This window comes from Onychomys torridus, chromosome 16, assembly GCF_903995425.1.
Source record: "Onychomys torridus chromosome 16, mOncTor1.1, whole genome shotgun sequence".
NCBI classification, from domain to species: Eukaryota; Metazoa; Chordata; class Mammalia; order Rodentia; family Cricetidae; genus Onychomys; species Onychomys torridus.
In genome coordinates this window covers 36,398,281-36,470,369 of record NC_050458.1, presented here as the reverse complement: position 1 = coordinate 36,470,369, position 72,089 = coordinate 36,398,281, and positions in this window count along the sequence as shown.

The following is a 72,089-nucleotide window of genomic DNA, read 5'->3' as shown; positions in this document are numbered from 1 at the left end:
GATTCATGCCATTGTCTGTGCTGATCTTCAAAGGGATCACGTGTAAAGATGCTGCTCCTTCCTGACATGACAAATGCTCAACCATTAAAGGAGAGAAAACAGCCTCCCCTTTGCCCTGTGTCTTTGCTGCTACTGCTTCTAAAAGGAAATCAATTTGTGTGAACAAGGGGGGTGGAGACAAACATTTATTGAGCTCTTGCTGCATGCTAGACACTGCACTGTTTTATCTTTTTAATGTATTCATTTTCTCATTTAGGTCTTTCCACCATCCAATGAAACAACCATTACAGCACTGCAGAGAAATGAGCCAGAGCAATGTGAATTCCAAGGGCTTTAACTCAGGTCTGTCTGACACTCATTCCTGTGATCTTTCTTTTATACAGTGACAGAAAGCAACAGGCGAGGAATGTTGCCTGTGTTGTCTCGTTTATCACCGACAGGCACACATGCTCAACAGAACTAGCCTGTGCAAAGCCCATTTAAAACTTGTTTCAGCTATAGAGAAGCATAGTGGGTGCAGAAGAGGTCAATTCAGGAGAACAGATGAGGCAAGCATTGCCTGTGATATTTTAGAATGATAATTAATCACCCTTAATATCATGGCCATCTAAATATTACAGGCATTGGCTCTCCATCCTTATCTAATTCTGATTGCTTCTCATAAAGTGATTCAGTTTGAAAATGACCATTTTCTTAATGTAGTGGAAATACATTTTCAATTTTCTATGTACATCAAACGTATCCCCCAATGAATTTGAGGTTTAACTTAGTCAGAAAGTGGCTGAATGGGGTAACCAAGATGAGCAGGTCCCATAGAACAGCTCTTTCATCATCCCTTTACTCTTGCTTTAATTATTAGACTTACTCATGATTATTTCCACACATAAACACAAAAGTGAACACAGTGAAATTTGCTCTAGGTCTAAGAAAAATCAGGCAATGTATAAATGGACTGTGGCAGTGGCCTAGAAGCTCCTTCAATACTGAGAAACTTCCCTGAAGACAGGAAGAAAATGCTTAGAGTCACAAGGAATAACTCAGCTTCAGATTTTCTCAAGATGTATTTCACATCCTCAAAGTTATGACTGTGGAAACTTTACTTCTTTCTGCTCTCATTTCAAAGGATTCCCCTAAGAAGCTGCCTCAGATCTCTCCTATGGTAACACAAACTTATTCTTTTTTGGGGATCATAAGCATAGAATCTCTTACTTTGTTCATTTGCCTTGTGTTCTTTATGTACCAATACTATTAGTCAACATAATCTTTGGTCCTCCTACTACATTGCCTGGAGAATAAAATGCACCAGCTATTCAGTTGTGTTCCTTAGAGACCAGAATTGAACTGAATTGATTTATTTAGATGGCTGTCACTGTTTCTGGTTTTTAGTTTAGTTTTGTTTTGTTTTGTTTTAAGTCAGCCTATAGGTTTCTGTGTGTTCAGTCTTCCTAAAACTGAAATGAAAAGTCCATCAAGTCAAAATAACTAGGGACCACAATGATAAAACAGGTGCTGTCAAAATTCTCCATTCAATCTCTAGAGATTATATTTATATATATATATTTCAGAAATGGCATCTTGATATTGAATAAACATTTAGGGGGAATCATGCTTGGGAATGACTATTTCTACCTCATGGCATACCTGCAGTTTTTTGTTCAGGGGTGGGACCCTATGAGATTTTTCTTCTTCCATGCTATCATGTCTATTGATGGTGTCCATGCTCAGGTCTTGTTTTAGCAGCCATATTGTTTAGGTATCATGGGTGAAGATTCTCTTTCATTTCTTGGAGACACATTTTCACAGCAGCTCTCCTGGTCCTCTGGCTCTTACATCATCTTCTGCTATTTCCCCTGAGCCTTAGGTGCAGAAATTGTGTTCCTATAAAAACCTTAAAAGACTTTCAGAGACAAACAAATTTGAGTTAGATCTTTGACATGCTGTCTTATGGGCATGACATGCATGATGCACACGCTGCTCGGTTACCACCCCAAGACACATACAAGATCAGGACAATTGAGACCAGCCCCCAGCTTCCCTCCACCCCGACCGCCCAACTGGACCAGATGTAAGTGCCTGGGTTATGGTCAGAGAGGAAACTGCGCCTGGGTCCCACCGCTGGACACAGGCCACACCGGGAGGACCTGTCCAACTTGGCCCCAGTTTCCTGCCAAGTGGCGGGCCCTGTGGGAAGGCTCCCCTTTTCCAAGACTGCAGGCAGACACTGCAGCCTCCACACCCTGCCCCCACAACCATTTGCCCAAGACCTCAGCGACTTCCCGAGACTCACAGACCAGTCCCCAGCTTCCCTCCACCCTGGAACTCCCATCTGGACCAGAGGTGAGTGCCTGGGGTCATAGCCAGAGAGACAACTGCCCTTGGGTCCCACAACTGGACACAGGGCACTACAGGAGGACCTTACCAATTTGGCCCCTGTTTCCTGCCAAGTGGCAGGCCCTGTGGGAAGGCTCACCTTTTCCAAGACTGCAGGCAGACACTGCAGTCTCCACACCCTGCCACCACACCCATCTGCTGGAGACCTCAGCCACTTCCAGAGAATCAGAGACCAGCCCCAAGCTTCCATTCTGCCAAGGAACTCCCATCTGGACCAGAGACCAGAGCAACTCCCATCTGGACAAGAGGAGCTCACATCTGGACAAAATAAGGAGACATCAGGGACTTCCTGAGACTCAGAGTCCAGCCCACAAGCTCCTATCCAGCCAGCACTCTCATCTGGACCGTGCTCCCATCTGGCCCAGAGCTTCCATCTGGATCAGAGAGAGGCTCCCTAAATCTGTCAACTCTCTCTGTGGACCAAGGACATTGATAAGACCAAGAACAAACACAAGAGGAGATGGGCAGACATCAAGGCAGAAGTACATACAACAAATTAAAGAGCAATACAGCATCACCAGAACCTAGACCTTCTCCAACAGCTAGACCTGAACATCACGGAATGGAAGAAGAAGAAGAAAATAACCTTATAAGTAACATCATGAAGAGGCTAGAGCCTTATATAGAAGAAATCAAAAATAAAGTAGAGGAACAGACAAACAAAAAATGGGAAGAACGCTATAAAAAAAACTAGAGGAAAGGACAATTAAAGCAGAAGAAAACAATAAATCCTTGAATGAAAATCAAGAAAAAGCAAGAGAGACAATCCAAGACCTGAAGAGGGAAATAGAAAAAATGAAGAAAACACTAGCAGAAGGAATGTTGGAAATAGAAAATCTGAGTAAACAAACAGGAACTTCAAAGGCAAGTATAACCAACAGAATGCAAGAGATGGAAGAGAGGATCTCTGGTGTTGAAGATACGGTAGAAGAAATAGATTCATCAGTCAAAGAAAACACTAAAACCAACAAAATCATGACCCAAAATGTCCAAGAATTCTGGGACACCATGAAAAGGCCAAACCTACAAATAATAGGGATAGAGGAAGGAGAAGAATACCAACTCAAAGGCACAGAAAATATATTTAACAAGATCATAGAAGAAAACTTTCCCAACTTAAAGAAGAAAATGCCTATGAAGATACAAGAAGCCTATAGAACACAAAACAGACTAGACCCCCTCCCCCAAAAGTCCCCAAGCTACACAATAATTGAACAACTAAACTTACAGAATAAAGAAAGAATATTAAGGGCAGCAAAGGAAAAAGGCCACGTGACTTATAAAGGCAAACCCATCAGAATAACACCCAAATTCTCGATGCAGACTTTGAAAGCAAGAAGGGCCTGGACAGATACAATGCAGACACTAAGAGACCACGGATGCCAGCCTAGAGTAATATACCCAGGAAAACTTTCAATCATCATAGATGGAGTGAACAAGACCTTCCAAGAAAAAACCAGATTTAAACAATACTTATCCACAAACCCAGCCCTACAGAAAGCACTAGAAGGAAAATTCCAACCTAAGGAAGGCAGATACACCCAAGAAAGCACAGGCAATAGATAACACTACAGCAGTAAACCACAAAGAAGAGAAGTACACACACACTACCACCAAAAAATAAAAATAACAACAAGATCGAACAATCACTGGTCATTAATATTCCTTAATATCAATGGACCTAATTCACCTATAAAAAGACACAGATTAACAGAATGGATACGAAAACAGGACCCATCTTTCTACTGCATAGAAGAAACACACATCAAATTCAAAGACAGACACCTCCTAAGAATAAAAGGCTGGGAAAAGACTTTCCAATCAAATGGTCTTAGGAAGCAAGCTGGTGTAGCCATGCTTATATCAAGCCAAATAGACTTCAAACTAAAATCAATCAAAAGAGATGATGAAGTACATTACATACTCATCGCAGGAAAGATCCACCAAGATGAAGTTTCAATTCTGAACATTTATGCCTCAAACACAAGGGCACCCACATATGTAAAAGAAATGTTACTAAAGCTTAAATCACATATAAAACCCCCCACATTAATAGTGGGAGACTTCAACACCCCACTTTCACCTCTGGACAGATCAGCCAAATTGAAACTTAACAGAGACATAATGGACTTAACTGATGTTATGGCTCAAATGGCCTTGATTGATATCTACAGAACATTCCACCCAAACAAAAAAGAATATACCTTCTTCTCAGCACACCATGCAACCTTCTCTAAAATCTAACACATACTTGGCCACAAAGCAAATCTCAACAGACACCAAACAATTGGAATAACCTCCTGTGTTCTATCAGACCACCATGGTTTAAAGTTAGATTTCAACAACAGAAAAAACTACAGAAATCCTACAATCTCATGGAAACTGAATAATGCTCAACTGAATCACCAATGGGTTAAGGAAGAAATATAGAAAGAAATTAAAGACTTCCTAGAGATCAATGAAAATGAATACACCACATACCCAAACTTATGGGATACTATGAAAGCAGTGCTAAGAGGGAAATTCATAGCACTAAATGCCCACATAAAGAAGCTGGAGAAATCTCACACTAGTGACTTGACAGCACACCTGAAAGCCCTTGAACAGGAAGAAGCAAAGCCTCCCAGGAGGAACAGATGCCAGGAAATTATCAAATTGAGAGCTGAAATCAATAAAATAGAAATAAAGAGAACAAAACAAAGGATTAATGAAACAAAGAGTTGGTTCTTTGAGAAGATCAACAAGATAGACAAGCCCTTATCCAAACTAACCAAAAGACAGAGAGAGAGAGAATCCTAATTCACAAAATCAGAAATGAAAAGGGGGACATAACAACAGACAATGAGGAAATCCAGAGAATCATCAGGTGATACTTCAAAAACCTCTACTCCACACAACTGGAAAATCTAAAAGAAATGGATAATTTTCTGGATAGGTACCACATACCTAAGTTAAATCAAGACCAGATAAACCATTTAAATTGTCCAATAACATCTAAGGAAATAGAATCAGTCATTAAAAGTCTCCCAACCAAAAAAAGCCCTGGACCTGATGGTTTCACTGCAGAATTCTACCAGATCTTCAAAGAAGACTTAATACCAATACTCTTCAAATTGTTCCACACAATAGAAGCAGAAGGTATATTACCAAACTCCTTCTATGAGGCTAAAATTACCCTAATTCCTAAACCAAACAAAGATGCAACAAAGAAAGAGAACTACAGACCGATCTCCCTCATGAAAACTGATGCAAAAATACTCAATAAAATTCTGGCAAACAGACTCCAAGAACACATCAAAACAATTATCCACCATGATCAAGTAGGCTTCGTGACAGGGATGCAAGGGTGGTTCAACATACGAAAGTCTGTCAATGTAATACACCATATAAACAAACTCAAAGAAAAAAAAACAACATGATCATCTCACTAGATGCAGAAAAGGCATTTGACAAAATCCAACACCCCTTCATGATAAAGGTCTTGGAGCGATCAGGAATACAGGGAACATACCTAAACATAATAAAGGCAATCTACAGCAAGCCAACAGCCAACATCAAATTAAATGGAGAGAAACTCAAAGCAATACCACTAAAATCAGGAACAAGGCAAGGCTGTCCCCTCTCCCCCTACTTACTCAATATAGTACTTGAAGTTCTAGCCAGAGCTATAAGACAACATGAAGAGATTAAGGGGATACAAATTGGAAAGGAAGAAGTCAAGCTCTCCCTATTTGCAGATGACATGTTAGTATACATGAGTGACCCCCAAAAATCAACCAAGGAACTGATACAGCTAATAAAAACCTTCAGCAACATTGCAGGATACAATATCAACTCAAAAAAATCAGTAGCCCTTCTATATGCAGTAGACAAACAGGCTGAGAAGGAAATCAGAGATACATCACCCATTACAGTAGCCACAAATGATATAAAATACCTTGGGGTTACGCTAACTAAGCATGTGAAGGACCTCTATGACAAGAACTTTAAGTCCCTGAAAAAAGAAATTGAAGATGTCAGAAAATGGAAAGATCTCCCATGCTCATGGATAGGCAGGATTAACATAGTAAAAATGGCGATCTTACCAAAAGCAATCTACAGATTCAACACAATTCCCATCAAATTATCAACACAATTCTTCACAGATCTGGAAAGAAGAATACTCAACTTCAAATGGAAAAACAAAAAACCCAGGATAGCCAAAAGAATCCTATACAATAAAATAACCTCTGGAGGCATTACAATCCCTGACCTCAAGCTCTACTATAGAGCTACTGTAATAAAAACAGCTTGGTACTGCTATAAAAACTGATATGTGGACCAATGGAACTGAATTGAAGACCCTGACATTAGCCCGCACACCTACGAACATATAATTTTTGACAAAGAAGCCGAAAATGTACAATGGAAAAAAGAAAGCATCTTCAACAAATGGTGCTGGCATAACTGGATGTCAATGTGTAGAATGCTGCAAATAGATCCATATCTGTCACCGTGTACAAAACTTAAATGCAAGTGGATCAAAGACCTCAATATAAATCCAGCTCTCTGAACCTGATAGTAGAGAAAGTAGGTAGTACTCTTGAATGCTTTGGCCCTGGAGATCACTTTCTAAATATAACACCAATAGCACAGACACTGAGAGAAACAATCAATCAATGGGACCTGTTGAAACTGAGAAGCTTTTGTAGAGCAAAGGACATGGTCAACAAGACAAAGCGACAGCCTACAGAATGGGAAAAGGTCTTCACCAACCCCATATCTGACAGAGGGCTGATATCCAGAATATATAAAGAACTCAAGAAATTAGACTTCAAAATGCCCAACAGTCCAATTAAGAAATGGGCTATAGAACTAAACAGAGAATTCTCCACAGAGGAAGTTCAAATGGCTGAAAGACATTTAAGGAATTGCTCAACATCCCTAATTATCTGGGAAATGCAAATCAAAATGACTCTGAGATACCACCTTACACCTGTCAGAATGGCTAAGATCAAAAGCACAGAAGACAGCTTATGCTGGAGCAGATGTGGAGCAAGGGGAACTCTTCTCCACTGCTGGTGGGAATGTAAGCTTGTACAGCCACTTTGGAAATCAATATGGCACTTCCTTAGAAAATTGGGAATCCATTTCCCCCAAGACCCAGCTATAGCACTCTTGGGCATATACCCAAGGAATGCTCAATCATACCTCAAGGGCATTTGCTCAGCTATGTTCATATCAGCATTGTTTGTAATAGCCAGAACCTGGAAACAACCTAGATGCCCTTCAACTGAAGAATGGATAAAGAAAATATGGTACATATACACAATGGAGCACTACTCAGCAGAGAAAAACAATGACATCATGAGGTTTTCAGGCAAATGGATGGATCTAGGCAAAATCATCCTGAGTGAGGTAACCCAGACTCACGAAGACAAACATGGTATGTACTCACTCATGGGAGGATACTAGATGTAAAACAAAGATGACTAGACAATTACACAACTCCCAGGAGGCTACCTAGAAAACAGAACCTAGGAAAGACCCAAGGATCAAACAATGACAGAGAAATGGATGAGATCTACATGAACAACCTGGATGACAGTGGGAATAATTAAGGGGAAGGTTTGAGGGAAAGAAAGCTTAGGGGAGCAGGAGATCCCAGCTGGATCAAGAACAGAAAGGGAGAATGAGGAATAACAGTCCATGTTTAATGAAGGCCACATGAGAACAGGAATAGGCAGAGTGCTTGAGAGGTCCCCAGAAATCCACAATGATTTATCCTCTGTTGTCTGCTGGCAATGGCGAGAGAAAGCCTGATCTGACCTAGTCTGGTGATCAGATGGCCAAACACCCTACTAGTCATCTTGGAACTCTCATCCAATAACTGATGTAAGTGGGATGCAGAGATCCTCAGCCAAGCCCCAGATGGAGCTCCAGGTGTCCAACTGTCGAGAAAGAGGAGGGTCTGTAAGAGCGTGAATTGTTGAATCCAAGATTGCAAAAAGCACAGGGACAAATAGCCAATTGAATGGAAGCACATGAATTATGAACCAAAGGCTGTGGAGCCCTCAGCTGGATCAGGCCCTCTGGATAAGTGAGACAATTGAATAGCTTAATCTGTTTGGGAGGCATCCAGGGTGTGGGACCAGGACCTGTCCTTAGTGCATGAGCTGGCTGCTTGGAACCTTGGGCTTACACAGGGACACTTTGCTCAGTCTGGAAGGAGGTGACAGCACCTACCTGTACTGAATCCACCAGGTTTAAATGAATCCCTAGGGGTGCCTTGATCCTGGAGGACATGGGAATGGAGGGTTGGGGCTGGGGGTAAGGTGGGGGTGGGGTCGGGAGGGGGCATGGCTGATGTGTAAAATTAAAACACATAATAATAAAGAGAAAAAAATTAAAAAATAAAAAGATCAGGAGAATTAAATTTTCTTTATGAAATAGGGAGAAGCTCAAAAGTTGACAGCCCTAGTTGAGGAGTTCTTAGCACCTGATGGTTGCCAGTAGAGAGAGAATCAATTTTCTCTTTTGAAAGTAGTCACTAGAAGGTTGCTCATTCCCCAGCGAATGGCTCCATACTCAAAAAAAGGAAGCAATACTGATTGGATTAAGTGGGCCAAATTAATGGCTTTCCCCCCCCTTATGTTTAACGTGAGTTTGGGAACAGAATATGCTTGGGGGAATAGGGGAATTTGGAGGGAGGAAATCCAGGGTAGATATGACGAAGGTATTTTTTACAGAGGTACAGAATTTTCAAAATAAATATTCTTTTAAGCACCTTCCATCAAGTTCTTGTAATAAATATCTTATGCCAGTGTCAAGTGTACTATGCCTAACCTTAGTCCTCTCTACTCTCTGATGCATAGCCTGGTCGCCTTCATTTTCTGAGAAGTCTTTCCTGAGTCTCTATTATCAACTTGAAATATAATTGAAAAAAATGATTAAATAAAGTTTTATTCCTCATGCCTTGTGGTAAGTTTTTCTCTAACATGGTGTTCCCAGGCTCTAGGGCTTCAGAAAGAAGGTTTCCTACCTGCCTCTGGCAAACATCTAATAATAGTCCTTGACTTCAATTCTGGTCTTTATTTACTCTCAAAGTTCAGTCAAATTACCCTTCTCTAAGAATTCTGGTATTTCAGTATTTAGAGAAAGAGAGATATTTGGTGTCAAAAAGTTGTGGGTTAGCAGTAGCTCTAGCAGAGGCTGGAGAAGGCTTTTGAAGCTCTCATTTCTTTGTGGTCTTCTACCACAAGCATATACAAACATTGCCAGACCCTTGCAAATAATGGGCATGCAGAAAGTATGTGGTCTATGAATAGTTAGATGTTGCTTATGTTATAATGCTGCTTGGAATATTAAACAGATCCATTTATATAAAGCATCTGTCCTACAAGGAAGCACATAATATATGCAAAATAAATGGTTGTTATTAAGATTATTTTTACCTTCCCACCTGGAATATGTTCTACACTGTCTAAATGTCAGATCATTTTGTCTCCATTCTGTGTCATCACTGTCTATTTGGCATCCTTATCCCTCAGTGACTTAAGGCCATTAGAGGTCAAGTTTGTATCCTGAAGCATGTGGCTAAATTCCTGGCTGAAATTGTGGAGCCCAAGAATGTCTTAAGTAGAAATTAACTAAATATTAAATCTATCCTTGTTGATAGATAAGGGGATAATAGGAAGACATCACACACAGTGACTGAGGACATCCTCAGGGTATTGTGCAGGCCCAAGCACATCTCTGCAGTGTTACTTGTATGTATGTTTTCATGGCTGACCATGAGGCATTAGAAACCCAGTTGGTGACATGGAAGATATTTGGAATCAGATTGTCATTATGTAGACCTGTTAGATCATGCAGATCACTCGGTCAGATCCTAATGCTCTGAGCTTGATAAGTGGGACCAGTTCCTTTACTGATGTAGTGTTTCTGCATATGGAACTTGATTACTCAAGATTTAAGATTTCTAAAATGATTTAAATACTATATTATATTGTAGCTGGAAGTTTTCCAGTGTCCCTCCAGGTCCCGCAGCCTCTCAGACCCAAGTAAACACACAGAGGCTGATATCAATTATGACTTGCATGGCCATGGCTTATGACTCAATTTTCTTGCTTGCCAGTTAGCTCTTATAACTAAACTCAGCCCACTTCTGTTAATCTGTATGTCGCCACATTTCCTGTGGCTTTACCTATGTGCCATTACATGTTGATCCCTGGATGAAGTGATGACGTCTTTCCCATCTCTGCCTTTCTCTTCCTGTCTATCTGCTTGAATTTCTGCCTGTCTCTAAGCTGTCTTGCCATAGGCTAATTAAATTTTATTTATCAACCCATCAGAGCAACACATATTCACAGCATACAGAAAGATATCCCACAGCATTATACCACATTTGAAATTTAGAAAGCTAAAGAAATATAATTATGTGTACAAAATCCTTATCAGTGGTTGAGCCCTCGTACATTCTCATTTTTTTCTATCTCGGAGATTTATAAATAATCTCCAGTAGGTTTGATGACTCCGTGGAATATTTGATTATCACAACATTCTTTTAACGGCATAGAAAACTACAGGAAGCTTTCAGAAGTGGGCAAGATCTAGACTTATGGGTCCAGTGGTGAAACATACATGTCACTTTGGGTGGTTTGACACTGTGCAGGAACCATGATGTTGGAAAGAAACGCTAGCATGGGGGTCAAAAATTCATTCTAAATTGTCTTCACATTGTCCATCTGACAAACATCAGAGGATAGGTCCCAGATAGGTTTAACTGCAGAACAATGCTAATAACACTTGCTCAGGTTCTATTGTGATGAAGTGAAAATAAACTTGACAAAGTGATTTGTAAAGTGTAACTTACCCACCATGCATCTCTCCAAATAGTAGATTTGCTAATAGCTGAGAGGAAAAGCCCAACTTTTCGTTCTTTCTTTTGAACATTGTTTTGTCTATAATCCTTTTATGCATGTCTGAGATAGAAGAGGAAAACCAGTGAAGGCTAACCTGTACACTACAGAATGGTGAATTCAGAGCGGAGGGGCTTAGTTTTATTCAATTCCGTGTTTTTCAACACTGAGGTTGATACTAGAAACCAAACTCATTTTTCCAATAAATAAAAGAGTATGAGAAAGAAATCAAGAAATGAATAATTGAATTTCTTTAAATGCAAAAGAAAATAAGAGTAAAAGAGTGAATGTAAGAATGTAAAAAGGCCTGCTTCCCCTTTTCTCTCTCCTAAGAGAAATGCATGGATCCTAAACACTTGCAAATTGATGAACTTCCTTGGAATACAGAGCTCCAGATCATCCCAGCCAGTTGTCACATGTTCCCAGCTTCCCTGCAGGAGAACTCATTACTGTCTCTTACCATTCCCCAGGAAGTATCTATATCACATTATGGAAACCTTCCATATTCGTCCATTTATCGTTGCTCAAGCTCTTCTCTTGGCCAATCTCCCATACAGCTATTCTGAGCATACCTGCCAATAAGTATCTATGAATATAACTAACGATGAATGAGATAAAGAAATGACCATGCAAAGAAGCCAGTGACTAGAAAGAAGGTATCACACATATGAAGATTTAACATCAATATAATTTTCTTCTCCAGCTACAGCAAAGGACAGTCAAATGCCTTAGTAAAGGGAAAATCTCCCCCAAACTAAACAACAACATGAACCAGACAAGAAAACCAATATTCTGTAAGCTCTTATAGCTCCCCCATTCCTCCCCTTCCTTAGTTTCCCTTTTCTTCTCCGTCTATGTTTTCCTTACCATTCATTACATATGAGCAACTTTTGTTTAACCTGTGGCCACTGACAGCAGGAATCTTTAGCTGGTTCCCTTCTGTCTTCCCCCTGTATGGTCTTACTTGATATTATTCAGACCTGTCTCTGAGACCAGGCTATCACCTCTTCCATGCTCCATACATAGAGTTGTGGATGATGAATATTGGTAGAATCAAAAATCTAAGATCTGGATGCAAACAGAGAAGAAGAAGTCAGCAATGTTTCATTGACGGAGTACAATAAAATATAGAGAGTCTGAGAGTAAGATGGACAAAAGAAGCATGGCATAGTATTGCCTAAAGACATGGTTTCCAGTGAAAAGCATGCATCAAGAGATGACTCACAGTAGCAGGACTGATTACTACAGCATTTGTTTATCATGTACAAGACTTTAGGCTTTATCCCAGCACTGCATAAGTAAATAGGCAGAATAGATGGATAGATACATAGATAGATACATAGACAGATGGATAGATAGATAAATGAATAGGGAAAGTTAAGGAAGACGCTTCATTGTGTAAAGTCCACACCACACAAGCCTGCTGATATGAATTCAGATCCCCAGAAACCACACTGAAGCAGGATGCAGTAGTGTAGGGCTCTGTTATTAGAATGCCCTTTTTGGAAGATGAGGAGTAGTGACAGAAAAATCACTTGAAGCATATGGGTGTTTAACCTGACACATGCAGCAGTAAGAGACTTTGGTTCAAGGTGGAAGATGAAGATTGACACCCAAGTTTGTTCTCTGGCCTTCCCATGCACTCCATGGCGTATATGCTCCTGTACACATACACATGAACACATACATGGACATGATTTTTTAAAAAGTAAATAAATAAAAACAATAATGAAACTGGGCAGCAGTAGCTTACAACATTAATCCCAGCATTGAGGAGGCAGGTGGATCTCTGTGAGTTCAAGGCTAGCCTGGTCTACAGAGTGAGTTCCAGGATAGTCAGGGCTACACAGAGAAACCCTTTCTCGAAAACCAAACACAATAAAAACAATGAATAAATTAATAGGTAAATAAGTAAATAAATGACATAGTTGAATGAATCTTCCTGTGCAAGAAAAGTCCTTGAGTTGGGAACATAATTAATTAGTCAAGTCTACCTTACTATTCAGTACAATCATAAACAGATTCATATTTTAAAAGGCGTGTTGAAATAAATGTTCATTGTCCAACAATTTCAAAAACAGATACAGGAGGAAATAAGGCAGCAGCTTTCTCTTCATAGAGATGTCCTGAGGTGTTTTCATGAAACCTTCTTTGGAGAGCAGACGAGGATCCAGAGGCTTTTGTTGACCCAGCAGTATCCAGGGAGTCCAAGGTGAGCCCAAGACCATTGTTAGCAGTACTTTGTGTCAGCCCCTATGATATCCACCTGAGAAGCTCTCCTGGATCTGTTGTCCCTTCCCCTACCCCACCCCAGCACTACCATGCTGACTACATTTCTGGGGTTAATTTTGCCTTTTCACATATTCTGCATACTATCACTTTTCAGTGAGAATCTATTTATAGTGCCCATTACATTATTTATCAACTTCATTTTACGATTGACAACCTATTAGTAGCATTCATTATGCTAATTTGCAAAACATCTGCTATTGACCAAAATAAATAACTGAAACCCATCATTTGTATCTGTGGTTTTCATATTTCTGATGAACAGGTAGTAGCTGGCATAGTCTACCTTAACTAAATGATCATACACATGGGATCATACTATTGCTGCTGGGGCAGTCTAAAACAATTACAGGAGTCTCCACATCCCTTCTTGCTGGCTCCCTCTCCCTTCTCTTGACATAGGGAAGGGACTGTTTATGAACAGCTTTAACGATTTAGCTGATTGAGAGATATTCATAGGAGGTCGACAGTTTGAGGGTTTCTTTTTGTTTTGTTTTTGTTTTGTTTTGTTTTGTTTTGTTTTTTAAAGTCAGATGGTTTGGGAGTATGGGAATAACCACTCAGAACTTTATAAGTACAAGCTGAGCTTTCTTCTCTGGGACTCTGCTGTAAAACATACCAATACCTAACAGTTTCCTAGTTTTTATTATTTTACACAAAGTGTCCTCTCACATTCGCTACTTCTGTCTTCTTGATGAGTGCATTGTCCTCAACACTTGAGAAATGGGCAAAAGTCAGAGACACAGAATTCTTAAATAGTAAGGAAGACACATAGAAAAAGAGATGTTAAGGGTAGGATTTATAGTTAAAACATCCATACTGAGAAAGATGCTAACATGTTTCTTGGTCATGTTTGTTACTGTGATAAAATACCATGACAAGGCAACTTAAGGAGAAAGGTTTATTCTGGCTTATGATTCTACAGGCAATGAAATCTTTCTTAGCTTCAAAGACATGAAAGCAGGAACATGGGCTGGCCAATTACAATCCATCTATAGCTGGGAAGCAGAAAAGAATATGGGTTGGGCCTGTCTATAAACCTCCAAAGCCAACCCCTAGTGACATACTTCATTCAGAAATGTTCTACTATCTAAAAGTTGCATAACCTTCTAAAACAGTGCCAATATCCCCAGTGACATACTTCATTCAGAAAAGTTACACTATCTAAGGATGCCATAACCTTCCCAAACAGTGCCACCACCCCAGTGACATACTTTATTCAGAAAAGTTCCACTATCTAAAGATTTCACAGTGTCATCAGTTCAAACACACAAGCCTACCAGGACATTTCACTTTCAAAGAAAAACAAAACTGAACAATGACTAGAAAGTTAATGGTAGGATTGCTGCATCCTGAAGAAGGTGGCCATGGACCCACAGACTGACCAGGATGCCAAGAGGAAACAGGTTAGCAAAGTTCTGGACAGAGAAATGAGCATGCACGAATCTTCCATGTAAGTTTCTGTTCTCTGAAATATCGTGTCTAGTTGAGGAAGAATGCTGCAGTCAGAACTCCACCAGTTTCAAGCCTATAATTAAGGAGTTAACAATAGTTACTAGTATCATAGAGAAAGCAATTTCCTGAGAGATAGTAAGATCTCTGTGAGGAAATCTCAGAAAACCATCCTCCAGATCATGTCAAATAAAACTGAAATATGAGTCATCAGTCAGCTGATTTTCTTTTTTCTTCTTTTTTTTTATTTTACGTGCCAACCATAGTTCACTCTCCCGTCCCTTCTCCTGCTCCCCACCCACCACCCCTCCACCTATACCCACCCACTCCTCAGAGCGGGTAAGGCCTTTGTTGGGGAGTCAACAAAGTCTGACATCCCAAGTTGAGGCAGGACCAAGCCCAGCCACTCTACATCAAGACTGAGCAAGATATCCCACCATAGGGAATAGACTACAAAATGCTAGTTCATGCACCTGGAATAAGTCCTGGTCCCACTGCCTGGGGCTCCGCAAACAGATCAAGCCATTCAACTGCCACCCACATTCAGATTTTATTTTCTTTTTTGGTTATTTATTATATTTGTGTTTTAATTTTACACATCAGCCATGGGTTCCCTGTCCTCCCCTCTCCCGTTCCCACCCCTACCTTCCCCCAGCCCCTCCCCTCCATTCCCATGTCCTCCAGGGGAAAGACTCCCCTGGGGATTCATTTAAACCTGGTGGATTCAGTACAGGCAGGTCCAGTCCCCTCCTTCCAGGCTGAGCAAAGTGTCCCTGTGTAAGCCCAAGGTTCCAAACAGCCAGCTCACGCACTAAGGACAGGTCCCGGTCCCACAGTGTGGATGCCTCCCAAATAGTTCAAGCTATTCAATTGTCTCACTTATCCAGAGGGCCTGATCCAGCTGGGGGCTCCACAGCCTTTGGTTCATAATTCACGTGCTTCCATTCATTTGGCTATTTGTCCCTGTGCTTTTCCAATCTTGGTCTCAACAATTCACACTCTTAACAGTCCCTCCTCTTTCTCGACAATTGGACTCCTGGAGCTCCACCTGGGGCCTGTCTGAGGATCTCTGCATCCACTTCCATCAGTTATTGGATGATAGTTCCAGCATGACCTTTAGGGTTTTTGGCCATCTGATCACCAGACTAGGTCAGATCAGGTTTTCTCTCAACCATTGCCAGCAGTCTACACAGGATGTATCATTGTGGATTTCTGGGGACCTCTCCAGCACTTTGCCTATTCCTGTTCTCATGTGGTCATCATTTATCATGGTCTGTTATTCCTTGTTCTCCCTTTCTGTTCTTCATCCTGGGATCTCCTGCTCCCCTAAGCTTTCTTTCCCTCAAACCTTGCCCTTAATTACTCCCACTGTGTCCAGGTTGTTCATGTAGATCCCATCCATTTCTCTGTCATTGGGCGATCCCTGGAGTTATGTAGCAGTCTAGTCATCTTTGTTTTACATCTATTATCCTCCTATGAGTGAGTACATACCATGTTTGTCCTTCTGAGTCTGGGTTACCTCACTCAGGATGATTTTTTCTAGATCCATCCATTTGCCTGAAAACCTCATGATGTCATTGTTTTTCTCTGCTGAGTAGTACTCCATTGTGTATATGTACCATATTTTCTTTATCCATTCTTCAGTTGAAGGGCATCTAGGTTGTTTCCAGGTTCTGGCTATTACAAACAATGCTGATATGAACATAGCTGAGCAAATGCCCTTGTGGTATGATTGAGCATTCCTTGGGTATATGCCCAAGAGTGCTATAGCTGGGTCTTGGGGGAGATGGATTCCCAATTTTCTAAGGAAGTGCCATATTGATTTCCAAAGTGGCTGTACAAGCTTGCATTCCCACCAGCAGTGGAGGAGAGTTCCTCTTGCTCCACATCTGCTCCAGCATAAGCTGTCTTCTGTGCTTTTGATCTTAGCCATTCTGACAGGTGTAAGGTGGTATCTCAGAGTCATTTTGATTTGCATTTCCCGGATAATTAGGGATGTTGAGCAATTCCTTAAATGTCTTTCAGCCATTTGAACTTCTTCTGTGGAGAATTCTCTGTTTAGTTCTATAGCCCATTTCTTAATTGGACTGTTGGGCATTTTGAAGTCTAATTTCTTGAATTATTTATAAATTCTGGATATCAGCCCTCTGTCAGATGTGGGGTTGGTGAAGACCTTTTCCCATTCTGTAGGCTGTCGCTTTGTCTTGTTGACTGTGTCCTTTTCTCTACAAAAGTTTCTCAATTTCAACAGGTACCATTGATTGATTGTTTCTCTCAGTGTCTGTGCTACTGGTGTTATATTTAGAAAGTGATCTCTGGTGGCAATGCATTCAAGACTACTTTCTACTTTCTCTTCTATCAGGTTCAGAGTAACTGGATTTATGTTGAGGTCTTTGATCCACTTGGACTTAAGTTTTGTGCACAGTGACAGATATGGATCTATTTGCAGCCTTCTACATGTTGACATCCAGTTATGTCAACACCATTTGTTGAAGATGCTTTCTTTTTTTTTTCCCATTGTACAGTTTTGGAGAATTCTCAACAGAGGAAGCTCAGATGGCTGAAAGACATTTAAAATTTTCTATATCAATCAGTTAAGAAAAAATGCAAGAGACAGTTGACCATGAAACATAGTTGGTGCCACTGTGTTGTAGATGATGCTCCACACCATACCCTGTCTATACAACTCTCAGACAAAGTAAGTGTGGAAAGATGAAGTTGGTATGAGGGGAACCACATGAAATAGAAATGAAGAAAGGATATCAGTCAATAGCAATACATGTATCTTCTCCACAGCGAAATTCAAGGAAACAGACATTTGGTGGAACTCAGGGAATCCTGGGGAATAGGGAGAAAGAGGATTATAAGATTCAGAAGGGTCAAGGACATCATGAGAAAAACTACAGAATCAACTAACCTTGGCTCATAGGGGCTCACAGAGTCTGAACCAACAACTAGGGTGCAGGCACAGGACTGAAGTAGGCCTTCTGCATATAGGTTTCAGTTGGGTAGCTTGATCTTCTTGTGAGATCCCTAACAGTGGGAGCAGGGACTGTCTCTGACTCTTTTGCCAACTTTTGGGACTCTGTTCCTCATACTGGGTCACCATGCCCAACCTTAATACAAGGGGAGGTGCCTAGTCTTAGTGCAACTTGATATGCCAGGTTTGGCTGATATCCATGGGAGGCCTGCCCTTTTGTGAATGGAAATGGAGTAGATGAGGGGGCAAAGGGGTGGTAGGGGAGAGACTGGGAGAAGATAAGGAAGGAGAAATTAAATTGTGATCTGGGATGTAAAAAAAAAATAAAATAAAAGAATAATAATTATAATTATTATTATTTTTATAACCAGGTCTAAGTTTCTACTAGGATATCTAATTAAAGGGCATTAAAATTCTTAAAATGAGGTAAAAACAAGTATTAGTTTTTAAAAAATATATTAAACAAACACTAATATGCATATATTTAATATACAGCTATTGATAAATAAATTTGGAAGACACATGGTCACTCCACACAAGAAACAAAATAGCTTATTTTTAGTAGAAATCATGGAACTTGCAAATGAAACAGGTGGGTATACCCTGATAAGGACTGGAAAAGTCAGATGAAGTCTGTGAGTTACATATGGACAAGGAGGCCTGCCTAGCAGAAGTGTTTACAAACCTACAATGTCTTCAGAGGCCATCTCATGGGAAATGCCAGTTTTGAATAAATGTTGGTGAAATGTCTCTTGTTAAAGTATCTGTAGCCATCTAAACTGTTTGTTTGCTTAGATTACTGCATTTGACTACTTTCTCTTGATTTTAGAGAGTCCTGCAGGATCTTGTAGCTCAAGAAAACTTCTTTGAACCATGGAGTCAGTTGTATAAACAAAATAATGAAGATGGCTAGAAGTGAGAAGTGAGCTTGCTCATTGTATTGACGCCTCCCAACCCAGACAATCTGTGTCTCAAGGACACAGAACAGTATTGTGATAACAATCACCTCTGCTAACAATATCTGAACAATTGCTGTATGTCCCAACCTATCAACTAATTCTTAAGATGCATTATTTCATTAAGTTCAACCACATTCTTAGATGAGAGGCTTTGCCAAGAGTCAAGACGTGGTAACAAGAAAACAGAATCAGGCATGTGAATGTCAAGCTGCAGTAACTCAGGGCAGATCTCCACAAAATCCATCAGGCTGCAATCCCAGCATGGACAGGGGAGGTGCTATTAGTAATAGACGGCTGCTGGGTGAAGGACAGCCAGTTTTCTCCAGAATTGTGGTCTTTGTAAGACTACACATGGTCCAGTAGATGTCCCTGAATATGTAGGCAGCACCCACTGGACTCAGTGGGTATTTAAAAAAAATGTGAGAGCACATGAACCTGGAGAGAAAAAAATGGTAGGAAATGTAGAGGACAAGTAAGAGAGAGAGAATAGGGGTGAACTTGATCAAAACACATTTTATGCATGCATTAAATTCTCAATAAAAGATAAAGAAGCTGGAGAGGTGGCTCAGAGACTAAGGGCACTTTCTGTTCTTGTAGAAAACAGGGTTATTTTTGATTCTCAGCACACTCACAGCAGCCCACAATGTCCTGAACTCCAGTTCTGGGGGATCTGGCACCCTCTTTTGGTCTCATCAGGCACTGCAAGCAATGAATGATGCTTAAACATACAACCAAGCACTCATGTACAATAAAATAGAAACAATACTTCAAAATAAATCTTATAGAATAAAAGGAAAACAGGCTCAGGAAAGAGAAGCAACTTGCTAAGATCATAGGCTATGACTGGGTTATCGAAATGCATGTGGGATCAAGGACAAGGCCAGTACTTTCTCTCATCTAAGAGTCCACAAACTCCTATGTTTGTCACAGGCCCTGGACATGACAGAGGTGTGAGGAATCTCTGCTGTGACTTATGTCCTTCTTTGCAGTGGGGCCCCAATGAATACACAAAGCTTTCAGAAACTTGATTCTTCATTTATCAAGGACGGGGTGTTAAGTGGGAAGTGGAAGGGTTACCTCTAAAGGCCCAGCTTGTAACAGACTATATTAGCCCATGAGATGGCCCATCCCTGCCTCACATCCCTGGTCTTTTCCCTTGTGCGGTCTATGAAAATGCACTCAGCAAGCACCTCATTTAGAGACTGCCACCTCAAATCAGATATTAAGCTGCTTAGGTCGCCACCTGGGTGTCATAGAAATCACATTCCGTTCAATTAAGCTAAGTGGACTAGGAAGTAGAGTCACATGCTCTGCAATTTGCCTGATTTGGGGATGGGGGGGTGTCGGGAGGGTGGGAAGATAAGGGGAGAAGCATGCTCTGCATTCCAGCCCTCTGGCCCTGCAGTGTCACGTGACCAGAACACAAATAGGATGCTATTTTAGACAGGTGACATTTCTGGTTTCCTTCATGGCCTGAAGATTGCGGAGAAAGCAGCAATAGCTGAGGCCTCCTTGAAGCATCAGTCCTGATTATGAAGGTTGAAGAAGTGAGGAAAAGTGGGAGGCTGCCTGTGACGTGACAGGGGACTGCAGAGGATGGCTGTCGTGGTGAACACTCTATTAACCTTATAGATGGTCCATTTTAAATGTTTCATCTTTGTCTTGTTGATCTGTTTCAAACCCAGACTGAGTCTTTTCTTGGTGCCAATGGTGGAGGCAACATTCACAGATAGACCTGCTCTGATAGTCAGAATTTACCCCCAGACAGTCTTCATGTTTCTCCCTTTCCTGTTATAATAGGGTAGGCTGAATGAGAAATTGTATAACATTCATAAAATTACTTTGTAAGATGGAAAGAGCTACACATGCATGTGAACTACGTGGTTTTTTTTTATTTTTATTTTTATTTTAAGATAGCATATTGGTTTGCCACTGATGCCTTAACAAAATTTCACAGACTGAGAGGCTTTGAATAACACAAATGTATCACTTTGTTTTGGTTACTTGTCCCATCTAGGTGTTACCAAAATAGAACCAAGGTTTCTGCAATGCTGTGTTCTTTCCCATGGTGCTACGGGAGGCCACACTTTTTTGCTTTCTCTGGTTTCTTGAAGCCACTTTGGCTTGGGGTTGCATTCTTCCATTTTCACAAATAGCAGCATGTGTGAGCCTTCCTTGGGATCATCAGCTGCCAGCCCATGTTGGGGGAGGGAGCTGGGGAAGGGAATAGAGTTCAGGGTGGCTGTGGATATGATGGAGATAGCCCTCTGTGATATGACTCTAATGAATCACCTCATCTTTATTCTAGAGTGTAGGAAATATATAGTGTGGGGGAACCTGGAGACAAACCCTAATTTGTACTAGGTGCCATGCTCCTATTACAAGGCTTGGGTATGTGGCAGTAGGATCCTATGGCAAAGCTTGTAGTACAAGTCTTACTTGTCACAGGTACAGCAGAGGGAGGAAAGATTCTAGTAGGAACCTCCCAAGGGTCATGCTAGAGATAAATTAGGCATCCTAACCAAGAGATATCCTCCAGATAAGGCTAGGTAGAGAACAGGGAGGTAGGGAGGGAGTCCTCCATGTTGTTGAGTTTAGAGGAAGCTGCTAGGCTATAACTGTAACATCTGACCAGCAGGGCCTCCCAAAATTCTTCCCCTTTCCACCTGCAAGGACCTTTGTGATGTACTCGCCATGAAAAGATAACCATAAAGACAACTGACTGGCAAATTCAATCCACCTGCAGTTGAAGTGCTCCTCTGCCCACTAAGCAAGCATTCGTAGCTTCTGCATAGAGCTAGGAAGCGCACAGGAGGCCAGCTATAAATAAGAAGCTCTCTTCTATCATTAAGTTCATAGTCAGGGGGCTGGAGAGACAGATCAGTTGGTGAAATGACATACAAACAAACCCCTAGCAACTACATAAAAGCCAAATTGAGCAGAACAATATACATCTGTAACTACAGGTCAGGACTGCAGAAAGCAGCAGCTCTTTGGGGCCAATTGTCCAGGAAGCCTAGTTCAATAATTGAGTTCAAGGTGGAGTGAGAACCCTCATCGAAAAAAAGTAGATGGGCAAGATGCTCAAGAAGGTAAGACCCTGTTACTGAAGACATCATACACCTTAGTTGCATGATGTAGAGAAATAAATTCTCCCAAAGACTAGCTTTCATAATCCCTGATGATTCTACTTAGGATACTGGAGTAGGGTTGGGATATCAATGATCTTACCCCCTTTATGAGCCCTATGAACTGCAATACCAAACTGCCAGACAAGGTGTGCCCCTGGATCAGTGGTGTGTTATGACTGTTAGTGGGTAGCCATATGCTCTCTGATTGGATTTGATACCTTCTCCACATGAGGGAATTCATACCTGTTATTGTAAGCCAGGTTAAAACAAACAATAGCCCTCTGGAAAAGTGAGACAATTGAATGGCTTGAACTGTTTGGGAGGCACTCAGGCTATGGGACCAGGACCTGTCCTTAGTGCATGAGCTGGCTGTTTGGAACCTTAGGCTTACACAGGGACATTTTGCTCATCCTGGAAGGAGGGGACTGGACCTGCCTGTAAGGAATCCACCAGGTTTAAATGAATCCCCAGGGGAGTCTTGGCCCTGGAGGAGATGGGAATGGAGGGGAAGGTGGGGGCAGGGGCAGGAGCGGGGAGGACAGGGGAACCCATGGTTGATGTGTAGGATTAAAACACAAATATAATAAATTTTTTAAAAAGTGACAAAAACATACAAACAAGCAAATAAAGAAATGGCTTGAGAAGTCACAAGCCTCAGAGGTTTTTGTATGATTTAACCTGTTTAGATTTTGATTGCTATGATTTTCATTTGTGATGTGTGTGTGTGTGTGTGTGTGTGTGTGTGTGTGTGTAAGAGAGAGAGAAAAAAAGAAAAGTGAAGATATGAAGTTGAGTGGAGAGGGAGTTGAGAATCAGAGTTGGAAATGTGGAAAGAATATGATCAAAATAAATGTTACTAAAAACATATAAAAATATGTTAAGTAACATTCTTGGCCCCAAGCAAATAATCACTGGTTGTATTCAGCATTATGTATGCTTTCTAGATGTATAGGTAGATGGTTAGGCAGAATGATGGTTTGCTGAATAGGTCAATGAATGAATCATTGAAGTGGAAACAGTAAGAATAAACTAGGATGGATTATGAATATAATATGATCCAATGCCAAACCATATGCTACGGGAAAATAAGAAATCTGCTTAGAAAGGATTACAAAACACATTTCACAGATGAAAAACAATTGCTATATTCAAACCAGGCATCCACTCTGCTAGTAAAACTATGGATATCATCTCCTCTTAATCTTTATAACATTCCATCTATAAGAAAATTGATCCTAGACACAGTAAGAAGTTCATCTGAATAAAATAGCTTTCCAACAACACAATCAAGCTTTCACTGTCTTTGTGAGAGACTAGATTCTATGCTCTTTCTTCTCATTGATTGCAGTTGGTCATGCAGATAAGCCATGCAACATGGCATGGCTATAGTTACATGCTGACTCATCTGAGCTGCTGTCTCCAGCGTTATTTAGTCAAACACAAATTTGCATGATGCTGTGTGTGTTGGCTTGAATGAGAAATGTCGTCACAGACTCAGGCATTTGAATATTTGGTCCCAAATTCACAGCACTATTTGAGGGAGTTAAAGAGCTGTACCCTTGCTAGAGGAAATATGTCACTGGGAGTGGGCTTAGAGAACTTAAAGTGTTGTATCATTACCCGTTTGCAAAAAGCTTTATACTTGTGTTTGAAGTTGTAAGCTTTAGCTTCCTACTTCTGCTGCCATGCCTCCTTTGCCATAATGGACTTTTATCTCTGGAACCATTATCCAAACTAAACTTTTTCTTCCATGAATTGATTTGGCCATGGTCTTTTATGAGAGCAACATGAAAGTAAATAGCATACTGGAATGTGTAATTTAGATGTCATTGATATTGGAACCAATGAGGAGAGAGAGAAGTTGATCATTGCTTATAGGATGCATGGGCCTCAGTTGAAAATGGAAGATCTTAAGTCAGTGGTTATCAACTTGTGGGTCTCAACCCCTTTGGGGGTTGCACATATCCTGCATAACAGATTTGACTCCATTATGATTCCTAACAGTAGCAAAATTACAGTTATGAAGTAGCAAGAAAATAATTTTATGCTTGAGGGTCACTACAACATAAGGAACTGCATTAAAGGGTCACAACATTAGGAAGGGTGAGAACTGCTGCCTTAAGTGGATAACTGAAGAATGAATTCCAGAATTCTCTTCAACAAAAGCAATACAAAATGATGATGATGATTGTGATGATGATGATAAAGTGCAAAATAGAAATCATGCCTGTGTTGAGCCTGTTACCCTGGGGTGAACAAACTCATAAGAGAACAGCTATGACTTGAATTTTCACCCAGTCTGCCCACTTCCCCTGCAGGCTTCAGACACAGCAGTCTCTATGCTGTGCAAGCCACTTCTTTAATAATGGTTTCTTTTTCTCTTAAGTGATTTGTATCTCTAGAGAATCCTCACTTATATATTCTCTGATACTGAGTTCAAACATATCAGTGCAAATCCATATAATTTAGTTTGATTTTAACAAGCAAAAGATTCCCAGGATGTCAGTGTTCTTTGGTAAAAATTGCCCTTGTGGTCAGAGCATTTCACACTAACAATACCTAGCAGCTAACACGAAGGCTTGCCTCACAATGCCTGGGGGTCCCATTCCCCTGTGACTTTGATACTCCTGCTAGTATCATAATATAATTGTCTTAAATCTAGAGACACACTGTGCTTACTCTGGCAAGAAATGCCTCATTAACTGAGGGTGTCTTTGATTATATAAGTTAACTTAAATGAAAACTTGTAAAAATTCAAAAAATGGGTAAAGGAATATGTTCTAGTATTCAACAGGAATCTGAACTTTATTACTAGAAGAATATTAGTAATGATGATCATTGTCCCTGAGCTTTTGGGTTTATATCTATATAATGGTGTCCTGAGAACAAATGGCCATATCAGGGTCACTTGGGGGTTTCCAATCAGTGAGCAAAACAGGTTCCCATTCTGCCTCTCGGCACCTGCACATTAGGAATTCTGTCTTGAAAAGTGGTACCAGGCTTCTACCTAATCACAAAGTGGCATTTTATGTCAGGGTTGCACCTCTCCTTACAACTGGAAGACCTTCAGTAAGGATGATCAGGAAACCTCTGTAACAGGGCTCCAGGAGACCTTGGCTTGTGGAAGACCTTATTCTCAAATAGGGGGACCAAATGAGTAGCCGGGCAACTTACCATAGTGGAGTCTCAAAGGTTCACGGATTGGTAACGTGCTGTGGATATCGCTCTGTGTAAATAAAGTTCTGATTGGCCAGTGGCCAGGCAGGAAGTATAGGCGGGAGAAGAGAGAAAAGAATTTTGGGAAGTAGAAGGCTGGGGGGAGACATCGCCAGCCGCTGCCATGACAAGGAACATGTAAAGACACTGGTAAGCCACAAGCCATGTGGCAAAGTATAGACTAACAAAAATGGGTTAACTTAAGATAGAAGAAGCAGATAACAAGAAGCCTGCCATGGCCATACAATTTCTAAACAATGTAAGTTTCTGTGTACTTTCTTGGTTGGGTCTGAGTGACTGTGGGACTGGCGGGTAAGAGAGATTTGTCCTGACTGGGCCAGGCAGGAAACTCTAACTACAAATGGCGCCCAACGTGGGGCAAGAATTTCCACCTAAAACCTGAGAAAAAAGATTCTAAAACAGAGCTAAAAAAAAAACTTCCTAGTTGTCTCTCTCAAGTTAGCAGCAGCCTGCCAGTTTGAGCTACTATGGTGGGTTCCTGGTGTGTGCGTCTGACCTGCAGTGTGGCAAAAATAAGGAGTCTACAAGCGACACTTTACTCTGCTACATGGTGGATTTAACCTTTGCTAGTTAAAAAAAAAAAAAAGTTTCTGGGCTATGCACTGCTTTGATAGAACTGCTTCTGATAGTTGATGGTACACATGGCTCCAGACCCAGAGCTGGTGGTAAACTGTACCACCGCCATGTTGGGAAGCTGAGGTGGGTGGAGCCAGCAGCCACAGCAACATTTCAGTCTTACAAAGATGGATATTACACAAAAAATCTGGTTTATGTTGTCTTTGGGATTTTTAACCACAGAAAAAGATTTGATCGTAAAAGCTGTTGAGTTAAACAAATATGTACATTTTAAAGGGACCTTGACTTCAAAATTTGGATATAAGGATATGTTGCTTTGGAAAAGAGTTTCTGCTTTTGTTTCCACAGAAAGCCAGAGGCTGTGGATTTGTTCCAGATTAAGATACATCAGGTTTGATCAGCCAAGACCACCTAAAAGGTCTCCGATGACACAGTGTCCCAGATGATCCGACATCCAGAATGGTTTCAAGGCAACTGGCTCAGAGGTTCACCATAATGGACTACTCCATAATCCTAAAATTTTCTTTATGTCCCCATAAGATACAGCGCCCCCCTCCAGCAGGAAGTAGTAAGAAAAACTACGCCCACATTCCCAAAATTATCAAGCTGGCTATGGAGATGGAATTGGCTCACTCCTTCTCTAAACCCAGACATATTACTAAAAGAAAAGGTTAAGAGATTCTTGTGTCCCAAATCAAAAGAGCCCTCTGGTGTGGGACAGAGAAAAAGCAATAATTTTCTTTAAAACAGTTTGATTATAAATGAGATCTCTTTCTAAAGAAGAAAAGGGGATATGATACAGATATAATAGGATGAAAGGGTAGATTAAGGAATTTACTTCTAAAGAGCAACAACTTGTTTAAAATGTTTTACATTGGTATAGATTTTAGTCTATTGATACAAACTTAAAGTTAATTTTGTTATACTGTGTGTATATTTCTAATCGTGTTTAAGGTATTATGTTTGTATAGCTCATTTTAAATTGAAATGGATAATTAAAAATAGATTAATAATTAGTCATCTATGATAATCATACTCGTAGCCATGTTAGTTAAGTCTTCTAGATATACATAGACATATTTCAGATAGATAGGTAATCATCAAATACTTCAAAGACCTTTCAGAATATGGCATTTAAAATATTTTTAAAATTTAGACTTTCTGGACAGTGAGACATGTCTGCTCCTGGCAACACCAATTTACTTCAGAGACGAGGATGGACATTGAAGACACTTCATATCTTATCTTCACCTTGTCAAAAATAGCCATTTTGGCAAGAAACTGTACGTGCAGGACCCATAGAAAGGTGACCACTGAACTTTGCTTGACAAAATGGTCCTTCAGGTTCCTGCTTCGCAGAGGAAACTGCCAGACATTCTACAGGACACTGAGAAAAGTGACCAAGAGACTCTAGCCCTATGGGCTGAAGACAAATGACCCAACTTTACAAAGGAACATTAGGTGACTGTCCAGGCTGCCAGCTGTCTCTGTCTACCCTGCAAGACTCCCGAAAGTTGCTTGCATCCTTCTCCCGGTTCTCAGGTAATATTATATCCTTCTGAGGTCTTTGATGTGGTTGAAGACTAGATAGTTATAATTTTCTCAGTTATGATAAAAAATATGTTAGATATAAAACCTTAGACTCACAAATATAAGATAGATAGGATATCTTCTTTAATATTGTAACTGTAATTCTTTATTGATAATTGTTTTGTTATATGTAATTGTAAAAGTTAAAACCTTCCTTAAAAAAAAAAGAAAAGGGGAAGTGCTGTGGATATCGCTCTGTGTAAATAAAGTTCTGATTGGCCAGTGGCCAGGCAGGAAGTTTAGGCAGGACAAGAGAGAAGAGAATTCTGGGAAGTAGAAGGCTGGGGGGAGACATCGCCAGCCGCTGCCATGACAAGGAACATGTAAAGACACTGGTAAGCCACAAGCCATGTGGCAAAGTATAGACTAACAAAAATGGGTTAACTTAAGATAGAAGAAGCAGATAACAAGAAGCCTGCCACGGCCATACAGTTTCTAAACAATGTAAGTTTCTGTGTACTTTCTTGGTTGGGTCTGAGCGACTGTGGGACTGGCGGGTAAGAGAGATTTGTCCTGACTGGGCCAGGCAGGAAACTCTAACTACAGTAACAAAAGCTTGGAGACCTTGAATTCAAAGCATTAGAATTTCAGCTATATATGATTTCAGACAATTCAAATTTTCTAACATCCCCAGAAAAAGAGGGGGTTATTTACCTTTAATATCAGTTTTGTTTTCAATTCTATAAAAGAGAATAATGAAATGTCCAAAAATATGCATTCATGTATCAGCTTCAAATAGGCAAAGACCATTGTCTATGAACAGAAATGAATATGGAGTTAGGCTACTAAAAAGACTATGGTGTGGCTGGCAATGTGCCAATATTCTTTTGTGTAGTTGTGTAATGTGCATGTAGTCACTGATTGATTAATCAATGACTAAATACTACCTAATATTACATATACGATTAATGTCTACTATGTTTCTCACTTTTTTATTGTACTAGTAGTTTCTCCCATCTTACATCATGTGACACTCAAACCCTCAGCAATGTTCAGGCTGTTTTGTATAGCCTCCCATGAGAAGCTTTGAGCCTCTCAATAAGGTTAATGACTCCTTAACACATAAACTTGAAACTTAGCCTTATGCAATGACTAGAAATCCTTATTCCTGTTTGTGAAAAGTCTCTCTAAGGATGTATTTTCATATGATTTTTTTCCTCAATAAACTATTGTTTTATTTGTGGTTCTGTCCTGCTGTATTTTTAACTATTTGACATGCCATTTTATCTTGCTGAGTCTACACGGTCAAGAGAATGAAAACTTGAGTGGTATAATGAAGTACAAATATATATTCATACATACATATTTACATTTTTAAGATTTATTATTGTATTATATGACTGTGTTGTTTGTGTGTATGTAAGTGCACCATGTGCATGAAGTGCCCATAGTTTCTAGAAGAAGGTGTTGTATCTCTGGGAAAGGAGTTATAGATGGCTGTGAGCTTCCAGGTAGGTGATGGGAACCAAACTCAGGTCCCCTGTAAGGGCAACCAACCAATGCTCTTAACCACTGGCACATCTCTCTAGCCCCCATCCATACACCTTTTGCACTAGCTCACATACACATGCATATCAGAAATTTCATTGTCATTCACATATTTTTCCAAGCAAATGACATGCTGAAATTGGCTTTGTGGGACTAGCAATCTTTATTCCTATTTGTAAAAAGTTCTTGGAAGATATATTTTTATCTTTTATTTTTCATGAAAAATAATTCTTGGCTAAAATGATATGTTGAAAGCAGTATTTTTCTATGTGAAATACAGCTGAATAATGTTTCTGAAATATTAATAATTGAAGTTAATTTTCCAAATAAAATTATTAAATAATCCAAGACATATCTCATCCGTTAGTAATTAGATAACAATGTATGATACAGTTTATTAAAGTATTGGAGTTTCCTTTTATTTGTTAGCTAGGTGACCTTGAGAAAGGTAATTAATTAATTTTCATAGCCTGCTCTTTAATTGACATATATGTTAAAACCTCATAGAAGATTTAATGAAATTGAAATACGATTGAGGATATGTTCAATGCTAATAATGATAATATGTCCACAAGCTAATATCCCATTCTGTCATTTGTATGTGTCAAAGTAACACTGCAGCCTTCTTCAGCTGTGAAAGTTGGCAATTTTAAATCAGAACCGGCCTTGTCAAACACAGGGCAGATCACACTTTTGCTAAAGACAGCCATGGCTCTACTCTACTAGAAATAATAGTAAACTTTAAGTGGTTCCCAAGTATTCTATATATATTTCCTCATGTGGTACCTCCCCACAGTCCCCAAATGGAGAGTCACAAGTGTGTCCTGACTCACATACTTGGTCAAAGAGGCAACAGAGCCAAAATATCATGGGCTAAAACCAAACAAGTCCTCTTCCCCTTCCTAACATATTTTGTCACCACAACAAAAAATTAACTGAATCAGGAATGATGGTCTGTCTTCATTATCTCCTGGTAACAACAAAGCTTGCTATTGGTGGTAGCCATGGATGGGGATTAAATAGCATACGTGTAAGAGGCACTATTAGATAAAATGTGCACCCTCCTAAGGGAAAGCGACAGGAGAGTGACTGAGAATAGGACCCTCCATGTGTTAAAGAGTTTTCAAGAGAGGGTGGAGAATGTTAAAACACACAAAAAACATCCCTGGATCATAAAGTCTGCCTTGATTTTGCCCATCCAGCACAATTCACATCTACCTCTTGCATTGATTAGCCGAGTAAGCATCTGGAAAGGTGATGCTTTATAGAGCTAGACGTTTGGATTTATGGTCCAGTGTTTAGCAGAATTGCCTGGAATGCTAAGTACACAGTTTCCCAGGATGACTTGCATTTTGAATTGTGTTGCGTCCCACTCCTGTTTTGTCAATAGGGTTTCTCAAATCAACACACTTTTGTTTCCCCGGGTCACTATTCTACAACATTAAATCAAATCTGTGCCAGAACTAATCTTGGCATAGCTTTGTCTTAGCTGCTTGTACTTTTAATTATTCTACATGCCATTTCATTTTTGCTGAGCCTACACGGTCAAGAAAATGTGAAAAACAGTAACCAGCAAAATGCAGTCTCAGTACATATTCATGCATATATATTTTGCATGAGCTCACACACACATGGACATAAGAAATCACATTATGATGAACACATATGTCGAAGTGAAGTTCAGGTGTGGGCTTTATTCCTAAATTGGGAAATTTGATGCAAATATAACAAAATGTAATTGATAAAAGTGTCTAAATATTTATTCTTTTAGCCACTTTTCTCTCAGAAAACAATATTTATTCACTACTGCCAATTTTACTCTACCACATACAGTTTTAACACTAATTACATTGTCTTCTCCCATTTCCTTCCCCCTTCCGAACCCCTTCCATCTATCCCCATGTACCTTCTCTCAAATTCATGGCCTCATTTTCTTTAATTGCTGTTACACACACACACACACACACACACACACACACACACACACACACACACAAACTGATACTAAGTAAATAAATACAACCTGCTCAGTCCTTATAATGTTATTCATATGTATATGATGCACATTGACCCCTTAGAATTAGATAATCAGTTGAGGGGTTCATCCCTGGGAAGAATATTTTTCTCAATCTCAATATTTCCCAGTTGTACATTGTTCTTCATTCAAGGTCAAGGCCCTGCAAACTTGTCCCCTTCAATCTTAGCGTGTCCATTGGTGTCATCATTCTATTTTTATTTAGACAACCATATTACATTATATTAATAATGCTTAAATACTTTTACCAGAGATGAGGTTCTCCTTCCCTCCACCCAGGCCCAACATCCTTTCCATGTGTAGTCACTTCAAAAACTGGGCCATTTCAAGTCCTGGAAGGAGCTGTTAGCAATTTCCAAGACTATTTCTCTTTTAGACAAAAAATGAATATGGGTGATCTGACAAGGGGGTTCCCTTCAGTGATTGAGCTGGCCAAATCTGATTTTCCCATCTTACAAATTTTGAGCTGGCAAAATCTGATCTTCCCACCTTACAAATTTTGAGCTGGCAAAATCTGATCTTCCCACCTTACAAATTTTGAATTTGGAAGTGGAAACAGGCTTAATTATAAGTTCTAGACAATATTAACAAAGCTGGCATGTTTAAAAACTACAAACAAAATTGAGTGATGGATGAAATACATACAAAGGGAGAGGAAGAAACTGTATGCAGGGAGAAAATAATACACAGTACACACATGGAGAAAAAAGGAAAATATATGGGCTCATTATTTTTCTGTCATTTCTATATCACTTTAGTACTAAGTTGGAGATTTAAAATGAGATAAAGGTGCTGGAGAAGTGGCTCTGCAGTTCCAAACACTTACGTTCTTGTACAGGATCCAAGATCCCGCCCAGGACCCACATCAGGCAACTCAAAAACTGTTCTTAACTCCAGCTGAAGGCAACCCAGGATTATATCGCTAGCAATCCATGTAGTCTGCTAAAAGTGCAAAGGAATTTATTTTGGAAAGAAAACTCACAAGACAAAAGAGGAATTGGTCGCAGGATCCTGGAAGGGTGAGGCACGGTCCAATGCTGTTCTCTGATGAGATCTGCTCTGGTCCATCCCTGCATCCAAAACCACAAGGCAGTGAAAAGACAACCACATACTTGCATCCTAGGTCTGAAGAGTCCCAAGAGGCCACACGCCCCAGGGACATGTACTTCAAGGTCCTAGGCAGGTGTAACAGTTACCTGCTACCTCACTAGGGGCAATGCTTCAGGACATGGCGCGAACAGCTACCAGCTACAGTCCAGGGGCAACTGAACTCATTTGCCCACACATCTATGTACATGACCACACATACACACAATTAAAAATGAAGATAAATCTTAAAAATTGTATACAGACTGAGCAGGTTGTATTTATGTATTTAGAAATACAAATGTATACACATATGTAGATATGCATGTAACAACAATAAGTGACAAAAGAATTTGAAGGAGAGCAACGAGGGTGTATGGGAAGGTTAAGAAGAAGGAAAAGAAAGGGGAGAGGGATGTTATTATATTATGATCTAAAAAAGTAAAAGAAATAATTTTTTTAAAGTTACATTTCTATATCATGAAGTTGGAAAGAGAAAGAAAAAGCCTGTTGGGGCATATTGAACCCAATGGTCATTAATAATAATAATAGTAATAATAATAGTAATAAAAATAAATAACTATAAAATTATGATTTCACAGACCTGAAGGCTAGAAGTCAGACAATCTTCATAGGCTAAAATTAAGGTTTTGTTTCTTTCAAGAGGCCCAAGAAAGCATGTGCATCCAAGTTTAGAGACTGAGAGAATGCAGTCCACTGTGATGTTAGGGCTGAAGTCTGTATTAATTTTATAGGCTATGTGCCAGAATCCTCATTCACCACTTCTAAAGTCCACATTCAACTTTTGTAACCATCTTCAAATCCAACAGATGTGGATCAAGTCCTTACTGTACTTCAGATCTCTATTCTTCCACATCTTCTGTAGCATGAATCTTAAATGGTCTTATTAATAAAATCAAACCTGAGGCCAGTTATTGGGGTGAATGCTGGAAGATCAGAGAAGCAGAACAAGCCACAGCTTCCTCACCTCACCAGTTCCTCAGCTGATCCTGTTTCCTCAGACTGGAAGCCTCTGAGTCCTCATCCAGAATGGCTCTCAGCTGAACTGTTGCTCAAAAGCCTAAAAGCTTAACCAGCCAAATGCTTTTAGTTCCTGGTCCTCATGCCTTATATTCCTTTCTGCTTTCTGACATCACTTCCTGGGATTAAAGGCTCACTTCCTGGGATTAAAGGCATGAATCACCATGTCTGGCTGTTTCAAGTGTGGCTTTAAACTCACAGAGATCCAGATGGATCTCTGCCTCCCAAGTAATAGGATTAAAGGCATGTATGCCACCATTTTCTGGCCTCTATATCTATCTAGTGGCTGTTCTGTTCTTTGATAGCAGGTAAGTTTATTAGGGTGCACAATATTTTGGGGAACACAATACAACCACATTGCCTCTTTCATTTTATTGTTACTAGTTTTTATTTTTTGAAAATAAAATGTAAGTACATTATTTACTCCTTTCCTCTCTCCAATTCCTTCTATAACTGTGCCCCCAGATTGCTCTCTCTCTCTCTCTCTCTCTCTCTCTCTCTCTCTCTCTCAAACTCAGTCTCTTTTTCTTTAATTGACATATATGTGTGCATATAGTAATATATAAAATATGTATTTATGTATTATATTATATATTTATAAATATATTCCTAAATATGGATATATTATTGGCATACAGTATTCCTAAATATATAAACATAACATTCTCAATCTATATTACATTTCCTTGCTTGTGTATGGGTTCAAGACTGACCACTTGGTATTGGACAACCAATTCTTTCCTGCTGTCTCATATTCTGTGTTTCCTTATGATTAGCCAAAACAAAAAAATTACTAATATAAAGACTCATTTGATTCAATGAAATCAGATAATAATTCTGGTCAACTAAATTATTTCCTGGTTCCTGGCCTTTATAAATCTTGAAGGTCTCCTCCTAGCAACTTATGCTAGCGTCTGGTTGATTAATCAGAGCTGCTTGTGGACATCTTTATAACAATCTCTATAGTTAGAAGACAAGACATGAAATACATTCCCTGGGGCCACAATAGTGAAAGAGATGCTAAGAGGACCTTGCTGTTTCCTGATGACATTCAATCCCTAGTTCAAATCTATATTTATGCTTTGGAGTGTCATTGCTTTAGATTTTCAGCAGAGCATCAAAACGTTCTTGCAATGACATTCTTACTTGCTTAATTTGAAAGTACTAAATGATCCACTTAGCAAAAGTAAAATATTTTAAGATATTTTTCATTTGTGAGGCTGCCGAGAGAGTTCAGTGTTTAAGAGCCCTAACCATTCTTGCAGAGGACCCAAGCTGCATTGCCAGTATCTATATAGTGGGTCATAATCGTCTGTAGTTCAGGCTAAATAAAATCATTTCCATTGGCCCTTATAAGTCTTGAGGAACTCTTCATAGCAAATCCAGGGCATCTGATTACCCTTCCTAGCTTCTCTGACAACTAGGCATACACACAGTACACAGAAATAAATGCAGCAAAACACCAATACACATGAAATAAAAATAAATATTTTATTAAAAGATTTAAAAATTTTAATTATGAGTATGAGTGTGTGTCTGAATGAGGGTATGTGCATACAAGTACAATTGCCCATTTAGACCTAAAGAGGGTATCAGATCCCCTACAGTAGGACTTATAGGAAATAATGAGTCATTTGACATGGGGACCCAACTCAGGTCCTCTGGAAGAACACTACATAAGCACACTTAAGCAATAATCTATCTCTTTAGGCCCCAAATAAAACATTTTAACATACCTTTTGTATAAGACTCCATGTAACAAACAATATTTCTCAGCATGAAACACTAATAAGAGCAAATACCCTAATTGTCTGCATGGATTCAAGGTCATTCCCAGCCCCAGTGTTCTCATTTGTGAAAGCATCCATGACACTTAGGCTTTTAGTCAATATCAATGGGTAATGTGTAGAAAAATATGACTGCTGACATGTGATAAAGGCAGACATAACATGGCGAATCAATCAAACTTCCAAGTTTCTTTTCAACAGTTATTTTGTCAGCAAGAATTCCATAAACCAAGCTTATGGTACCCCAAGTCCTCTAGAATCCAATTCATGTACTCTATGGTTGTACATTATTTCTCTTTAGTATTCTCTCAGACTTATTTCAACTGCAGCCAGATTCCACCTTTCTACATGTGGTAATGACCTGACCACAGCCTATTAAGGAAAAATACAGCTTCTCTGAATGTAGTATTATTGTCATGATGATCATTTCATCATTTTTCAGGAAAATGAAAAATGGCTGGTAGGCTAAAGACTATAAAGCATAGATTTATCACACATTATAGAAACTGTGTTCAGGAATTAATAATCACTGCAAGCTGAAAGAGTAGACATATGGGTAGAGGGATTAGAGAAAATGGTTATAGGTATACAGGTTTGGTGGGTAAATGGCCAGAAGTTCCTTGTTGTTTTTCTCACAGAAAATGTAGTAGAGCTATCTGATGAAAAAATGAAGCAAGTGTGGAGTTCTAGTCATCAGAGTGTGTAGTGAGATGGAGAGTTTGAAGTAGGCATTTCCAGGAGAAGTTGGGTTAACTGAGGAATCAGCATTTGTTCCCATGGCTTGTTGAAGACCATACACTACAGCCTATGCTGTGGAGAAAACTTAGGTATCCTTCTTTTGCTTAGGGAACAAGTAGGAAATAACTCCTAGCAGCAGTAGGACCCTGATTAAGCTAGAGAAGCTTGTGTAGCCAAGTGGGTAAGAGTGCTTCAGAAAGGTGAGGTGTATTGGGATAGCAATGGAGATTTCTAGGCTCAGTTTAAAGTTCAGGATACAGAAAGCAGGGCAATACATGCAGGTGCAGGACATGAAACCAAGGACTACCAATTCTTGCCCAAACAAGTGTGGTTGTGGCTTTAACAAAAGGCATCTTCTGAAGCCAGGACAATATGGCACCATCCCTGAAGTGAGTGACCTTTACAATCTGTAAAAGGTACCGTGCCCTTTTCTTCGAAGGCAGCTGAACAGGGAGTGGGCCAATGGCTTCTTATATGCAATGGAACAGCAGATGAAACAGTTATTCTTGAGGAATAACTAAGCTCACCTCTCTCAATAGTAGACTGGCATTTAATAGAGAGATGTGGAGAAGAACAGGATGCCAAGATGAAGCCACATATACACAGCCAAGAAAAATGGACAGCTGAATTGAAAAGACATCAATAATTTCCAGAATTTAAAATCCTGAATCATGACATGACACTAATGGAATTCAGGTGTTTCTGGTACATGGACTGCTCTCACCAAATGTGAGGTCAAACTGTTGACCTTGTATACATCTTAGTTCACAAAAGAGTCTGTCAGATACGCTAAGCCTGTAGGCTGAAGATGATGCCCCAACACTGTGGAGAAACCTCAGGTGACTGTCCAGGCAGCTGGCTGTTTCTGTCAACTCACATTTTTTTTGAAGCTGCTTGCATGCACTTCTTGTTTTTATTTTTTATTAGGTAGTATTATTTCCTTCTTGGGTCTCTGAGGGAATTGAAGATCAGTTAGTTATAGTAATAATTATCTTTGTTAAGGATTTCAGAAAAACTCACTAAGAGCTGTAAGTGTATAAATTTGAAAGACGTTATAAGACAGTTCCGTTAGCTATATAAGTTAGGATAAAAAGTGAATCAGGTACATTCTGGACTTACCAAAATAGGATAGATAATGGAATTATTTTCTCTGAATTTGTCAATTACAAATGGACTAGACATTGTTTAGGTATTTATTGTTTGTATATATGGTATATATAGTTATTGTACTTTTGTATATAGTTTTTCTTATATTAGTTATAACTTTTTCCTTTTTTCTTTTTATTAAAATAGAAAAGGGGAAATATAGTGATATTTTATTTGTATTGAAATGTGATTTTATTTGTATGTCAGTAAAGTTGCCTTGAGGTCAGAGCAAGCCAGAGCAGAAGCCGAGCAGTAATGGGGCACGCCCTTAATCCCAGCACTTGGGAGGCAGAGCTAGGTGGATCTCTGTGTGTTCAAGGACATAGCCAGCATAGCAGACACACGCCTTTAATTTCAATACCAACCATAGAAGACCTGGAGGTCTGTACAAACAGGCAGTGATGAGGAGGTCATGTGGCTGGGTTACAACCAATGAGGGAGGAGAACAGAAAGTCTTTAAATAGACAGGACGCACAGAAGTAGGTCTCTTGCGGAGAGGAGGAACCGCAGAAGCAGTGAAGGGTAAGGTTTTCTGCTTTGGCTCTGACCTAGTGGTTTTTAACTCTGCAACTGGCTCTGTGTTTCTTATTTAACAAGCAGGATACATCTACAGCTTTCTAGGCTCAGTTTAAAGTTCAGGATACAGAAAGCAGGGCAATACATGCAGGTGAGGACCATCCCAGAATGACTTCTGCCTCTTTAATATATGGACATCACCTAGTGGGCAAAGGAGAGCACAGAGGGATACAGGCAAAAATGATGTGTGTGTTCCCTGCCACTTCATTCATTTGTTCACAGAGTACCAATTAAATTTCCATTATTACAAGTGCCATCTTCAGGAAATTTATCCCACTTTTAAAAATGCATGAAATGATCCTAAAATTACTTATTAAGGACTACTTTGAATGTGAGACTCCTAAGTGCCAGTTACTGGACACATTCTCTTTTCCATTATATTTAGCCAGTCATATGCAATGTTAGCAGCCTCCCATGCAGCACTGTGAATGGAGAGTTTGAAGGGCTTGGAGGTAGGCTCCCTGAAGTCAGAACCTGAAGCTTTAGTGTGTATCTGGAAGTGAACCTGCAAAAGAAGTGACATGCAGGGCAGAGCCACTGGGTAGAGTTATTGCTGTATATGTTGACTTGTTTCTGTTTACTGGGAAGAGAGAAGCAGAATGAACTACAGAGCAAAACAGGAAATATCTTACAGATGACTACATGTGATGTATGACTATTTTGACTCATGCACAATTCCTAGAAGAAAACAGTCCAGCTCCATTAATGACAACAGCTTATAGTTTGTATAGGCTCTCAGAGAGGCCTGAGATCTGATGGGCTGATGTCTATGAACCACTTTGTTTTCACCTTAGATACTGTGGATCATTAAATTAAGACTTTCCAAGGAGAGCGGGTACCAAGTTTATGCCAACAGATAAATTGAGTTTATACTAACAGTTTACAAGGCTTGGGAAGGCTGGTTTCAAAGCTTGCTGTGTCTGCTCGGGTAACTGGAGCTAATAAAATAGACATAAATCAGGAGTAATGGCTGTTCTCCAGTGGGTGCTTCTGCAGATTAAATTAATGCTAAGGCAATATTCGCAGTCATTTGTAAAAGGCTTTGAAGATGAAACTGTCGTAACTTGTAACCTTTATTGTTATATGAAATAGGAAGACCCATTTCATATAACGTCTTTAAGACAAGATAAAATGATAGAGGTGGCAAAAATATTATTTTTAAATTATTTATATTGGATTGATAATATAACTTCTCTTATTGTTCTATTAAAGATTTATGACATACAAACATTTAAACTCCATGAAATGCAATTTTATTATTTCTCTCTTCTTATTCTTTCTACGTATAGATAGAAAGACATACATTATATATGGATATAGATAAATCAAGGGAGTTTTAATTTACATAATTATTTTCTTAGAGATTCAATTTGTATAAATATCAATATCTATGGATGCATTTTTCTCAGGGGCACAATTTAAACTTCCTCTTACTGCCTAAAGGACATGGCTATACTATTAAAACTGAGAGACTCAATAGCATGGAGATACTTTTGTCTGCTTCATGGCAGAGGAATTACAAAACACTGTATACTTTTTCCAAATCAACTATATTTTTCAATTTATAATTATTATCATTATAATTTAATTGCACATAAATGTGTCAAAACCTAGCAGATCTGTGAAATGGCTTAGCAGGAAAAGACACTTGCTGCTAAACCTGAGGACCTGTGTTTGATCCCTGGAACCCATTCAGTGGAAGAAGAAAGCTGATTTTTAAAAGTTGTCATCTGAACTCCACATGTAAACTGTGGCATCCTCACACATACTACTCTACTACTACTACTACTACTACTACTACTACTACTACTACTACTACACACACACACACACACACACACACCAGAGAGAGAGAGAGAGAGAGAGAGAGAGAGAGAGAGAGAGAGAGAGAGAGAGAGAGAGACTAAGTAGATGTCATTTTAAAAATTACTGAGCACCATGGTATATATTATGCTTTTTCTTCCAAGCTCTACTGCTGTCTTCCATGAAGATGTCATCTTGGGGTTTATTATTTCAAGGTGTCAATATAACTGAGTTGATCACATTTGATGATCAAATGGTAGCTTTGTTAGGACTCATATTTTTCATGTAGACAAAGACAAGAGTCATATGGCAAGGATATGTCTTCTAAGTCAGTTGTTTGCCACTTTCTAATCAAGTATTTGTCTCCTGACCATCAAAGGAGGTATCAATTCAGAGAAAAATATTAAAGAATTTAAATGTCCCATCTCCTTCCACAGTTTTTCCAGCCTGGGAACCAAGCTTCTTTCCTTAGGATTCTTCTGGAACAGAGTGTTCTCATTGGACTTTTAGCGAGGATAACAGATCCCTGCTCTTGCTCTTCCATAGATGTTGCAATTTGGCCTGCTGGCTCCTGTAATCCTGGCTATATCTTTTCAAGTCATTTTTGATGAACTGTCTTTTTAAACAGACCACTTATTTTCTGCAGATATGTTAAGTAATATAATAATTATAGGTTCTATTGTTTTCTTTTATTGAAAATTGTTTTTTTTTTTTCATCCAATGTATTCTGATTATGGCTTCCCCTCTCCCTACTCCACCAAGTCCCTTCCTACCTCACCTTCTATACAGAGTCACACTCTGTCTGTCTCATTAGAAGAAGTTTTTCACACTGTTCAGCAATATGTCTTCGGGCATTGTAGAACCACATCAATTTACAACCTTTTGTGTCTAAATATAACCTGCAAAAAAAAAAAAAATGAAAAAGAAAAAACATTAGGAGGCAAATAAATGACTAGGCTATGTTGTTATGATGTGACAAATGTCCTTAAAAACTCAGCAACATAAAAGTTACTATTTCTGTATGTGTAGGGCACTAGCTACAAACTCTGCTGGTCTTGGTTGGATTTATCCACTTGTCTTGCATCAGGAGCTTTTCTCTTGACCTGAGATGATACAGGCTGAGATACTCAGATGCTTCAGACATGCCATGGAAATCATATCTTGTTCCTGGTAGCATCTTACTGACACAGTCATGTCCTGCTCTTGTGATAGAAGAGGACTAGGATATCAAAGAAAATATTTGTATATGCTTTCCAGGTATGCTTGTGTTATTGTACTCACACCACTCAGGCCAAGTTGAATAGGAGTTCAGGAATCCATCATTACAGAGCAACAAAACCCATACTGTAGAAGGGAAGAGGGTGTGGATGAAATGATAGAAAAGTCATTACTTTGTACTATCCAGGAAAATGAATGTAACAATTGTCACATTTGTCTCAATAGAGATCAGCATACTTGACAATGCTTTAGATTCTTTAAACCTAGCATTGTCTTGGTTGAAGGCATGGTTACATTCACACTCTGGTATGCTAGGCATTCCTTAGCTTCATGTGGCTCTTTGTCTAGAGCTGAGACCTCTTCTGTCTTCTCCCCTGCACACATTAGCATGTCAGTTATTTTCTTTGTTCAGCTCATGTTTAGGCAGCCACTTTAGTGAAACTTGATTGGTGTAGCTTACCATCTTTCCAACCCCTCCTCCAAAATGATCTCTGAGCCTCAGGGGCAAGAGTGATTTTTTAGATGTTTCAGTTGTGACTGGGCTCCAGTCACTAGGCTCTATGGTTTTTTGTAATGATCTTCATCTGTACAAAAGAGATGAAGGGTAAGGACTATACTTGTCTTTGTGTATAAGGAAAAATATTTAATGTCATTAGGAATTATGCTGGTTTAGTAAAGTGGCTCTCCTCCAAGATCCATGATTTCACTAACCTTTGGTAGCTGGTTAGGTTTCACTATCAGGCATGGTTTCCTTCTTGTTGGTTACCACAAAGGTATGCATGCCACTATTGGATCTTTAGAATTATTGTGCCATGCTGGACATTGTTATTGTTCATACGTGCTATACCTATATAGGACTACAAGTTACTTCTCTTCCTTAGGAGCTTACATGCAGAGTGGGAGAAATAGTCTTCTCCAGGAAAGAGCACACCAATGGATTATTCAAAAGGAAATGGTCAGCCCTGAAAACATTTATACAAGCAACATTATACAGACTGATCAGATTTTATTATGTATTTAGAAACACACATACATAAAACACACACACACACACACACACACACACACACACACACACTAGCACTGCCACCACCACTACCAACAGCAATTAAAGGAAAAGGTAATGAATTTCAAAGATAGCCAGAAGTATGGGAAAGGGTTGTGAGAAAAGAAAGAGAAAAAGGAAATTGTATAATTCTATTAATCTAAAAGAATGATAAACAGATGAAATTTAAAACCAAAATCTCATTCCAGGTTCTACATTCTTCAAAACAAGGCAATGTGAAGTGTCTTACCCAATAAAGGCACTAACATATATCCTCAGTTAAGTGGCGAGTATTTATGGAGACCTACTGTGAATCTGGTTACCATTCTTTGTTGGGAGAGGACTAATGTACAGTCAGAGAGTTCTTCAGGAAACTCCCCCAGCTTTGTTGTGTTAGAGAAAATACAAATTTTGAGAATGATTTTTATGAACTGAGAAATAGTACTTAAATATCTGCTCACAACTTCAGCTTAGTGAATGTAAACACAGCCCATGTTATTCAACTTTATAAGAAGGCTGTTCTTGCTGGGCAGTGGTGGCGCATGCCTTTAATCCCAGCACTCGGGAGGCAGAGCCAGGAGGATCTCTGTGAGTTCAAAGCCAGCCTGGGCTACCAAGTGAGTTCCAGGAAAAGGCACAAAGCTACACAGAGAAACCCTGTCTCGAAAAACCCAAAAAAAAAAAAAAAAAAAAAAAAAAAAAAAAAGAAGGCTGTTCTTAAAGCCCTAAGCTTTTTGTCCTTTGGGTAATTAGGAAGCCATGAATATTAAATATGAATTCCTTTTGCCTTTCAGGGCTTACCTTTATATTGCACTAAAAATGTTTTGTCTTCCCAAATAGAATATTAGTTAATGAATATTCTTTAGGGATTAATTTCACTAATTTAATGATTATTCTCCACAGATCTTAGATTCATAACTTAATCACTATAAGCTATAGGCTTCTGTTTTTATTATAAAATAATACTAGTAAATTCCTTAAACACACATTAATTTTACAAGGATTATCAGAAAATAAATATTAATAATAATACATTGAATTATATATTCTAGATACTACCCCTTTGTCAGGTGTAGAGGCATTAAACATATTTTCCTTACTCTTTTGGCTACCTCTCACTTAAATGGTGGTATTCTTCACTATATGGAAAGTTTTTAGTTTTATGACTTCTCATTTATTATTGGTCTTAATGACTGAACTAGAATAGTCCTTTTCAGAAAGTCCTTTATTGTGCCAATGAGTTAAATCATATTCTCTTCTTTCTCCTCTAATACATTTTCTTGATTGATGACTGATGAGTCAGATCAATGTGGCTGCTGCCAACCTTGGACTGGTAGTCCTGGGTTCTGTAAGAAAATAGGCTTAGCAAGCCATGGGAGCAAGCCAGTAAGCCGCTGTCTGCTATGGACTCTGCATCAGCTCCTGCCTCCAGGATTCCTCTCTACCTGAGTCCCTGCCTTCACTGCATTTGATGATGAACTGTTTTATATGGAACCACAGGTGAAATAAACCCTTTTTTTCCCCATGTTCCTTTAGATCATGGTGTTTTGTCACAGCAATAGTAGCCCTAACTAACATTCTGCTAAAATGGACAGTAGTTTAAAATGAGTACTAATAGCTTATTGTTACACCTATAGATCAGTACATCAGTCATTTCTCATTAGGTAATGTCTTTTTGCGATAGCTGATGGTTAACATCGAGACCTACAACTGCTCAAGGTGTAGATAATAAGAGAATGTAGAATGCACAATCTTAAAAAAAGTCAACATCTATATCACATCCACTCCCCCCAAGGCTTAGGGTTCATGGTGGGAGAGGAGGCAGAACACGTGTAAGAGTCATAAGTGTATGGCTATAAGAAAACTATGTTTTCTTGGTACAGCAAGGCAGCTGCAGATACAAATTCACAGTGAGTATGGCAATATTTACAAGACCTGTGCAGGCTCAAACCTGATAAAATTCCAGCACCTATCTTATGAGCTGCTGCACTTGATGACTGCTGAGAGAAGAATGCAGTGTTTGTTCTTTGTTCTTGTCTGTTTTTGTTTTTGAGTGTGCAGGCTCTGGTGGGTACACTCTCCAGTTAAGACCTCAACATTCAAGACTGTATTGGCAGCGCAACTTGTACTATGAATTTACAAAAAAGGGGGAACAGCAAGTTGGGCAGGTGGAAAAGAGGTGATAGATATGGGAGGAATTGGAGAGGACATGAGTATGATCAAATGCATTGTGTGAAATTCTCAAAGAATTAATAAAATGAAGTAAAATAATGCACTTGTTTATCTTTATATTTAGCAAAGCACATTTAGTTCCCTATCTTATTTCCTGGCACTTTTTGTAACATATTTTTTTTCTTGAGTTTTAGTTTAGAGATCATGAAAAGTATAATTAAAGTAATTTTCTACCAGTATATTCAAGAGATTGAGGGAGGCTAAAGAAGGTCCAATGTAGATAAATGGAAACTAAACCAGGGGAAGAAAACATGAAATTATCTTTAACAAAATTATAGGTATATAGTGAACTCATCATTTAGATTTTCACCTATTGGAAATTACATTTGGGAAAAAAATAACATAAAAAATAAAATAAAAGTAAAACAATAGAAATGAATAGTTCACAATTTTAAAGTAATTACATTTAACAACATGTTGGTATCATTAATGAATGTAATGAAATGTCAAAATTATTACTGAATACAAGTTATATAGATGGCCACATGACTGCAGATAGGGCTTGCTACAGAGCATTTAGTAGGGTTGGTTCAAAGGGAGTGTGGAAAAAATAACTAACAGGGATAGCCTTGAAGAAAATCATGCAGAAACCAACTACTATAGGAACTTCCTAAGATGTATGCTGTAGGATATCATTCTGTACCTGTGAATATGTGTTGCTCTGAATGTTTGATAAATAAAATGCTGATTGGCCAATAGCCAGGCAGGAAGTATAGGCAGGGTAAGCAAAGAGGAGAATTCTGGGAAGAGGAAGGGTGAGTCAAGAGTAGACAGCCAGACACAGAGGAAGCAAGAGCTGGGAAAAGGTACCAAGCCATATGGCTAAATATAGATAAGAATTATGGGTTAATTTAATGTAAGAGCTAGTCAGTAATAAGCTGGAGTTAATGAAATGGCTGAGAAATTATAAATAATATTAAGTCTCCAAATGATTATTTTATAAGCAGCTAAGGGACTGTGTGGCTGGGCTGGACACAGGAAAACTTCCAGCTGCAATCATTGTAGTTGAATTCCTAAATGGTCTTAATAAATAAAAACCATGGAGCAATAAATATGGGTGAAAGCCTTAGAGAGATCAGGAAAATAGGGAAAGCCACCATCCAGCCTTTCCTCACCAACTCTGCAGCTTTTAAAGAGAGCTTCTTCCTGTATACTCAATTTTATATGCCTTTTCTGTTCTGTTCTCTCATTGACTCCCTTAGCCCAGCTACATCACTTCCTCCTCCTACTCAGCTCTGTCACATTCTGTCTATCTGTACAGACCTCTGGACTTCTATGGTTGCTACTGGGATTAAAGGCATGTGTTAGCATGCTTGGCTCTGTTCTCTAGTATGGCCTTGAACACACAGAGATCCTGCCTGCTAAGTGATAGGATTAAGGGTGTGTGCAACTGCTGCCTGACTTCTTTGTTTACTTACAATGGCTGGCCTTTTCCCTCTGATCTCCAGGCAGGCTTTATTTATTAAAACACAAATAAAATATCACCACATTTCTCCTTTTTTGTCTAATAAATTTTTTTTTAAAATTAAAAGTTATAACTAATATAAAAACTATATACAATAAGTATAATAACTACATACAATATATACAAGCAATAAATATAGCAACAATGTCTAGTCCATCTACATCTAGTCCATACACTTACATAAAAAGAAATTGAAATTGGAGATACCCTACAATGAGGGAACAATAACACTCTTAGACACCATAGGCTACCAAACAAAAAACCCAGTGCCAGTAACAGGTTATCTGATTTTGATGTATTATTGTTCATTAAGGTCACAGACTATAGCAATTCATCTTGATCATCCTCTGGAACTTGAAGGTTAGAACATAATACTGAAGACATCACATGCCTTAGTCATGGAATGTGGAGAAATAAAACTATACTTATCTGGAAGCTTTGTCCCACTGGCTATCTCCCATAGTGTTGAGTGGTGCTGTTTATGCAACAAGAGGATAGATATAATCTTTTGTTATTTTTTCTTCCAGGTTAATCTAAAAAAATATAGGTAGGACACGTGAAACACAGGACATAGTTAATTTAGTACAGTGCTATCTATAAATGACAACTCATCAGTAATACAAAATTTCAGTATGAGAATCACCATGTTACCTCATTGTGGGAAAACAGCTTAAGAACAAGAAATACATGACATAGAAGTTTCAGACCTAATCACTGGCATACAGCAAGGAATGATAAGAGCAAGATACAATATGCTATTATGAAAAATTCAAGTCTTGAGGAGCTATGGACAAAAAAATCTGTAACTTATATACAATGATATTTAACTCAATTAGTTGATATGTAACATAAATAACCCCATTTTGTGTGACAAATTACCTATAATAAAGGATTTTTCTTAATTAGTGATGAGGTTTTACCCCCTTTAACCCATCCATTGGATATCTGTAAACTTCCAGATATCTCTGCCTCCCCCCAGATCAGTAAACAGTGAAGTCTCAGTTGCTCACTTTTGTGACTGTATAGCTGGTTGGAAGCTGCAGACAACATGTTTGTAGAATAATTTCTGAATATCATAGGCCGGGAAAAAATACAAATGCAGAACTGGGGAGATAATTTGGTTGGTAAAGCACTTCCTGTATATTTGAGGACCTAAGTTTGTACCACAGAACCTATATTAAAAACAACAAAACAAACTAACAAACAAAACACTGGTATGGTGATGTGAGTTTGTAATCCCAACAGTGGGGAGGCCAAGGCAGGCAGACAGATAGGGTTTGCTGACCAGGAAGACTAGAACACTTATGTCTCCAGGCCAATGAGAGAAATTGTCTCAATAAATAAGGTGTACAGAGCCTGATGAACAACAGAGAATCCACACATGCACTCACACATAAACACACACTTGTATACACTTGAAAACACACACACACACACACACACACACACACACACACACACACACAACCAAAATGCAAAATTTAATGGTGATTTCCATTTAACATATGTGTCTACGTGTCTTCATCAGAATCTGCAGCTAACCAGCACAGGGACTAGGGGGCACGTGTGTGTGTGTGTGTGTGTGTGTGTGTGTGTGTGTGTGTGTGTGTATGTATACCTATACAAAAATGAAAAGTTGCTGGGCAGTGGTGGCACACACCTTTAATCCTAGCACTTGGGAGGCAGAGGCAGGTGGATCTCTGAATTTGAGGCCAGCCTGGAGTTCCAGGAAAGGCGCAAAGCTGCACAGACAAACCCTGTCTCAAAAAACTAAAAACAAAACAAAACAAAAAAAATTAAAAGTTAAGTAAAGATCAAGAATGAAGGTGGTTGGAGAAGGCTTTGCTCTGAAAGAGTAGGTTATAGGTTTTAAAATTATGACTTTAGAATATTGCCACATATTAAAAAAGAATAACACAACACGTTTTCTGTTTTAAGTTATTGTGAGTTATGTTCAGAGGTAAATGTAAATGGGGAGGTTGACAGGTACATATTTACTTATTCTTTTGTGAAATGGTCTTTCTATGTAGCCCTATCTGTTCTTTAACTCACTCTGTAGACCATGTGGGCCTCAACCTCACAGGGATCTGTCTCGGACTCCAAATCACTAGGATTAAAGTTGAATGTCTCCACTCAGCTGGCAACAGGTTTTTGGTAGTAGTCAATTTCAGTTTTTCACATGTGTACATTATGTAATTAGATTCTCTTGCCCTTCTCCCATTTTCCTCCCAGTCCATTAGCTCCTTCCTCCTATAAATATCTTTCCTCTATTTACTGGTTATGATTTTTTTTAGTGTCCCATAATGTCTAGTCAGGCTGTCTATGTGGTCCTGAATTTAGAAATACCCATGTGAGTACAGAGCAAGAGTCTATGGCTCCCCTTCTCCCAGAATCTGCCCATGGTCAACATATCAGCCTAATATGATGGAGCCAAATGAGTTAATCCTCTCCATAGCTGACTGCCAGGACAGACAGGCTTCTGTAGACCTAGGATCAGTTTGCTTAGCCATTGTGAGCTTGTGCTTGCCATGGTCATATCTTGCTTATAAGAGGGTGACAATGAATCCTTTTAAAAATGAAATTGACATCTTGTTGGAAAGTATTTTAGAATACAGCAATATTTTTCTGTCTCAATAATACATAACATTCTAATTATAATTAGCAATATATTGTTTATATCACAAATTATTTTGGCATTTAATGTTTTATGGATGACTCACCATGGAGTCAATGAACCAAACTTTGTCTCATTTCTGTGCACTGGATAACCTTAGTCCAAATGGCCCTTAATCTTTTTTCCATATCTCTTTATTTTATCAATGTTTTTCTACAGTACATTTTTATTATAATTTTTCCCTTTTCCCATCTCCTTGTAGATCTTCCCCACCTGTCTTCCCACCTGATTTCATGTGGTCTCTATTTCAAACAAACAAATAAATAAACATATTATTGATTCATTCAATCTTCCTTTATTAATAGGCATGCACACTTCTCAATTTTATTCTCATATCATACATATCTAGTGTGCCTTTAATTTTTGAAATGATTACTTTTATGGGGTTTATATCCTTTCAACCTTGTGTACAGTGATGTAGGATGCAGCACTAAAAGAACATTAGGTAAGTAGTAAATATTATGAAAATATCATTTAAAATATTTTCATGGTATGAAAATGGTGTTTCTTTTAGAAGCTTTAGTATTTATTAAGATATATATTTCAGTTGACTTTATTTCACATTGGATATTTTCCATAAGAAATTTCCAGGTACAAAATAATGAATAAATACTATCATAATCACTTCAGAAATTTAAATCTCTATTTTCATTTAGTTACATTTGAAAAGTGAGATGAATATACACAGGATAAATAAATTGTTTTTATTGTTTTAGAGCTGGTTTTTCTCATAGTTTATCTTTATAGCGTGAGTCTAACTCTAACCTCTGCAGCCACCCTCATTTTTCCTATAGCTCTGTAGTTTATTATTCATACCAGCCCTTCATGACCTCATCCAGTAAGGGTACCTGCTGCTGGAGTTTTCTCTGGTCTGCTGAGTAGCCGCTCATACCCAAGTAAACACACAGAGGCTTATGTTAATTATAAGTGCATGGCCATGGCTCAAGCTTTTTGCAAGCTAGCTTAAATATCTTAAATTAACCCATAACTATTAATCTATATATTGTCACATGTTCCAGTGGCTTTACCTGTGCCTCCTTACATGTTGCTCCCTGGGCAGCTGACTTGCATCTCTCCCTGCCTTCTTCCTTTCTCTCCCTTTGAATTTCCTGCCTGCCTCTAAGCTGCCTTGCCATAGGCTAAATGGCTTTATTTATCAGTCAGAGCAACACATATTTGCAGAGTACAGAAAGACATTCTCCCATCAGGTACGAGTTTGCTTCTCTCCATTCATAGCTTCAGATAATAGACAGAAGATGCGATTGAACTAATCTAAGGTGAGATGGAGCTTTTCACAGATTTTGATGTGATCAGGATTGATTATATATTCTGCCATTTTAACTAAGACAAAAAGAGAGAGGGAGTGGGGGAAGGAACAGGAAGAAAGTTAGGAAGGACAAGGAGGAAGAGGGGGAGGGAGAAAGAGAGGGTGGGAGTAAGATTTATATGTTGTAATGGGCCATCACATTGATTGGTTGGCATCATTGAGGCTCAATTGTTTCATTTCCTGTTCAGCTTTGAGCACTGTTTCAGAAGGCAATGGGCTTGATCCAGATGTAATGGAAGAGGTGAAGCAAGTCAGATAATTTGAGCTAAAATTGTTAGTACACAAAGAGAAAGAGGACTCATTCATGTGCTGCCCAGTACTTTCTCCTTCTGGGGTTATTGACAGCGTGAGTGCAAATAATTTTAATCGTTTCCAATTTTCATCTCAGCTCATGTTTGACCCAAGTGCTCATGCCTTCTGTGACTCAGAGAAACATGGGTTTATTCCTCAACCCCAAGCAGCACAGTAAGAGTGAGCCTTGATCTCCCATGATGGCTTTTAAAAATTATATTTTCATTGAATATAATTATATCACATCTCTCATTTCCTCCCTCTGAATTCTCCCATAATCCTCACTCATACCTTCTCAAGTTTAAGGTGTCTTTTCCTCTATTATTTTATAGTTCCAGATGTGTATACATGTATATGTTCAAATATCATAAGGGAAAAAAATGACTGAAAATATTTTTGAAAAACACAGAGGACAGGCAATAAAAAATGAACAAAAAGTATAACCCTCAAATCTAAAAAGACAAGAGGCCACTATGAATATAAACACAGAAATAATACTGATGATAAGAAAAGCTAACATTGTTCCTTCCTTTTATACACTGTAGAGAATTAAAGGGAAAAGTAGATTAGTACATAATTCTTTAGAAGGAAAATTACACACATGAAAAATTATATACACTCTCAGAAAGACAGATGAAATTTACTGGACACTTTTATTAGCATTTAACAAGAAATAATGTGGAGCAAAAATTTTGAAGGAAAACCAAACTAAACTAAAGCAAACATTGATAAAAGATTTTATAGCTATTGAAATTAATCTATCTAAGTTTAAGGAGAAATCATCTCAAAACATACTCAGCAGTTGTTTCACCAACTGACATGTCCCATAATAATGCAGGAAAATAATTCTTTCTTGTCCATTACCACTTTCCTCAAACACAAGACAGTCATGTGATGACTTCTGTCCTTGTAAACTCAAATGTTTCTCAGCATTGTATTACATATATATATATCACTATTCATCAGTTTTTTTCACATTGTTTATTGTAGAAGAGTATTATAACATTTTCTAAATTTGAAATTTAGGACTTTCAGCTGCACACAATTAAGAATCATATTTTTCTATTTCATATTTCAAAGTGTTTTCAAAATCAATTTGTTGGAATTAGTACTTACTAAGTACCTAATGCAAACCTGATATGGGCAGTATGTGATTTGGCCATTAACAGTAAAAGTTCTTTCAATCTCATCTTGAAAAGACAACATTCAGAAGCAATAAGGCTCAGAGAGGTCAAGGAACTTGGTCATGTATCTTCAAAATCAACAATGAATACCAAGGTCACAATCAAGGTCAGAACCACCACCTTTGGTTCCAAAGTCCACATTAATTTCACCATCCGACATTGAGGCTGAGGCTTCAACACTAACTTATTTTATGTTTAGAAATTTCAGCATCACTCCTCATTGGGTCTCAGTTCATATTTGAATGAATGAAACTAATGTCTCTCTGGGCTTCAGTAGTTGATAGAATATTCCATGCTCAGAACCTTGCTCTCCAAGCAGGCAGAGGAGCAAAGAGATACCGGAATGAGAAAGAAACCCAAAGATTGACTCAAGAACTCCTCAGCTCTGTTGCCCTGGAGTTAACAAGTTTCCATTGACATTTTTCTTCCAGAATACCTGTTGGGGTCCAGCCCATTAGCTTCTGAATGAAAGAATGAGCATATGATGTACCCATCTGCACCTAATATTACATCTAGATCCTTCTTGGGGTAAGCAGACAGACAGTGAGTGGGATAGAGTGGGATAGAGTGGGAAAAAGACTAATGATCAAGAGGGAGCATGCATCAATAAATATAGAAGGTTTTTGTAGCTCATCAGTTTGACTTTTCACTTAATTCTTAGTTTGCTACAGAAAAAATATAGCACACATGTCTATGGGAAAGCTAATAATTAGTAAAGAAACAAAAGGGATGGGATGTTTAAAAGAGGTGAAATATGTTTTATTTAAATGGTGTCTGGTATATTGTAGAATGCTTGGGTTTATGTACACAACAAACACACATGCACGCACACACACACACACACACACACACACACACACATACTGCAACTATGTCAAGGAGACAACACTAGTCTTGAACCTAGAAACATGTAAGTCAGTCTTAAAATACACATTGAAGATAGTCTAGGGTTACTCATAATATCAATCTTCTAATTCTCTCTTTATGAGTTTATTTTTGGCTATGCATGTACTTTATACATAGATATGTATGTGTAAACTTTTAGAAACAGGAAGAAAAACTCTTACTAGAATTGAATTTAGCCAAATGTCAAAATACAGTGATATTGTAGAATCAACATCTAAACAATATTGAGCTTCTCTAATGATTATTCCTTTCACTTATTTAGGACTTTCTTAACTTTTTAAGAATGTTGTAGATCTACTACAACACTTTGATTAAATTCATTCTGTCTCATGGGAACACCCAGCAATCAAGGTTATTGCTAAAGCTATTATTTACTCTCTACAAACACCCAATAATCCAAGTTATTGCTAAAGCTATTAGTTACTCTCTACAAGCTGATGGTAAGGCCCTAATGCTGAAGACAACATCTAACTCACTGAACAGGGAGAAATTGAACAGGTATCTACCTAAATCCTTCACCCCCACTGACTAGTGTTCAGGTCGTTGGAAGGTACTATGCATGCTACCAAGGGAGAAAGATGAACATCAATCTAGCTATAAACACTAATCTATATTGGTGAGCCACATGTGCTAGTACAGTAGTGAAACAAGCTTGTGGGACTAACCCACCAACATCTCCATTGATGGCCCACTCCACGAGATGGAATGTTTATTCACACTGTATGGGTGATGAAGAATCAAAGACAAGATAGGACAGGGCCCTAGAAGAAAAACAAATACTCCTGTTTTCCTGCAGAAACACCGCAATAAAATGACCTCTGACATTCTACTACACTCATAGGTCAGTGTCTTTATGAGCCATCATCAAAGAAGCTTCCTTCTGCAGTATATGGGAACAAATGCAGTGACCCGAGTTAAACTATGTGAAGGGAGAGAGAAACCTTGAAATAGTTCAAAATGGTATATCTCCATAAATCACCTCCCCTCATGGTTCAGGAGACCCTGTAAAAGGGGAAGCAGGAAGACTATAAGAGACAGAGTGGATGGAGGACACCAAGGAAACAGGCCTTCAAAATTCAGCAGGACACCTGCATATCTGAACTCACAGAAACTGCAGCAGCATGCTTAATGCCTACACAGGTCTCAGCCAGTTGTGGTCCCAGCACTAAGAGAAGTGGACACAATGCCCCATCTCTAATCCAGAAGATATCTCCAATGGATAACTCACAAATGAAAATTTAGTTTTCTCCAATGGAGTCTCACTGGCTCTATAATCCACTCTTAAGGGCAGGCTCCATGCCCATCAGAAGATGGCCAACAAAAGGCAAATTCAAGGCCATCTTGAGGGTTCTTTGATTCATGAGGCTTTGTAAGGTCTTTTTTTTCTTCCTTTTCCTCTTCCTCTTCTTCACTTCCTTCTCCCTTTCCCTCCTCTTCCTCCATTTGCTTAGTTTTTACCTTACAGGTTCTTTGCATATTTGTATAAATATCATGACTTCTGGTCTTGTATCTTTATGGGAAATTTTTGTTGTTTAGGTTTGTTTTGTTGTTATTTATTATATTTGTGTTTTAATTTTACACATCAGCCATGGGTTTCCCTGTCCTCCCCCCTCCCACCCCCACCTTCCCCCCAGCCTCTCCCCTCCATTCCCATCTTCTCCAGGGCCAAGACTCCCCTGGGGATTCATTTAAACCTGGTGGATTCAGTATAGGCAGGTCCAGTCCCTTCCTTCCAGGCTGAGCAAAGTGTCCCTGTGTAAGCCCAAGGTTCCAAACAGCCAGCTCATGCACTAAGGACAGGTCCCGGTCCCACAGTGTGGATGCCTCTCAAACAGTTCAAGCTATTCAATTGTCTCACTTATCCAGAAGGCCTGATCCAGCTGGGGGATCCACAGCCTTTGGTTCATAATTCATGTGCTTCCATTCATTTGGCTATTTGTCCCTGTGCTTTTCCAATCTTGGTCTCAACAATTCATATTCTTACAGTCCCTCCTCTTTCTCAACAATTGGACTCCAGGAGCTCCACCTGGGGCCTGTCTGAGGATCTCTGCATCCACTTCCATCAGTTATTGGATGAGAGTTCCAGCATGACTCTTAGGGTGTTTGGCCATCTGATCACCAGACTAGGTCAGATCAGGCTTTCTCTCGACCATTGCCACCAGCCTACAGAGGATGTATCATTATGGATTTCTGGGGAACTCTCCAACACTCTGCCTATTCCTGTTCTCGTGTGGTCATCATTTATCATGGTCTGTTATTCCTTGTTCTCCCTTTCTGTTCTTCATCCTGGGATCTCCTGCTCCCCTAAGCTTTCTTTCCCTCAAACCTTGCCCTTCATTACTCCCACTGCCGTCCAGGTTGTTCATGTAGATCTCATCCATTTCTCTGTCATTGGGCGATCCCTGTGTCTTTCCTAGGGTCCTGTTTTCTAGGTAGCCTCCCAGGAGTTGTGTAGCAGTCTAGTCATCTTTGTTTTACATCTAGTATCTTACTATGAGTGAGTACATACCATGTTTGTCCTTCTGAGTCTGGGTTACCTGTTTAGTTTTTCGAGACAAGGTTTCTCTGTATAGCTTTGAAGCCTGTCCTGGAACTCACTCTGTTGATGAGGCCGGCCTTGAACTCACAGAGATCCACTGTTCCATTTTATTAATAGTATATATTTAGGTGCCTGTTTGTATTCTACTGAGAGAGAAAGAGTAAGGATATGGATTTGTATTTGTAGGAAAATGGTGAGGATATGGGAAGAGTTTGGGGAGGTGAAACCATAATCAGAATGTATTGTATTTAAAAAAAATCTACTTCCAATTAAAAAAAAAATATTTGTACAAATTTATTTATTTATAGTACAAACAATATATATTTCTATTTTTCATAAGAGAAAATCTCTATTGTTATTTCCCCCCCAAAATTTGCTTAATCTAGACATTTCTGTGAAGGTAATGAATATTGTTTGGGTATGGCTTATAAAATTTCCATTTGCTTCAGTTGCTTGAGAACCTTGCTACTTCTTTGTTTCTGGGACTGAATGATTGTAGATAAGTTTAAAGACAGACTACAATATATTTTCTTTGAAATAAAATTCTACATTATGATGATTAAGTTTAATGGTTTCATAAAAAATAGACCACTTGAGAACTTAAACAAAATAAATAAATGAAATAAAAATAAATTCATTCTTATGTTTTTGGTATTTTATTACTGTGACATGTTTCCTTAGCTGTTCAATTATCATTATAATCTAGAAGCATAACAACGGATTTTTATAGCTAAATGGTAATTTTTGGCCTTGAATAATTTAGCAATTTATAATTGTAAGTCTTAAATGTCTTTGGATCTTCCACATGCAAAGTAACTTCATATATACATCTATTCATTTATTTCTTCAATTTCAGTTTTTTATCATTTGTTTATTTTGTCTTCTTGATATAGATGTGGGCTAAAATGATAACAGAAGTGCTATAGGAGGAATGAATTAGGTAAGAGACATAGAAAAAGTAAAACAATATATACATTTCTATATGTAAAAGTAATTTAAAATGTTGACACATACAAGTAAATAGCATTTACAGTGAAAATATCAATATATGGGTGCATTGTGATTTAGTGAATACATAAATCAGTTTATAATGAAAAAGTTTAAGTCATGTTATTATAAAAGATTTATTTCAGATTGTCCATGCTCAGTATTGATTTGGCAGTGAACAGAAAATCTAAGTAGAATGATAGGTAGCTCAAATAAAATAAATGGAAGCAAGCTTAAAAACATCCCATGTAGAACCTCACAAGCTTCTAAGGGAAAGAAATTTCTGTGTTAGTCAACATTAGGCAATTATAAAACCTACAATCTCCAAAGACTTAGTGGACACAATATAATAAATAAAGACATTTATTAATAATTATAAGCATTTTTTGCTAGGGATCTGTTAACAAATACAACATAGCATGTAGATAATATAGGAAAGTTACCAGCATCCTTGGCTTACAAAACTCACCTTAGTGCCTATTTCTCTTCAGATACATTTTGTTCTCTCTCTCTCTCTCTCTCTCTCTCTCTCTCTCAATTCTCACTCTGAGAGATATCAGACATTTTGTGATCATCAATTCACTCCAATATGATCTTATTTTAGGCCCATTTACAGGTGCAAAAACACTGCTTCTAGACAGAATCCTCTGAATGAGTAAAGGCTACGGATATTAGGAAAATAACTTGTTACTAAAGCTAAATGATTTCCTATGATATGATTGATTCTTACTTTGGACACTAAAATATATGTAGACCAAATTATTTGGAGATTATAGAATATTATCTGATATAATTCTTTATAAGATTTCAGTGACAGAACACTAATGCCAGCATTATTTAATATTATACTGGAATAAATAGTAATTCCATAATAATCAGTCATCAAATATTATAGTGCAAGCCTTACCATGTTTCCATATGCATAAACCAATATGATTTCCTTTAAAAAGTAGATTGTAGAGCCAACTGTATTCCCTGTGGTGTTAGATAGGGATTAGAGGCATTCACTTCTCTTGTGCTCTCTCTTATTGTCTATAACCTATAGCATGGTCCTTTGCTGTTGTTCCCTTTGGGAGAGGGGGCCAAGTAGGCACATAGTCAAATCACACAGACTCCAGGAGAATGTTGAAACAACAAGCCCAGTTTATTCGGTTAGAGGCAAGCCTTATAGACCCTCTACCACTCCCCAGGGGGAGGTCTGATGAATATGCATATGCTGGTGTGACATGCCTGCCTCTCATTGGTCCAGGTCATCTCCAGATCATGTTTCAGCTGCTGTTGCTAAGACCATCAGGCAGACCCAGGTTGGCTCTCAGAAAGTATCTTTTTTTACTTGGCTGGGCCTCAAGCCTGCTAGGGATGAGTCATTTCACAATAACACACAAGCATTTTAAACATTGAGTTAAAATAAATTACTAAGTTCACTAGAGGAGAAATCCACATTGACTCTAAAAAGGAGATAAGAATAGTCAAAAAATTGGTTCATAATTTTTATGTTCTTAACATGGATTTTAAAATACAACAATTTTCTATATTTCAAGGTAATCTAAGATGAGATAATGATCCTTTTTCCTCAGGACATAACAGTAAATCAATTTTTAAAAATGGTGGCTGCATGAATGATTATGGATTTATAGTTTGATCCCATCATCTTAGCTGTTTTTGAGATTGGCAAGATTATAATCAAAAGGAGTTACATGGGTAGATTTTTAATTTGTGTCTGGATGGCATTTTGAACTATCATGGCATAGAAATCAATGGACTAATATAAAACCTGCAGGTTATTTTGTGGAGTGGTCCTGACATCTGGGGTGGATGACTGAATGGGCTCAATAAACAGGGCTATATTAGCACTTCACTTATAAGGATTACCCTTTGGTCTCTAGTGATGATAACAAGTTAAATGCTTTCATAATGAGAGTCTGGGTCAATATCATTGATCTTCGTGTTTGCAGTGTTCTCCCTTCCCAGATTACATTTGCAAGCTGCATAAAGATATAGCTCCTTCTAACATTAAAGAGTTAATTAGCCCATATTAGTTAGGACTGTAGAAAATCTATGTCCAGAAGGGGTCTCTTTCTCCTTCGATCCTTAGGGCAGGTTACATATATGAATAGCCTTTAAAAATAAAACCAATAGCTTGCTTTAACATTTTATAATGATTCCCAAACTGTAGCTCTCTGCAAGCCAACTTTCAACTGGGCAATAAGGTCAGTAAGGGAATATTTCGGTTTATACTTAAGAGACTTTATTCTTGACATCTCAGTTAATAACCAGGCACAGTATATATACACACATATATAAGGTTTATATATGTATATCTATATATACATATATGTGTGTGAGGCTCATATGCTTTAAATTTCAGATATAAATACTCATGCATATTCAATATTTAATATATTTTGAGAAATAAATCTATTACTTTTTATTTCACCTTTCTTAACTTAAAATGCAGCAAAGCACTTTGTATGAAAATGTAAGTGGGACTCAAATAAATGTGAATTTCATCAGTTATGTGGTGATTACTTCTGTTTTCCTTATACCATTGTTACTCAGGGTTGCAACATGCATCTTTGATCACATCCATCTTCACACTTTCATTAACTAGATGCATAGACATTGGAGAAGTCTGCCTGACAGTTTCATTGACTTAGACAAACTCTGACTCATTTTCTTATTGAGATTCTTCTACAGGACCCACGAGGAGAGAACAAAATTAAGCAGTAACAGTAAGCATGGTTCAAGTGTACATTGTTTCTAATGACAGGACTCAAGGCATTATGAAAAACAGTATATTGAAGTACTTTGAATAGACATCACAAATGAAAACACTGGCATAACTAGACAGGTACTCCAGGTGGAAGAACTTTCATAAAGGACTGTCCATGAACTTTTCTTCCTCCCTCACCCCAGCTTCAACACAAGTGACTGATGGATTCAATTATTTTATTTTGGCTGTTTGTTTTATCACTTTGAACACTGTATGAAAGTTTGTATTTACTTCTCACATTATGTGCATATGTTTATATCCAAGTCTGGGTTTGTGCACATGATTCCAGAAGAATGTGTCAGATCCCCTAGAACTAGAGTCACAGATGGGTGTGAACTGCTTGACCTAGGTGCTTGGAACTAAACGTGGGTTCTCTAAAAGAGCAGTGCATGCTCTTAACTGCTGATCCATCTCTCCATCCCTATTTGCCATCTTTGAAGCTAAGATGTAATCTACTATAGGGCCTATGCTGTTGGCTTTTAATGGGTCAACTGTATCAGAACATTTTTAAAATCCTAGGAGGAGAAATATGAAGTCAGTTTCTCTTTTGGATTACCACAGGGAAATGATTATCTTCAAGTGGCAGTGTTCTTTGTTGCCAAAAGAGATGGTATTGTGCCTTGTCTGTAAAAGAGACGCTGTTTTATGTGTCCATAGAGAGGATAGCATCCAATAGGCAATCAGGGTTATCTCAAGTAGGTAAAAGGAATGCACTGGGCCTTACATAGTTGTCATATTTGACCATTAAAGACTTTGCATTTATTCCACCGGATTTCAGAAATTACTGTGACTGTGCAAAGTCATGTTAAATGCTATTGTATGAGGCATTCCTATGCTATGAGTATGTACTCTCAAGTTTTCAGCAAAACCCATTTCCAGTGCTCCCTCTGTTTCCTGTCCACCATGAGATGAGCAACTAGGTTATATCACAGAATCCCAGCCATGGTAATAAGCCTCACCTTAAGTCCACAGTCAAACAACCAGCTGACAATGGATAGAAACACTTAGCACAGTGAGCTAACAAACCATCCTTCCTTTAAGTTGACTTTTCTCCCAGTACTTATCAAAGCAAAGCTTATAGAAACATTGGTATGAGAGTAAGTAGTTATGCCTAGCCAACAGAGTTGCTCCTAAACTTTCAGATTGTGTTAGAGATTTGGGAATGTTTACAGATCTAGGTTAGAAAATGCTTTAGGAGAATATATATGGAGGTCCCTAACTTGGGATTCTGATGAAACTACAGAAGACAAGAATGCTGGCTGGAATGGATACAGAAAAGGCTCTTGTCCTGAGTGTGCCAATGAGAATAGAGAATTGATGGTGTACCGGGCTAGAGGTCATTCATCTTACAATGAGGCAAAGAACTTGTCTACATGGATGACCTAAGACTTTGTGGTAGGCTAAATTTAAATGCAACTGACTAATTAATCTAGAAACAGACATTTTTAGGCATCCCAGAATTAATGCTGTGGCATGGAATTTATTGGTTGCCTTTAGTGAGATGTATGATATTGAGAGCAGAAAAAAAAATAGAAACTTTGCCGTTTGAACAGAAAGACGTGGGTGTGTGTAAAATTGAGTCTAAGAATGTGTAACTGTTAAAAGATGAGTTGTGTTAAAACATGGGCATACACTTTGCACTAGAACATAGGAAAGATTGCTTTACTATATTTCAGAAATTAGATGGGCCTAGCAAGTCCAAGCATTTAATAGTTTTAAAGAGCTTGATATGCTTTCCTTTGAAATGAAAGCTCCATCACATTTGGCTCACACAAGGCTGCCTGGGAAAGCATTTACATGCATCCAATCAACCAGGCATTCAGAAGCAACCACTGAGTAAAGGAGCACAGATACTGTTCAAGCTGGCAGCAGGTGCTAATATTACACAGAGGACCCTTGTTTTGCAGGTATGCAGAATGCAGGGGTATGTGTCATGAAACAGTCTACCCAGATTTTAGAGGAAAATAGTCAATTTGTTACACTGATAGGGTCCTTGAAATCATGCCCTGATAGGATAACCCAGGAGGCTATGATGATGAAGCAAAAGATACAGTGGACATGAGGAAGTTAGAGCTGCCAGAAACTCTGGATTAGCTGCTAAAAGAAACTACAGGGAATGAGTGGAGCAGCCTAAGGGAGAAGTCATGAATCATGTTACTGCAAGGTCATAATAGAAAGCTTCTTGGCCCTTTCCAACTCATATTAAGCTGCTTCAAAGGCAGGCAAGGAGCTATAGAGTTTAATGGTTATCCTGCTAACTTTAGGTCTTACCTTTGTAATATTTACAGTTTTGGACATGATCTCCTGTACCCAAAGAGAGCCTCAAACTCACTATGTAGACAAGGATGGCCTTGATCTCCTGATCTTTCTACTTCTGAGCCCACATGCTGATATTAAAGACCTTGGTTACTATACCCAATTCCACTTATCCTTCATATACCCCATTTATTCTCTTTTGGTATGGGAATATTTACTTTTGCTGCTATATGTTGGAAATATGTAAGTACAATTTTTAGTTATATAAGAGGAATCATGGTGAAGAGCTGTCTTAAGTCGAAAGGGACATGTTGAATATGTACTTTGGAGAAATGCTGGAATTGTTCAAATTTTGGGAACTGATAGAGATGAATCAATTGTTTTCCATAATATGAAGTGGGTATAAGGAACTCTAGAATTTGAAAAGGAAGTATACCCATGAGTCTTACTGTAAAGTCTTGGTCCCCACCCACTCATGTTGTTTAGAGATGGTAAAAACTTCAGGAGGTGTGGGAGTCACTGAAGAAAACATATATCTGTTGACAACTCCTGAAGAGAGTCTTCTCCCCTGTTCCTTCTGGTTTAAGTTTCTCTCTTTTCTGTCTATCAAGAAATGAGCAACACCATTCTATAACACACCTGCTTCCTGCCATGGATTTCAGCTCCACCTCAGGCCTAAGGCAAGAAAACTAGCTGACTAGATGGTTGGAAAGCTCTGAAATAGTGAGCCAAAGTAAAACTAAATTCCTTTAAACTGATACTGTTTCAGATATTTACCACAGACAGAAACAGTTGACTGCCAAACACCCCAAGTGAAATACTCAAGTTATGAAGAAGTTAATGTGTACCAGACAATGCTCACAGGTGCTGGCAGGAGTTTCACAAAACACTTAAGTTATGGGCAAGAATATTTCCTTTTTCCTGTTCAAAATTAGAGTATTTAGACATTACGTCAATCTCTCATTGAATTATAAATTCAATTATATCAAAATAAACAGGCAAAGCAAAACCTATCTGTGATTATATCTTATATATATATATGTATATATACTAGCATGAATCTTAACAGGTCTTATTAATAAAATCAAACCTGGGGCCACTTATTGGGGTGAATGCTGGAAGATCAGAGAAGCAGAACAAGCCACAGCTTCCTCACCTCGTCAGTTCCACAGCTGATCCTGTTTCCTCAGACTGGAAGCCTCTGAGTCCTCATCCAAAGGGATCTCAGCTGAACTGTTGCTCAAAAGCCTAAAAGCTTAACCAGCTATAGTTCCTCATTCTCTTGCCTTACATACCTTTCTGCCATCACTTCCTGGGATTAAAGCCTCTTGTTACCATGCCTGGCTGTTTCCAGTGTGGCCTTGAACTCACAGAGATCCAGGCCGATCTCTGCCTCTGGAATGCTAGGATTAAAGGTGTGTGTGCCACTATTTTCTGGTCTCTATATCTAGTGGCTGTTCTGTTTTCTGAACCCAGATATGTTTATTAGGGTGTACAATATGTTGGGGAACACAATACCACCACAATATATAATACATATATACATACATACACACACACATACATATATGTGTATGTATGTATGTATATATACACACACACACACACACACACACACACACACACACATATAGTATGAGACCAGCAGCTTACTATGATACTATCTCAGGCAATTGTGAAATCCTAAGGGATCAATGAAACATGACATGTGTTTAGGATAGAAGCCATTGAGGCCATATCTGCAAATGTGCCCTATCCGTCTCCTCTCCATTCTTATGAAAAACAAGCCAACTCATGGGTAGTAATGCATTCAGCCCAAGTTCAAATTTTGACAGGCATTTCCATGGCAACCTCTCCAAACTGACCTCAATATGGCATGAAAGCACTTTGCACTGGATTTGGCATAATTTGTCAGTATTCCCCCAAACTCTTTTTGTGTTGTAAGTGGGAGTGTTGAGACCAATGAATTATTTCTACCATTCTCAATGTGGCCTATGTCTTTTATCACCTGAAAATTTATCCAAATGAACTTTTCCAATCACTGAGATTCTTTGTCTACATACTCCTGTCATACATAACATTGTCCTAAAAGGAAATGGACATCCTGGATATTGTACTTTCTTGGTAATATTTTTCTATTTTAGAGTGGGAAAACCAAACTATAAAGTTCCCTGCTCACCATTCTTCCTAATCTGTGGATGAAGAAACCAATCAAGTGTTCTACTGGGCCCTGCTGCTACTGCTTTAGAATATGAGGGAAAACTAGCCCTTATGATTGTAAGAGTCAGGCTGTTAGAGCCTCAGTTTAACAGATGATTTCTCAGACTAAAAAAAAAAAATCTGTGTTGGATCTGATTTTATCTACTATTAATTGTAGAACACTGTAATTGATGTTGGCAATATTACTTACCACATTTTTGTTACCTTTGAGGACATACAATATATAAGAGAGATGGAGAGATGGCTCAGTAGATATGAGTACTTTCTGATTTTTCAGATGAACTAGGTTTGGTTCATAGTACCAAGGTCAGACAGCTTACCAACTGCCTGTAACTCCAACCACAGGAGATCTTGAGATCTCCTCTGATTCCTTAGGTCCTCACATGCTTGTTACACACACACACACACACACACACACACACACACACACACAGACACACACACACACACACACACACACACACATCCAAATGAAAATATAAATAAATATCTAATAAAAAGCAGTTAGATAATTTAAAGGAAATAGTGGGGTGTCTTCACCCTTCTTTAAAGGTCAACAAGTTTTCCAAGAGTTAAAATAGCTATAATGATGCTGACTTCTTTTGAAGGCATTATGGTAAGAATAACAAATGGCCTCATGAGAACAAACAAGACTGGAGATGTTGTGCCTAGAGGAAAGAATATGACCACCAGAATTATCAAGAAGAAAGCATTCATTCACGGATTTGTTATTTGATGGCTACTAATTCATATATGTATCCAATCAACAGCCATTCTGTGATACCTAATCTAAGACCCCTAAAAGTGGTTAGTGAATCATTTGGTTTGCTTCTATAACTTAGCAAATGCATTTATCATAGAGAACTTCATAGGAAGTCCTGGGCATTACCTGCATACCAATCAAATTCTTACATAGCCATCTAGAATAAGAAGGACACATAATCTGCCTTGGAAAACTGAACCTGTAGGAAAAAAAATAAGGATCACATAGATGCTATAAACTCATTTTTAGTGCCCTCAATGATATTAAGGAGGGTACAGCATCCCTAAGAAATTTTAATCATCTGTTAAACTGAAGTTCAAACAACCTGACTCTTAAACCCAGAAGGGCTAGTTTGCCCTTATACTCTAAAGCAGCAGACTTCACAGCCAGGCAAGAGTTAAACCTTACTGGGGGAAGAGGGATCCATGTGAAGAGTCACTGAGTTCAGATGAATGGACCAGGGCCTGCCTCAGGGGGCTGGAGGGAAGGAGGAAAAGGCAGAGACGGTTTGAAGCATTTGGGCTAATAAAGTCTCTAACTACCTACATCACACACAGGTGATTCATAGCCACTACACCTTTCAAGCCCATTAACGCCTGTTTAAAATATCTAGGAGATGGATGAGTGTGGTAACTACTCCACACACTGGATTTACAGGGAGGACTCAGTGAGATAGTCCTTGTTCTGATAAATCATGCTATGAATATTGATTGTGATGCCCTCCACTTATCTAAAAGTTTTATGTGGATTATTAAAAAAAATCAGTGACTGCTTCAGCAGAGAGGTTTTGAGGGGAAGAATCTTGTCAAGGAAACAAATCTCAGGACGTGTTCTAAAATATGCGAGACCGACATTTATACAGTGAGGAATGAGTATACAACATGCCAGTGCCGATTGGGACCAATTTATTAGATGCTCTAGAAGGGCAAAACTACCTTAAATCAATAGTTCACTAGACAACAGAAGGTAGGCTGTAATAAGTCATCTTTTTAATGAAATATAGATTATTCCGAAACTATTAAACAAGCAGTTGGTGTCAGAAAAAATGTTCACTTTTTCAGAGCTAAACAAAACCATCTATTTTAGAGGAGAGAAATCAATAGGCATCAATGACCTGCCATGTAACTTGAATATATAGATGAATCTATAGTTAAAATTGCTCATTGACAGCTGGCAGTGGTCCACTTTTTCGTTGTTACTTAATTTCTGAAAAATATAGAGGTGATTGGAAAAAATAAAAGGAGTTATCTCCCTGACCCTCAGTGTTCATTTTTTCCCTCATTTTTTTCTCTCCTTCTTGGCTACCATTTATGGAGTATCTATTATGGGATAATAGATAATATGTACTACTCTTAGTATTTGTGCAAATTATTATGGTTTACATTTCTAAAGTAGTGATAACAAAGTACATGTTATTATCTTCTCCAACGGACTGGAGATTCGGTGTGATAGTTATTAATTCCTGGGTATCTACAGCTTACAGGACGTGTGTCAACTTACCCTTCTGCACTAACATTAGCTGATTTCCCTACTCTTCTCTCTCTCTCTCTCTCTCTCTCTCTCTCTCTCTCTCTCTCTCTCTCTCTCCTCCTTCCATTTCCCTCTCCTCGGTTTTTTTTTTTACATATATGTATGCATGTATGTATATTCTCCTGCTTCTCTTTCTCTGGAGAACTTTCATTAGTATAACAACAATTACATAACTTAGCCAATGTGTAGAGTCAAACATGGAATGTGTATATAAAGCTGAGGAGCCCCTAACTGGATCAGGCCCTCTGGATAAGTGAGACAGTCCATTAGCTTGAACTGTTTGGGAGGCACCCAGGCAGTGGGACCAGGACCTGTCCTTAGTGCATGAGCTGGCTGTTTGGAGCCTGGGGCCTATGCAGGGATACTTTGCTCAGCCTGGATGAAGGGAGGAGGGGACTGGACCTGCCTGGACTGAATCTACCAGACTGAGCCTAATCCCCAGGAGAGTCCTTGCACTGGAGGAGATGGGAATGGTGTGTGGGTTGGGGGAAGGGCCGGGAGACAGGCAGGAGGAGGGAGGACAGAGGAATCCCTGGCTGATATATAAAATTAAACTAAATTATAAAATTAAAAAGGAATTTAAATAACAAAAAATAATATTTGAATGGTCTTTCTTTGCAATTAAAGGTCTATTATCTTGGGCTACTTGCAGGTTCCATTTCTTGGATGGAGTACAGGAGAGTAGAAGTTACTCTTTTGGGAAATGTAATTCCCAAACAAAAAATCTCTAATATGTTCATCAAAAAAGAATGAAATAAAAGGAGGAGGACATGACTACTCCTAGAGTATGGAGAAGATTTTTATTGTGGATATGAAAGAGAAAAGCAGGCAGAGAGAAGTCAAGGCTCATCATGGCTGGGAGATTAAACTAGACATGAGAGGAAAGAGGGGAAGGGAGACTAAGAGAGGAGTCACTGACCAAGAGAAATGGACTAGGGCAAGAGGACAAGAAAACAGCATAGCCAAAATGGCTGAATTACATAGGATCAGGCTCAGACAAGGGAACTAAAAGCCCAGCCCCAGGGAGGGAGAGGCTTAGGGTAGAGGGTGGGATGAGAAGGGCTGGGAGGAGCCTCAAGTACTGAGTAAGACTTGCCCCAGATTCCTTTGACATCTAACACAAAGCAGATATGAACTGAGTGAGTAATAAATTTCTTCCATTTCCCTAGAGTTACATGGGCGTTTAATTTACATGATTGTTCTTTTTTGTTTCATATCTGACTGCAGTACTGTCATTTCCACCTTACACTCTCCCCCTAAAACTCCCTCCAGGTCTCCAACCCTTTCCAATTCATAACCTCTCTGTGGTGGTTTGAATTAAAATGGCCCAGGTCATATAGGCTTATAAGGAATGGCACTATTAGGAGATGTAGCCTTATTGAAATAGGTGTGGTCTCGTTGGAAGCAGTATGTAATATAATGATGGGCTTTGAGGTTTCAGAAGCTCAAGCCAGGCCCAGTGTCACTCTCTTCCTGCTACTTACCATCTAGACGTAGAACGTTCAGCTACTGCTACTTTCCAATATAGATGTAAAACTCTCAGCTACCTCTCTAACACCATATCTGCCTGTAATGGACTAAGCCTATGAATTATAAGACAGCCCCAATTAAATGTTTTTCTTTATAAGAGTTGCTGTTGTCATAGTGTCTCTTCACAGCAGTAGAAAACCACTGACTACTACACTGTATAAAGACTGAAGTGTTCCTATAATCTGGGAACAATACTATCCTCCAGCACATTTGATTCCATGGGAACAGCACATCAAATTTACTAGCATTAAAAGACATGTGCTTAATGACCTAGATGGAACTATTCTATACTAATGTCTTATACATAGGAATCAACTTCTGAAGATGAATACAGTAGCCAACTCTCCCAACTACTTAATCCTATCAATTAAATATGTCTTTCCCCATAGTGAAACTTTCTGCATGTGAGGCCTTGGGAAAGCTGTTTCACATTTTGTATTCTTTCTGCAAACATGAACAGTGGCAATCACTATAATATCATAAATATTAAGCTAATCTAGAATGCCAAGTGGTTGTTACCAAGATGTATACATTCCTCTTCAATAACTCATCCTAAGCTAAAATATTCCCAAGTATGCCATAACTTCAACAAAGATAATAACTGGTAAGATTTAAGTATTTTTTTCCTACCAAATGGTGTTGGTGAACATAGAAAGGTAAGTTGCCAATTAATATTCCCCTGAACTTCCAAAGAGCTAAATTAAGCTGAAAACAACTTAGCCAGTGTGTTTTACAGGCACTAACAGTGCCTCCTCTGGGACTTTTCTTTGAAATACCTCCCAGCCCAGCTCTCTGTATTTTGTACTTTACATCTAACATTCTAGGCCCAGCTGGAACTCCAGAATGTTAGCACAGGAAGAAAATTATCAGCATTTAACATTACAGGAGGTCATAATTTTCACAATTCCAACATAGAAGAACTTATACTGTGGGCAATAAATGTAGGAAGACATTTAGACACTTAAAATATTGCCAAAAATTAATCCTTTCTGGCCTACTCATTGTAGAAAATGAAACAGGTTGTGAATCACAAAGACCATTTTTAGTTTGTCCATTTTGAAGCAGGCCTTTCATTATAATCTCCATCCTCATGAACCTTTCTTCTAAGCAGAAATACTGCTTGATAAGGCCTCTAATTTGCTGTGAAGAGATGGATAAAACATGATTGCTGATGTAGGGTTTCCAGTTAATGACCATGTCACCTCTCTTTGTGCACAGCATTCACTGTGTCTTGAAGTTTCCCCTTCTCCTGAGCTTGCAACTTGTGATTTTCTTTTGAATCTTAGTTCATCTTGTCTAAGACATCACCCAGAACCACTCTGCATATACAAGTCAACGTTTTACCGTGTTTTCTTTATACTCACTTGCAAATGACAAGCTTCTGTCAAGTTAAGAGGCAGTGTGTCCCTTGCCTGTGACTAATTGTCATAAAACCTAATGTGATATGCTTTACAGTGAAGGTGCTGAGACATAAGGCATTTGGATTAAGTTGTTTGTATAAGACTGCCTTATACAGAGAAAGGGTGGGCTAAAATTTTAATCCACAAATACCCAGCTGGCCCTGATCCTGGGCTCCCTCATTACCTTTTTCAGAAGTCTTTTGCAACATTTAATGAAGGTGAATAGATTATAAGGCTCGCCAAACTCCAAGGAGCTTGTAATGAGTGCAATTAGTCATCAGATTACTATTAATTAGCCTTATAGGCATAGATCACTGGATTTGCCAGAAGGCAAGCCTCCATTTAACTTGGAGTCTATCTCATAACTTCACAGCCCTGGTTAAGTGAGTTAACCTTCTTTTATTTGCAGTTTCCTTAGTTGCAAATCAAAACAAAACAAAGACTCTTTCTTCTCTGTGACTCATTTTAGTTGAGAGAAATCTTAATATATTTGAACTGAGCTTCAATACCTGAGTCTTTTCCAATGAGAAAGGGCTTCGGTGAATTGCCTGTTGATTCCTTGGGTTGAGTTCAAAGTGGTGTTAATAGAGCTTTCTCTTGGGAAGGCTGAGAAACTAGCATAACATGCTCTGGAATTTTTAAAGAGTGTTGATCATGTGTGTTAGACACAATTTAATATAGCCCTAATAGCTTTTAAAATAATAATGTCTCTTGACTCTGTACTGGAAAGCTACTTGGAGTATTGGAATATGTTTCCCAAATTAGAGCTATGTTGCTTATTTTATGTTCCTGATATAAAATTAGTAATGATTGGCTCATGCTTTAATGATACTGATGAGATATATACATAATTGCTGCTTTTGACCACTTTCGAAAGACTTAGATTTATGTGTATGTTTTCTGACCTGACCATTTGACACTGGACAGTCAGTTGGTGTGCTCATTCATGACTAGCCTTGCCAACACACATATAAATAGCATTATATGACCCTGGAATGTAAAATTTAGGTATTTCTCCCCACATATACATATATGAATGCAATATTAGTTAATGAAAAAGTGGCCTTGCATTTGAAGAAGAGAAGGAAGAGGTGTATGTGAGGGTTTGGAGAAAGATGTAATGATATCATAATCTCAAAAATAAAATTATAAAAAACAGACATACATAGTTGTTTAGATTTAAAATTTGTGCCTGTATTCATGCTTTATGAATATTAATTTATCCATACATATATCATATTAAATACCTTACTTATAAAGTCAAACGTGAATAAAAGAGTTATAATTTGTGATAGTTCAATATACAAATTTATATATGTGCAGTACAAGACAACATATTTTAGGGAGTATTACCTGAAGACAGCTTTGAATCAGACTTTTTTAAATACACCTTGGCTTCTTCATCAATTAGATGGACAACTCAGGGAGAAATTTATCCTTTTTGACTTTCAAATTTTTGTCACTAAATAGTATCCTTACCTATCTCAGATCTCTCTGTACCTATGGCCCTCTATATTTCAGTCTCACATAGTTTTCATGTCTCCTTTTTTTGTTCCATCATACACTGGCCTCAATTTGCTCCTTAAATTTTTCATGACTCTTCATTCAGTACTGTGTAGCCTACAGAGTGTGAAGAGGATCAGAGCTCTAGGTAGTTCCTAGGATACCATTGGGAGATGACTTAGTGTGATAACTTTATTCCATGTTCTTTCTCATTTGAAAATTTACATTTACTCAGTTCCTCTTTTATTTTCAGTTCTTGATTATAAGGAAAGCTCATTGTAGGCTATAAATTATGTTATTTATGATACCCCAGAAGAAATACAACAGCCTACCAACCTTTTGCATGGGTTTTACATGTATCTTAATGTATTAGGCATTTTGTAAACTATTTCCTGTAAATGATGTCAAGTGAATGGTGTTCCGTTCAGTGAAATATTAACCTTAAGTACCAAGGTTTATTTCCAGCACTGAAAAATGCAAAAGAAGAAAACAAAAATTTTACCTTTAGAAAGGTTATATGTACATTAATGGACAAATTTTCCTCCATAGAATCTGGCTTCTCATCTACCCATAAGTGTTTAATGCGGAAAAAAGCACAAGATATATCCTTGGTGATGAATTTCAATTAATAATAGTAATAAAATAATAAAAATAATAATGTTTAGATTCATACAATCCTTTCTTTACATGTCAGTAAAAGTCTTATGAACTCTCAACTGAGGAAACTTGGAGGCAATGCATAGGTAGCATCTAAGCATTTGGTCTTATGTTCATATTTTAAGTCTATAAGCAAAATAAATTTGGTATAGACCCAAGTTTCATCTCAAAGCCAGAAGTGTTTCTGAGTTAGGCTGTTCCAAGAAAATAAAATTTGTATTAGTATGTATTAATTATATGCACTAATGGGTTTCTTTATGACAATTTCATATGTACACACAATATGTTCTGTTGTGGGATAATGCTTTTGTACACTGGTTTAATAAAACACTGATTGGCCAGTAGCCAGGCAGGAAGTATAGGTTGGAGAAGCAGACAAAGAGAATTCTGGGAAGAGGAAGATTGAGTCAGGAGACACCAGCCGGCCATCCAGGGAACAGCATGTAATGGCACACAGGTAAAGCCATAGAAAACATGACAACATAAGTGTAAGAACTAGTCAGTCGTAAGCCTGGGCCAATGGCCAAGACAGTTTAATTAATATAAGCCTTTGTGTGTTTACTTGTCTGAGTGGCTGCAGACCAGGCGGGACACAAGAAAACTTCAAGCTACAATGTTATCATGTACGCTCTTATTTCATAACACACCTGCTCACTTCTTCCTCTTTATAGCTAGTACTTTTGTTGTTGTTGTTGTTGTTTAGCCTTTGTGAGTGTGTGTTTTCATACATTTTTTAATAATTTAATTTAATTTTACATATAAGCCATGGGTTCCTCTGTCCTTCCTCCTCCTACCCCCACCCCTGCCTTCCCCCCAGCCCACCCACCATCCCCATCTCCTTCAGGGCCAAGACTCCCCTGGGGATTCAGCTCAACTTGGTAGATTCAGTCTAGGCAGGTCCATTCCCCTCCTCCCAGGCTGAGCAAAGTGTCCCTGTATAAGCCCAAGGTTCCAAATAGCCAGCTCATGCACTAAGGACAGGTCCAGGTCCCACTGCCTGGGTGCCTCCCAAACAGTTCAATTATCTCACTTATCCAGAGTGCTTGATCCAGTTGGGGACTCCTCAGCTTTTGGTTCATAGTTCATGTGTTTCCATTAGTTTGGCTATTTGTCCCTGTTCTTTTTCCAATCTTGGTCTCAACAATTCTCACTCATACAATCCCTCCTCTTTCTCCCCAATTGGACTCCTGGAGCTCCACCTGAGGCCTGGCCAAGGATATCTGCATCCACTTCCATCAGTTATTGGATGAGTGTTCTACCATGATGGTTAGGGTGTTTGGCCATCTGATCACCATACTAGGTCACTTTGGGCTTTCTCTTGACCATTGCCAGTAGTCTACAGTGGAGGTATCTTTGTGGATTTCTGGGGACCTCTCTAGCACTTTGCTTCTTCCTATTCTCATGTAGTCATCATTTATCATGGTCTGTTATTCATTGTTCTCCCTCTCTGTTCTTGATCCAGCTGGGATCTCCTGCTCCCCTAAGCTCTCTTTCATTTGAAACTTGCCCTTCAGTACCCCAACTCATGTCCAGGTTTTTCATGTAGACCTCATCCATTTCTCTGTCATTGGGCAATCCCTGTGTCTTTCTTAGGGTCCTGTTTTCTAGGTAGCCTCCCTGGAGTTGTGAGTAGCAGTCTAGTCCATCTTTGTTTTACATCTAGTATCTTCCTATGAGTGAGTACATACCATGTTTGTCTATCTGAGTCTGGGTTACCTCACTTTTAAGGAATTGCTCAACATCCCTAATTATCCAGGAAATGCAAATCAAAATGACTCTGAGATACCACCTTACACCTGCCAGAATGCCTAAGATCAAAAGCGCTGAAGACAGCTTATGCTGGAGAGGATGTGGAGCAAGGGGAACTCTCCTCCAGTGCTGGTGGGAATACAAGCTTGTATAGCCATTTTGGAAATCAATATCACGCTTCCTTAGAAAATTGGGAATCCATCTCCCCAAAGACCCAGGTACATCACTCTTGGGCATATACCCAAGGATTACTCAATCATACCACAAGGGAATTTGCTCAGCTATGTTCATATCAAAATTATTTGTAGTAGCCATAACCTGGAAACAACCTAGATGCCCTTCAACTGAAGAATAGATAAAGAAAATGTGGTACATATACTCAGTGGAGTACTACTCAGCAGAGAAACACAATGGCATCATGAGGATTGCAGGCAAATGGATGGATCTCTTTTTCTATTTTGTTTGTTTTTATGAGCCATTTCAATTTATGAGGGTTCACAACAGTATCATGAAATGAGTATCTGAAGTTGTTGTCACCATAAGTAAGGAAGCTTCACTGACCAAAACTGAAAGCAGCACTATCTATCGAGATAAACACAGTTATTTAGTAGAGTGGCACATCATGTCCAGTTAGT